General features: G+C 37.2%; 8 protein-coding genes across 10 annotated transcripts; 2 read left to right on the top strand and 6 right to left on the bottom strand.

Moving 5' to 3' along the window:
- Positions 1-1,245: 1,245 nt before the first annotated feature.
- On the bottom strand, positions 1,246-3,293 carry LOC120426409 (uncharacterized). Of its 3 annotated transcripts, XR_008212698.1 has the most exons (4): positions 2,751-3,293; positions 2,322-2,696; positions 1,638-2,266; positions 1,246-1,566 (listed from the first exon to the last, which is right to left on the bottom strand). XR_008212698.1 is itself a non-coding variant. In XM_039591166.2 (3 exons), the coding sequence occupies exons 2-3, from the start codon at positions 2,591-2,593 to the stop codon at positions 2,116-2,118; spliced, it is 423 nt and encodes a 140-aa protein (XP_039447100.1). In that variant the 5' UTR covers positions 2,594-2,696; positions 2,751-3,293; the 3' UTR covers positions 1,246-2,115. The 3 variants fall into 3 exon arrangements, 2 of the variants coding, with proteins under 2 accessions (XP_039447100.1, XP_039447101.1); XM_039591166.2 differs by having other exon boundaries at positions 1,246-2,266; XM_039591167.2 differs by having other exon boundaries at positions 1,246-2,266; positions 2,322-3,293.
- A 35,180-nt stretch (positions 3,294-38,473) lies between these two features.
- LOC128093718 (uncharacterized) lies at positions 38,474-41,366 on the top strand. Its single transcript, XM_052711411.1, has 2 exons — positions 38,474-41,072; positions 41,215-41,366. Exon 1 carries the CDS (start codon positions 38,862-38,864, stop codon positions 40,617-40,619), a length of 1,758 nt encoding a protein of 585 aa, XP_052567371.1. The 5' UTR covers positions 38,474-38,861; the 3' UTR covers positions 40,620-41,072; positions 41,215-41,366.
- Positions 41,105-42,408, top strand: LOC120426401 (uncharacterized). Its single transcript, XM_052711412.1, has 3 exons — positions 41,105-41,298; positions 41,359-41,648; positions 41,707-42,408. Exons 2-3 carry the CDS (start codon positions 41,478-41,480, stop codon positions 42,079-42,081), a joined length of 546 nt encoding a protein of 181 aa, XP_052567372.1. The 5' UTR covers positions 41,105-41,298; positions 41,359-41,477; the 3' UTR covers positions 42,082-42,408.
- Positions 42,305-43,660, bottom strand: LOC120426400 (uncharacterized). The gene is made up of 4 exons (XM_039591157.2): positions 43,399-43,660; positions 43,097-43,325; positions 42,664-43,040; positions 42,305-42,606 (listed from the first exon to the last, which is right to left on the bottom strand). The coding sequence occupies exons 1-4, from the start codon at positions 43,436-43,438 to the stop codon at positions 42,434-42,436; spliced, it is 819 nt and encodes a 272-aa protein (XP_039447091.1). The 5' UTR covers positions 43,439-43,660; the 3' UTR covers positions 42,305-42,433.
- A 1,459-nt stretch (positions 43,661-45,119) lies between these two features.
- On the bottom strand, positions 45,120-46,399 carry LOC120426408 (uncharacterized). Its single transcript, XM_039591165.1, has 4 exons — positions 46,248-46,399; positions 45,967-46,192; positions 45,510-45,892; positions 45,120-45,415 (listed from the first exon to the last, which is right to left on the bottom strand). Exons 1-4 carry the CDS (start codon positions 46,282-46,284, stop codon positions 45,222-45,224), a joined length of 840 nt encoding a protein of 279 aa, XP_039447099.1. The 5' UTR covers positions 46,285-46,399; the 3' UTR covers positions 45,120-45,221.
- A 3,105-nt stretch (positions 46,400-49,504) lies between these two features.
- LOC120426405 (uncharacterized) lies at positions 49,505-51,102 on the bottom strand. The gene is made up of 5 exons (XM_052711416.1): positions 50,953-51,102; positions 50,445-50,538; positions 50,250-50,384; positions 49,809-50,191; positions 49,505-49,750 (listed from the first exon to the last, which is right to left on the bottom strand). Exons 1-5 carry the CDS (start codon positions 51,008-51,010, stop codon positions 49,557-49,559), a joined length of 864 nt encoding a protein of 287 aa, XP_052567376.1. The 5' UTR covers positions 51,011-51,102; the 3' UTR covers positions 49,505-49,556.
- Positions 51,103-52,934: 1,832 nt separating this feature from the next.
- Positions 52,935-55,390, bottom strand: LOC120426418 (kielin/chordin-like protein). The gene is made up of 5 exons (XM_039591176.2): positions 55,211-55,390; positions 54,681-54,762; positions 54,491-54,625; positions 54,051-54,433; positions 52,935-53,990 (listed from the first exon to the last, which is right to left on the bottom strand). Exons 1-5 carry the CDS (start codon positions 55,266-55,268, stop codon positions 53,809-53,811), a joined length of 840 nt encoding a protein of 279 aa, XP_039447110.1. The 5' UTR covers positions 55,269-55,390; the 3' UTR covers positions 52,935-53,808.
- A 4,364-nt stretch (positions 55,391-59,754) lies between these two features.
- LOC120426416 (kielin/chordin-like protein) lies at positions 59,755-64,534 on the bottom strand. Its single transcript, XM_039591174.2, has 5 exons — positions 64,337-64,534; positions 61,008-61,101; positions 60,692-60,826; positions 60,165-60,550; positions 59,755-60,101 (listed from the first exon to the last, which is right to left on the bottom strand). The coding sequence occupies exons 1-5, from the start codon at positions 64,398-64,400 to the stop codon at positions 59,911-59,913; spliced, it is 870 nt and encodes a 289-aa protein (XP_039447108.1). The 5' UTR covers positions 64,401-64,534; the 3' UTR covers positions 59,755-59,910.
- Positions 64,535-70,002: the final 5,468 nt, after the last annotated feature.

Raw genomic sequence — 70,002 nt, 5'->3', positions numbered from 1 at the left:
AGGAACTACACGGGAAACGAAACTACAGACAGACTTCAAGCTCGGCAAGAAGCAAGAATCAGTCTTCCAGAAGAAAGAAATGCGCGTGTCCTCCATGTGAAAAGTGTCCAGTTTGTCCGATCTGCAAGGAATTCCAACCGGTAGACACCGACAGCAAACAGAGAAGTAGGATAACGACCGAGAAATCGCCAATCGCTGCAATTACGTTGGATCAAACTACTGAGGCAACTAGTACTACTCAATCTACGACAACCACAACAACGACTCCCGCAACAACAACGTCAAGGACCACACGACGAACCACGACGAAATCTCCACTCGGGATGCTCCTCCAGACTTTTGGTAGCCTAGGTAATGGATTCGGCTCCTCCTCAAGGAACCAAGAAAGGCCAACCGGAGGTGGTTTCCTAGGCGGAGTCTCTTTTCCTAATCCGTTCAAAAATATTATCAAAATCTTCAGTAGAATAAGCGATCTCAAGCGGAAGATGCAAAAGGGAGTTCCGAACCCGTTCGGAATTAAAACTACCAAGGCAGCAACCAAGTGTTCAAAGAAAAGCAGCAACGGAAACTCGGACTCGAAGCCGAAAACTGACGCGATAGTTGTAGCTATTTCCGAAGGAGATGCAGCAGCCCCCAAATCGGATGGAAAGCAAGTTGCTTGCAGTAAAGTGATCGAACTGAAGCATCCCGGAAAGATTTACATCTGCATGGAGTGAGGAAGTTTTTTTTTTCAAAGATAAATTTTAAACAGGAAAATCCGATTCAAAATCAGATTTTTCCCATTTGCAATCCCATTGATTCTAGCGCGAAATTTATAGGTTTATTTAAATAAGAAAGGAAAAAAGCACTGTAAAACGATAAGACTGTCTATGCCAAAACCATAATATTCTAATAAAATAAATGGGCGATCCTTTCAATCAATCAATGTTGTATCATGAGATGGAATGTTTTGATTGATTTGATATCTTCTGAAAAGTTGTAGGTTGTTATGGGACCATCCATGAACCATATGAACACTTTTTTGATTTTTTTAAACTACCTAGTTATCAAAAAAAAAACCATGGCTCAAAACGATTTTTTTTTCAGTTTTTAATGAGTATTTTTATTAAAATAGGCCAATACAAATTGCATTAACAATTTTTGGCTGTCCAACCTCTTCCCATTCTTTTGGAATCAGTAATTTTATGTAATAGTATTAGCCTCACTCCCTTATGAATTTGGGCATAAAAAATACACAGCAAAAAATCCGATGGTAAAATCGCATGCAAAAGCATGCACATCACCTTGGTCAAAATAAACACTTAAAATCACATTCCTGCGTGTACCCCAAAAAACGTGTAATATTACACAGATTGCTATTTTTCCTCCTGGATAGGTATCGAGTGGGTTACTTCAGAAATAAATTTCAAATAATGAACCGGTTGTTTGAAAAAGTAATTTATTGCGCTAAATTAAAAAAAATCAAGTCGATGGCCATAAATGTCTTGTTGGTGGATTTCCGATGCGCGTTTAGGTCATCATGCTGTCATTGTCGTCAACTTCGGCGAGTGTTCCTCCCGGTGTTTCCTGGTGCGAGGGGAAAATTAAGAGCGTTAGAAGCAAAATCCTCTGCGTCCAATATTTTCTAGAATGCTTACCAGACAATTTTCTATCATGGTGTTGGTGATTACGTTGATGCACTTCCGTCCTCCAGACTTAACGCTGGAGCCGCTGTTGATACTCGATCTAGGTTCCACTTTGGCATGAATAATGTTCCGGTTTTCATCGGTGTGTTCCATGATGACCGACTTCAATTGGAGCGATGCCGTAGCAAGTTACTTGATCGAGGGCAAATCCAGCCAGCTCGAACCACAAATCGCGTCCAAGCAGTTCTCGGTCCGAGCACTCTCCGGCGCAAATCTGCGACACGTTCGACGGTGAACCCATAGGAAACACGCCGGCCCGCTCCTGTCTTCCGGTGTTCAAATTAAACAAGCAATGGGGCAGCTTGCTTGAAGTCCTCGTGATTGCTTGAACGCTCTTCACTAGGCAGATGTAGATTCAGCACTGTTCGATGCGGAATCTGCTGTCGTTGTTCACTTTCAGATAGTCTTTTTGCAGTAGCCGGCAGTCGTGTCAAATTTTGATCGTCGTCAAGCATGTCCTTGCTACTAATTCCTCCAACACCGCCAATGCCACCTCCACCCGAGTTACCACCGGTTCTAACGGTGGGAGCAGGTGCTTGAACGGCACCAACCGAACGTTCCCTACGAAGATGACGTCCCTGCTATAGAAAAGAATATTAAAAATTGCAAACGAGATCAAGTTTAAATCAAACTTACTTGGGCAGGCACTGCCCCTCATCCATCCTTGAGGGCCACCCGTTTGGGCCGTCTGTTTGAGTCGCTGACACTTCCGGTCTCGCTGTAGGTGCTCGAGGTTGGCAAAGGTAGTATTGGCATATTGAGCCGTAGTTGGTCGATTCTCGCACCGGTACGGCTTGCTTGCGGCCCTTATACTGTAGCACGATTTGCCACGGAATCTTTTGGAAACAATCCAGCACGCGCGACCTCGTAGTCGAATTGATCACTTGCAGGTTTTCCTTCCAAAACATACGACCGTCTGGAGCTGGCGGTGATCTGCGGCGGGGACTTGATTGCCGCGTAATCACGCACCCGGTCGGCACCAACTGTTCGTTCTTTATGAAGATGACGCTCCTGCAAAACAAAGAATATTAGTTTCATACGAAATTAAGTCACAATCAATCTTACTCTTTTCTTCGTCCTTCTTGCCGTTCCGGAGGTCAACCATTTGTGCGGTTCGTTTGAATTGCTGGCATTTTCGGTGACGCTGCAGGTACTCGAGGTCGAAGAAGATTATGGCAGATTGGGGCCGCTTTTTCCTGCCGCCGGAGTTTTGCAACGCGCTGCTGCAGCCACTGCCCGAAACGGAACTGCAAACTTCTTCACTTTTTGTCTTTCGCCGTCAACAAAATGCTTCCGGTCCAACTTGAGCTGGAGTTGGACGACCACCGGAGACAAAGTCCAGCTGTTGTAACAGGTCCAACACCTGCGGAGGTGTTTTCGGAACCGATGCTGCTAAAAACGGTCGTGGGTGCGCGAAAACGAAAACTAACTGATTTTGACATTTGGCAAACAAACAACACTCTAAAGGAATATGCTGTTAATATTACACAAATTGGGTGTAAATGATGTTAGGAAAAATAGCGTAGGGGAGTACTGCGAAAGCTGTGTAATATCACATATATTTTTTTACATGCCGCTTCATTACATGCAGGTGTTTTACTACTTGTTTTGCTGTGTATTTTACAAATGTTATATTAAGTTTACGTCATGCCATTTTGAGGTAAAGCATCAAATTTAATTAATGTATGATAAAAAAACCCCGATTTAATATCACCACAGGTGAAATAGAGCCTTTCTTACAAAATGATGTGTTCAGCCAGAGGCCGACTTCGAATTCCCTACGTTGTGTTGTTGTTGTTGTAGTCCAGGCGCGTAGAATTTCTTAATTGAATAAAACAATCGTTTGAGGTGACTGCTGAGCCAACCGTCTCGGACGGTGGTCAGCGCGCGAAGAGGCAGAAAGCTTTATTGTTCTGTTCTGGTCAGTACAATAGTGGTAAGGAAGTAAACATACAGGGGATGGACACAAATACCGTCTTGCACGAACATGATGAAACTTCGAAAAATATATTGGTGCAATTATTTTTTTCAAAAACATGATAATACCACCCAGTGAGAATTTGACCTAAAGTTTCGAATCTTTTTAGGCAAAATCTCGAATGCATTTTTTTTTAATTTCGGAAGTACATTATAGGTCGTAAGATGGATTGACATTATTAGAAAAAAAAATAAAGGGTACACAGTCTTTGATGTTAGTAGGTACATGATTAACTAAAGGAATATATATCGTAAAACGCGCAAGCGTAAATGTGCTGGCGTTTATGCTTCGACTCAAATGGGTGCTGAAAAGTTGAACTTTTCATAACTTGTTTCGAAAAGTAACACTTTTCAACATTTTTTTGATTTAAACGATTTATTGACAAAATACATGAAAATTTGACATAAAATTTCACTCAGTGTGTGATTTTTGGAATTGCAAAAAATGTTGGATAAATGTAAACGACTCGTGCTGAAAAAATCCTCTTTTTGCAACTTGTTGCACAAACTACTATTTTTCAATTCCGTCGTGAATCTACTTACTTTTCCTGTCATTCTCGAGAGTCGAAACGGCTTACATTTCTCTACCAAAAATAACAGATTGGAAAATTAATACCTTTCAATACACAGAAAAAAAATCATGATAATATTACATCTGGAAAGGGGTACATCTTTTATACCAGAAAAAAAGTGTAATTTTACCTCTGGAAATGGGTAATTTTACCACTTTTCTGGTGTAATGTCATTTTTTTAGTCTAAATTGAGGTAAGAGGGTAATATTCAACCTTCCAAAATTACAGCTTCCAATTTTTCATTATTTTTTACTGTGTACCAGTGCTTCTTTTCAGCACTGAAATGGGTGCTGAAAAGTTGTACTAGTATCGAAAAGTAACAATTTTCAATATTTTTTGTTTTAAATGGTGAATTTTCTTAACGCATAGATGTTTGACATAACACTTTATTGAAAACTTGGTAAACTTCGTTGGATTAATGTACGACTTGTGCTTTTTTTTATTCTTTATTATAGAGTTTTTCAGCCGGAGGCTGGTTCAACTACAACTTGTGCTGAAAAAATCGCCTATTTGCAACTTGTTGCATGTACTACTATTTGAAACCTCCTTCCTCACAAAACCAATTGCAAAAGCTTCATTTTTGTATTGTAGAATTTGAATGTAGTTTCACATATTTTCGGAAGGGATCGAAAATCAAGGAGTTGATTTCAGACCTTCGAAGAAATATTTAGATAGTTCATTGTCCGATCGATAGCCTTTCCTGAGTGAGGATTTAAATCATGATTAAACTATGTCAAAATAACATTAGACTACAATCTAGATAAATCTAAGTACCAATTTAAATAAACATCCATACTGAACAAATGCATATTGCAATCTATCTCATTTACACGCCAATCACGTTCTTCGAATACTTCCATGTAAAAATAAAAACAACCAAACTGATAAACAACCGCGACATGACAATCAAAAAGCCAGCGATGCAAACCCCAAATTGTGCTCCCGTCTGCAGCAATCTGTAACAAATCCCCTCAAACCGTAGCCTCCCCTCTCCAAGTTTGGCAAACAACATCCCCGCGAATGACTTTACGGCCCTACGGTTTATCCGCCAAAAAATACTGCCATTACGCGGCCAAACAACTTGACTGAACATCCTGTTGGCGAAAAATTGGGTGGGTTTGGCCACCTCGTCGCGTATCGAAATAAAAACGTAATATAAACATATTATATACGCAACATCATATATATTTCACTTCCTGCAAGTCGGGGCCATTTTTTCGTCTGCGAGCGCGCCGTATAAATATGCATAAGCCAAAAGTTGTCGGATTTAAAATTTTCCCCGGTTTGTCGTTCCGGAACGTCGTAGTCGTCGTCCCAAGGAGGATCTAGATCCTTGCCGATCCGATAGCGGGTGGCGTGGGTTATCCTTGCCACTATCATTTGGCGAGGGGTTTTTTTTCTCTATATTTCTTCGAAGGGGGCGCAACAGCGAAACCAAACTAAGCCCCCCTGAGTGGCGAAAGAGACTTGCGCCAGGAGTTGGCACCAAATGGCCATAACAGAAATCTGCTGGCAACTGTATAGACAGGCGGGTTTGGGAACTGCTCAAAAAGCGAACACAACTTAACCCATTCAGATCTAATACCAAACCTTAACAAAAATTATTTTTTGAAAAGTTCAAAATATTTTACCTAGACTGCATTTTTCAAATAACTGCAAGAATTTCGAACTTCCTAAAGCGTAAAACATTTTACCCTATTTTTTCATCGTTTCAACATATGCTTCAACCATACATATTTATATTATTGTAATTTCAACTTTTTGCAAAACTCAAGATTATTTTTTCCATTACGTACCTAAAAATTAAAAAATGTAAATTTAATGAAAACCGATACCACCGATACCATTCCAGACTATAAGAATTCAATTTATTTGCCAGGAAAAAATATCAAAAAACTGGTCTACGTGGTTCATGTATGGACCCTAAACTTTTATTCATTTATTATTTGTAAAATCGTGACAATTTGTGATATTTATTAGCACTTTTTATCATCGCAATTGGTATTTGAAGAACATTGTCGCAAATAAATTTCTGCATTATCAAATTTGGGAAGAAAAGGGTCAAACGACAGCTTGCAGCAAAAGTGGTTTAAAATTTAGCTCTGGTATGAGTCCGAGCTCCAGACAAGACTGCGTGCTTGCTGATGGTTGGAAAATGTGCTGGTAAGTTTCCGCCGGAGCACTTGCCGGCGGTGATGGTTCTCAAATCCATTTCACTCTCGATTTCTTGCAAAAATATACCGCAAACAACAAACGCCACTATACTCCTTCGCCAAATCGGGGTGTCGTGGGATGGCTAGTCTGTGGACAACGCAGATGGTGGATAGTTGAGTCATTTTGACTTGAATTGTGGGCAGAATTTGAATAAGATTTCGTTATTAAAAAGTTTAGAAATTTAAAATTAATGAGTACATTTATTTAACTAGTATTTTCAAATGCTCGGATTAGTTTCCAATATACCGTATCCAGTTACAAAAAAATAGATTCAATCTTTAACAAAACGAATTGCATTATTTTTTATTTGCATAGAGCATTTGAAGGACATCTGTTTTAGATCTCAATTAAATTTTTGAACTTTTACAAACAAAATATAATGATTTACCAGTTTTGTTTCTATACAGATTAGATTCGATTATACATAAATACTCAAAACACGTAAGTTTTACACACTGTCCAATGATGACGACCCTTCGGGACCACAACATAACGCTTGACATTATTTGTAACCTCTGTTGAAGTGGTGACCAGCGACAAAAAAGTATAGTGGAAAAGACAAGTTTTTTTTTTGTTCTATGTAGTCTGCAGCTTTTTTATTCAACTTTTGATCCTTAACATTCAACCCTCACCCACGAAATGGGAATGCAGTGGGGACACAAGAACAAGGGCACAAAAAATGCTAGGGAGGAAATTTTATGCACCCTCTCTTGGTCGTAGTTGTTCGGGTGACACGTTAGAACGTCGCGACGGGACCTCAGATATCTGCAGAGTCAACCAGGGTATTTCTTTGTAAACTGATGGTAGATTAGCAATACCTTGAAAGCCAATAAGTGATTTATAGTTTGAGATGTTGTAGTAATCAAAAATGGAGGAAATTTGATGAAAATTGTATAAAATTGTATAAAACTGTAAATTTTCTAGATTTTCACAGATTATTTCGCGGTTTATTATTTTATTTTTATTTTTTTTTGTTTTGAATGAAACTTTGTCAATGCATTCTCTATGTCAAAAGAAGCAATTTTGCATTACTAATTTGTTCATAAAAGTTTCAAATTAAAAAAAAATGTATATTAAGAAGGGATTTTCTGATCGAAAGGAAATGAGTTATTCAAAGTATCACTTAATTACTTAAATGAATCTTTTGTGAAATTTCCTGATCATTTTAATAAAAATAAATTCAAAATATTAAATGAGGAAAATACTCTATTTGTAGATCATATCGAAAGTGATGTAAAAGCTCAACTAATGATGAAACACCCTTGAATCAAATCAATAAAATTTACAATGGTGGAAACACTAAACCTTAACCAAATGAGCTCAAAATTTCAGGCTAGCCATATTGCTTGAAAATTCCGGTTCAGGCGCTCGAAATTAAACATTTTTGTCTTTTGTTATATATCCGTAAGCCTCGCTTTTGCACAGTGATCCAGATCGCAAAATTAAGAGGCAAATGAATTTTCCGAAAAATGGTGAAGTTTTGGAGCTGTCTTCATAAGAGTTATTACAAAAAAGAAGGGGCAACTTTTGGTTTGGTTGAAAATTAGGGTGGCTCACTATTTCGGTGATTTTAAAATCTAAATTTCCAGCAATGTTTTTGGGATTTTTTTTTCTTCTAGATTGTTAAAACTTGTGATTAGGATTGCCAATTCAAGTAACTTTATCCAAGACACCGAAACTTTATTTCGTAATCTACGCTTTCTATCACCAAATTTAGAGAAAGCATCTGAGCCTACCTTCAAAAATAAGTTTTTTGAAGGTAGCAATTCAGGGTTAAGTTTTAGAGAAAAGTTATATTTAGGGCACTTTTAGAATTCTAAAAAACAAATATTTTGGTCAAAAGTTATAGCCATTTTTTGTCAAAATATTATAAATTTAAAACTATAATATATCGTTAAGGCGCAGACCAAATTTGAAGCGCCAGATTGCATTCAAAAGAGGAGATCCAGCAATACAAACGCTGGAAAAAATCTCAGGGGCGTTTTCTTTAAACTCAAGATATCTTCATTTGAAAATTTCTAGTTTTCAAGGGAAATGTGTACGGAACCACCCTAACGAAATTCGAAAAATGTTCAACTATATGTTTTTCAATGAAATATTTCCCGCTGATTCATAATCTGCCCTCGGAATTAAGCCAAAGTGTCAAAATATCGATTTTAAGCCATGTTTTATGTTTCTATGTCAAATTATCATTTAAAAAATGACCAAAAATCGATGTTTCGATTTCGATTTTAATTTAATTACGGCATTTGCTCTGTTTTCATTTTCTATGACAAATTGTAAAACTTTGCATGTATAGCAATTTCTGTGTTTCCATGTTCATTCATGGTAAGACCAGCAAATTTTGAATGGCTCCTTTAATTGAAACCAGTTCAATCTCTATCGTCCAAGAACCAGGATAATTAATCCAAGCCATAAGATTGGTTCCCATTGACAAGAAACCCTTTCAATAAAGCACAACTTGAAAGGCCTTGGCCAATTTCCAGCCTAATGTGTGTGTGTGTATAACTATTCCAGCTAGCTATCCACTGATCATACAATATCGTATATCAAAAGGCATCAGACTGCCTAGTCGGGCAGCCATGGGAAGGATTTCATTTGAAACCATAATTAACAAATTACATGCCTTGCCAAAGCTAAAGACATAATTCTTGGGCACACGTCGCTTCGCCCAGTATGGGCCCCGAAAAGTCCTTCGCCCCACCCGATTCAAGACGAAACTACTGGACTTTGTGCGATGGAACCACACGAGATGGATGGCCACTGGTTTGCCGACAGAAGCTGCGTCCGTAATACTGACAGCTCGGTGAAGACTGCTGGACCAAGTGAGGGTGCCGGCTTGGTTGTCATGGTTTCATCCCTCCGGAACGGGGACAGATTTATGGAAGGATTTCGTTTATTCAAGCGATGATTAGAGCAGGGCAACTCACATTGAACGAAGCCGGGCTTTGAATTCCACGTACGAATTCCGAGTGAAAAGGGATACACAGTATAAAATGTCACATCATTATTATATTGAGCAATGTGGCTTAAGCTCATCCGTATAAGTCAAAATTGTGTCCAGAATATTTTTTTTTGCTTTTGGAATGATAACATATTTTTACAGTGCCAATACAAAGTATAGCTGAAATGTTAACTATAATATGTGGATTTGACCGAGTTACACGGAACAGCAGCTTTTGCCGTGGGGGAAAACTCCGTCCGAATGCTGAGAATAAGGTAGCAAACTCAATCCAAATCCTGTACCGTTTCTACAACGGCAACAGTTACATTATTTGGCTTACAGAAAGAGACACATAAGTAAGGATTAGAGACTGTTTTTATTCCATCTGAGCTCCAATCTGGGCCAAACATTGCAGAAAAGTGCGTTGGCGCGGGAACGGGCGATACGGTCGCTGATAAGGTTGAACCATATCCGAAAGTAAACATGGAGTTTTTATTGGCCCATATAATCATTAGCTTAGTATCGCAGCACACCGGTGAGGGGTGACATTGTTGCCAGTAGCCTTATGTGGGAAAGTTTGGTGACCTTTAAACGAATTTAGCAATTTCTTTGCGCAATCTATGCTGTTCAAATTGTTTTCAAAATCGAACAAAAGTATTTGATTTTTTTTAATCAAGGCTATCATTTCGAAATTGCGTAATAATGAATATTTGATTCATTTGAAAAGTTAGTATCGAATTAACAATTTTAAATATTTAAATACAGATGTTTAACTTTTCAACATTGAAAATTGGAACTTTAGTTACTGAAATATTGGCATTAGAAAATGGGGGATTGTTAGGGTGAGACTTAGAAAACATTTTTTTTTCAACAGATTGCTTGTTTTCTTTTCTATTAACTGCATCTTAACAGCCAGTGTTTCTTAAAATACATTTTCTGAACAAGTTTCAAGAAATGGAAATTTATGGATTTTTAATTACACAAAAAAACTGATATTTTTGTCAAAATGAAACTTTAAGCGGTAATATCTTGATAACGGCGCATTCCATCAATTTTTTTGTAAATAATTACAGTCATCCCACATATTCGGAACACCCACAAATTCGGAACACTTTTATGATAATTTGTCTATAGCATGCCAAAAGTAGCTTTTCTGTCGACCTTACTATTTTTTGAACCTTCATTTGGACATTATCTTGCTATTTCACTAGTAAAAGTAGTACTTTTTGAACAAAAAACTTCATTCCAAGACTATTTTGTCCAGAGCAGCAAAACACTGCCTCCAAATGGTCTGTTTCATTATTGTGGGATGTTATTGTGTCCCCACTATTGTGGAACGCCTGAATTTAACTGATATTTTCACAAAAAAAGTTATCAAACCATGTATAAACATCACTAAGCTTGAGTTTCATTGGTTTCAGTGTGAGAAGTCATTATTTGGTAACAAATATGTACTCCTTGAGAGATCCAAAGTTTGCTTGCATTCGTATGAAAAAAAGTGTTCCGAATTTGTGGATTTCAAGGCTCAAAGTAATTCTTCAAAAACTTCATATAAAAGTTAAAATTAGCAGATGTTCGATACAGCTATCGAAAGATCGCAAGAAAAGCTTTCAAATGAAGGTAAAAGCGAATCATTGGGATGACTGTATATGATTGAATTTAATTAATTTCTAATATTTTGTATGGCCAATAATATTGTTTATGCTTTGAAATTGTAATGTGAAATAGTGATTTTGATGTCAGAATATATAACCATGTGGCAATCCATTTCATCAGTAAAACCATTCATACGGTTCAAGACCATTCAGGGCAATCCTGCAAAAACGGCCAATACAACAGTCATCACGCCCGTCGTACTCAGGTAAGTGATGCCAGCTCCCATCGGGACCGGCAAACATTTGCAATCCCCCCTTGTTGAAATGACTTCATGTATTCTTTTCGCCCCAGGTCAAAGGCCAAAATAATCTTCAGGGAGTCGTAGGTAATCAAACTTCATATGCCAGCCATCTACCGTATCAAGAGACAACGCGTAACAAGCTTCTTGTATTAAATTATTTATCAAGATGCTCTCGAACTGCTCTTAGCAAACTGTGCAGGAGGGGGCGAGGAAGTCAGGTAAATTTCACCTTTTGCAACCTTTCCGACCTGGCCCTGAACCTGACAAAACACAAAGCCGGTCGCATGCAGTCACTCGGTCAAATTTCCCCCCTAAGTTCAAACCGAAAACCCCCCCATCGAAAAAAAAAGTTTGCTCGTTTCACCCGAGGGGAGGCTTCATTTCGTTCTAACTCCCCCATTATGTTGCCGAATCCCCTCCCGGGAACGCATTTTGCCGCCACCGTCTTTGGGGTTATTGGCAAATCCGCACAGGACTCGTGTGCACTCTGCGCGCCACGTGTCGAGCCTAAACATTCCGGCGATGAACTCCTCGAGGAGGTCACCAGGAGTGGGAGGCAAAGTGAAATTTTTCTCAAAGAGGTTGCTTCTTTACACCTCGTAAAATGCAGGAAATTCCTCTTTATTGCCAAACCGCGCAGTACATTCTCGGCGTGACAACTGGGACGTTGGGAGAGAGCGCGTAGAAAAGGTTATGGCACGTGTGCGTGCACTTTGGGGAAAAGTGCGAAATTTTTGTGGAGTTTTTTCTATCTTTTTTTCTTTTTAGCTTAATGAGCCCTCTTTTTGATTTAGGGTAAATTAAATTTCAAAGATTACATGGACAATGCGAAAAATGTGTTTGAAAATTGAGATTTTGATAACAGCAAGATATTCTTAATAATATCCATTTACAAATTTATGGTAATACTTTTATTAATAACAAATACGCCATTTTCCATCATTAGTTCGTCCATATGCGTGAAACTTTGTCCTAAGATGTAACTTTTGTCCCTGATCACGAATCCGAGGTCCATTTTTTTATATGTCGTGGTGACGGAGGGACGGTACGACCCCTTCAATTTTTGAACATGCTAAAAAAGGAGTGTTTTTCAATAATTTGCAGCCTGAAACGGTGCTGAGATAGAAATTTGGTGTCAAAGAAACTTTTATGTAAAATTGTAAGCCCGATTTGATGGCGTACTCAGAATTCCAAAATTAAACGTATTTTTAATCGATAAAAAACACTAAAAACGTTTTAAATACTCAGTCATTTTCCGTTACTCAACTATAAACATTTTTCGAACATGTAAGGGAAATTTAATGTTTGATATGTAAACATAAGGGGTTTACTTATAAACATTACGAGTTATCACGATTTTACAAAAAAAAAGTTTTGATAAAGTTACTTTATGCGTTTCTCTTTGTTTCGTCGTCCGTGTCTGTCGCGGGTGACCATGAACGGCCATGAGCAACGACGACCAACTTTTTCGAAACCTTTTTTTTTGTAAAATCGCGACAGCTCGTGATATTTATAAGCAAACCCCTTATGTTTATATACCAAAATTTTGGTCATTGTCTGCTCTACAACTTTGTAGAACATTGTTCAAATTGAGCGTCCAATTTTACATAAAAGTCCATTTGGCACCAAATTTCTATCTCACCGTTTCAGGCTGCAAATTATTGAAAAACACCTCTTTTTTAGCATGTTCAAAAATGGAAGGGGTCGTACCGCCCCTCCCTCACGAGATACTTCTTTGGACACTGCTGTGTGAGTTGGCAGAGAATTACCCATATATAACTATCGATAACTTTGGTAGCTGTCCTTAAAAAAATGCATTCATAATAGAGCACGCAATGTAATCATGTAAACAATAACAAACACGTTTTGTTTGGCTGAGCATTCTGTGCATTGTCCCAAATTTTAGTTCAATTTGGTTGCCGGAGTCCCAAGTTATAATCAAATAAGTTTACGATAGTCGGGCATGTACGTGTGTCAAACGCGTTCCGACCTGAAATCCCTTTGGGAAATTGTCGCTCATATAGCAATTTTCAGGGTGTGTCAAGATAGCACGACAAGATTGAAACTCTTTACGCATGAAAGTTTTTGCGTCAAAATTTTCGAGCAAACAGAGTCATAAAATGCTTTATTCATTGTTTCAGTTATGAACTGTCACAAAGTTGCAAAATATAAACAAATATTTTTCCGTAACGTCATATTCCAATCTCAACATTATTTAAAAAAAGCAAAAGAGATTCAACCCATTTTATTGTTTAAAATGTTTAAATTGATTTTACATATGTACATATAAAAACATGTTTTTTTCTATGAAAACTTATTTTATTATTTCAGTTGTCCCCTGATTATTGTGAAGATGTTGCAAGGGGGAGGGTGCACTATGGTACATTGGGTGGCCAAGTTTCAAAAAAGTAACCCTCTCCAAATATTTTTTGGTATTTTTTTCTCGAAAGTAAACATTCTAACTAAGAAAAATCCAAATTTTCAAAGCTCTAAGTTTGTTCATTACGGAGATATGCAAGCTGAAAGTCAAAAAATTGAGTAAAAAACTAGCGTTTTTCGTAAAAAAGGCTGATTGTTTAATTTTAACATAGCTCAGCCATTTTAAATGAGATAAGCTTTGAAACTATTAATAGATAAAATGTTGTTTCCAAACCAAAAACTGAAGTTTTCATCGAATAAATGGAGCATTTTTTTGACAAATCATATTTTTTTGTGTTTGTTAATCGAGTACTTTTTTTGCTAACCGATGCTAAACATGAAACTAAGATCACTTGAAAGATTGGATTATAATCTAACATTGCTGAAATTTCCAGCCTGCGATTTTTTGCGTTTTCGGAGATATGCCATTTTGAACATTTACGTTTTATAAAAATTTGCTGCAATCTACATATGCGCCCGTTTATTTCACTTGCTTTGCTACCTACTTCGTGGGCACCGTCGCTTCAAAAATCAATACCTGGTTTCAAGAAGTTCGAAATGACTTTATTGGCCAGTGTCTTGCGAACCTTCGTGGTGAACGGACACTAGAGCTGCGGTATTTTTTACTACCTAAGCTCAGAGTTATTTAAAAACAAAATTCACAGTCTTTTTAAAGACTACCTGAGTTATTTTCCAAAATTCTAAACAGTCTTTTCAAGACTAACCCCACCTGAAATTTTGTTGTATTTTACAAACAAAGCCATCTTTTTAAGAGAACTTTGCTTGCAAAATGCGTCAAAACAAAGGTAAACGCAAATCTTCTGAAGATTTGGTCGTTACGTCGGTGAAGCGTTTGAACGCTAAACCGGCTAACGGAAACAGAAAAAGAAAACAGCCTCTTCTGAGGTCTGATTCTGATTCTGAATGTGAGGTCAATCCTCCAATTCCATTGACAAACAGTTTCGGTGTTTTATCCGAAACTGATGACAAGGAACCTTCTTCTCGTACTGAGCCTTCTGCCGTCGAGAAACGAGTAAAGGCTCCGCCAATTGTAGTGACTTCCGTCTCCGATTTGGCCAGCTTTCGAACGCAACTGAAGAATTGCAAGGAAACTTGCAATTTGAAAGTTTCGTTCCAGCTTGGTCGAAGAGGAGAATGTCGCTTGTTGACGGAATCTTTACAAGATCACCAAACTTTTGTTGGTTATTTGAAAAACCACAAACACAATTTCTACACGTATGAGACCAAGAATGCTCGGCCATTCAAGGCGGTCTTGAAAGGTCTCTCCAACGACTTGTCGGTGGATGAGATCAAAAACGAACTTAAGGTGTTGCTTGGCTTTGCCCCATCCCAAGTAATACCGATGAAGAAAAAATCAAACGGGAATATTTCTCGCTTTGGTTTGACTTCACAATTTTATCTGATTCATTTCAACAGAAATGAAATCAACAATTTGAAACTTTTGGACAAAGTACAGTTTTTGTTCCATGTACGGGTAAAGTGGGAGCATTTTAAGAAACATGGCGGTAATGGCCAGAATCTGACCCAGTGCCGGCGTTGCCAGGCATTCGGTCACGGTACTGATCATTGCGCCATGGTTCCAAAATGCATGGTTTGCGGGGATTCTTCTCACGACAAGGACAATTGTCCCGTGAAAGAAGTCACCCAATTTAAATGTGCAAATTGTGGTGGAAATCACAAATCAAATTTCTGGGATTGCCCCATCAGAAAAAAGGTTTTGGATTCTCGTGCTAAGCATCAGCCGAAATCCAAACCGAAATTTTCTCAAAGTCAGGTTGTACCTGCATCTTTAAATCAAACGTTCGTGCTGTCTCACTCGAACAATTCTAGAAATACCCCTACCGTGGAAAAGTTAGGTAACAACAATGGCATTTCTTATGCTAGCGTCGTTTCGGGTTCATCCACGAATTTTAAATCCTCTACCATTCTTTCTGAAATTGGGCAGGTACCTCAAATCTCATTTGAAAATTTTTCTGCTGGCAACGCTTTGGGATCTTCTGATCTCGGCGATGTTACGTTTGAAAAAATGACTTTTTTGCAAAACTCACTGTTTGGTTTGATTCAAACAATGAGTAATGCTACATCCATGATGGAAGCAATCCAGATTGGATTAAAATTTGCGAATGATGTTGTTCTTACCCTGAAGTTTAATCATGGATCTAAGTAATTCCATCAATATTATGAATTTTAATGCTCGCTCTTTAAAAGCGAAAGAAAATGAATTTTTCAACTTTTTACGAGTTCATAACGTGCATGTTGCTGTTATAACCGAAACATTTTTAAAAACTGGCACTTATTTGAAAAGTGATCCAGATTATAAAGTTATAACTAATAACCGAATGAATCGAAATGGCGGTGGAGTTGCAATAGTTATCCACCGTAGTATGACTTATAGCACGTTACGTGACTTTAAGTTAAAAGTTATTGAAAGTTTGGGCATTGAACTTGAAACTTCTTTTGGGAAAATTATGATTGCAGCTGCATATTTGCCATTCCAATGCACTGGGGAAAATAAATAAAATTTCAAAGGGGATTTGAATAAACTTACTCGGCATAGATCTCGATTTTTGATCATCGGTGATTTTAATGCCAAACACCAATCTTGGAATAATTCAAAAGTAAATTCCAATGGTAAAATTCTGTTCAGAGATTGCACTTCTGGTCTTTATTCGGTTTTATACCCGAATGGGCCAACTTGCTTTTCTTCTGTTAGAAATCCATCAACAATTGATTTGGTTTTGACAAATCAAAGTCAGTATTGTGGTCCTTTAGTGACTCATGCTGATTTTGATTCTGATCACCTTCCAGTAACTTTTTCACTTTCTCATGAAGCAGTTACCAGACCCAATAGTTCTGTGTTTAATTACCACAAAGCTAATTGGGACAGGTATCAGCATCATATTGAGAATAATTTAAATCATGATTTTGTTTTAGAAACCAAAGCTGATATTGATTCAGCCTTGGAATCTTTAACTAATGCAATTTTGGATGCTAGGAATATTGCTATTCCTAAAGTCCAAGTCAAATTTGATTCTCCCATTATTGATGACGATCTTCAGCTTCTGATTCGTCTGAAAAATGTTCGCCGAAGACAGTATCAACGTTCTCGTGATCCTGCACTGAAGCGAATTCAAAAAGATTTGCAAAAGGTTATTGACCACAGATTCACTCTCCTGCGAAATGAAAAGTTCGCAAGAGATGTCGAACAAATTAAACCTTATTCCAAACCTTTTTGGAAACTTTCAAAGGTTCTTAAGAAACCTCAAAAACCCATCCCTTCCTTAAAAGATGGTGATAATATTCTATTAACTAAAGGGGAAAAAGCTCAAAAACTTGCTCAGCAGTTTGAGAGTGCTCATAATTTCAACTTGAATGTTTTGAGTCCTATTGAAAATCAAATTTCAATAGAATTTCAGAATATTGTTGAACAAGAATTTTCATCAGATGAAGTTTTTAATACGGATCTGAATGAAATAAAATCTATTATCAAAAAATTTAAAAATATGAAAGCCCCTGGTGAGGATGGCATTTTTTTATATTTTAATTAAAAAATTACCAGAAGTAACTTTAAGTTGCTTGGTCAAAATTTTCAACAAATGTTTTGATTTGGCATATTTTCCCAGCAGTTGGAAAAATGCCAAAGTAATTCCGATTTTGAAACCGGATAAAAATCCTGCTGAAGCCTCAAGCTATCGGCCCATTAGTTTGCTTTCATCTATTAGTAAATTATTCGAAAGAATAATTCTTAATAGAATGATGACGCACATTAATGAAAATTCAATTTTCGCTGATGAGCAGTTTGGATTTCACCTTGGGCATTCAACTACTCATCAGTTGTTGAGAGTTTCAAATTTAATTCGAAGCAACAAATCTGAGGGCTATTCTACTGGCGCTGCTCTTCTTGATATAGAAAAAGTATTTGACAGTGTTTGGCATAAAGGTTTGATTGCGAAATTGAAAAGGTTTAATTTTCCGATTTATATCGTGAAAATTATTCAAAATTATTTGACGGATCGTACTCTGCAGGTATGTTATCAAAATAGCAAATCTGATCAACTACCTGTACGTGCTGGCGTCCCTCAAGGAAGCATTTTGGGTCAAATTTTATACAATATTTTTACTTCTGACTTGCCTGATTTGCCCCAAGGATGTCAGAAATCACTTTTTGCTGATGACACAAGCATCTCCGCCAAAGGCAGAAGCCTTCGTGTCATCACAAGAAGGTTACAAAAAAGCTTGGATATTTTCAATTCTTATTTGAAAGAATGGAAAATTACTCCAAATGCTGCAAAAACTCAACTTATTATTTTCCCTCACAAACCAAGGGCTGATTTCCTTAAACCAAAAAGTCATCACATTATAAAGATGAATGAGGTAAATTTAAAGTGGGAGGATCAAGTGAAATATCTTGGACTTGGTTTTGACAAAAACCTTACTTACAAGGATCACATTGAAAGTATCCAGGTTAAATGTAACAAATATATTAAATGTTTGTATCCACTTATAAACAGGAATTCTAGACTTTGTCTCAAGAATAAACTGTTAATTTATAAACAAATTTTCAGACCTGCCATGCTTTATGCTGTGCCGATCTGGACAAGCTGTTGCTTAACAAGGAAGAAAAAACTTCAGAGGATTCAGAACAAAATTCTGAAAATGATTCTGAAACTTCCTCCCTGGTTCAGCACCAGTGAACTTCATCAATTAGCCGAAGTTGACACTTTGGATGTTATGTCCAATAAGATAATTGCTGCATTTCGACAAAAATCATTGCAGTCTTCAGCTGCATTGATCCGCTCTTTATATAGTTTATAAGTTAGTTTTAAGGTATCCCTTTTCTCTTTTGTACATGTAGGACCTCCTACATTTGAAATCACTGAATAGCGAAAGCTACAATATTTCATGAATAAATGAAAGTTGCTAGTATTTAAAATTGAGGTGAAAAGTCATCGTTTGTGATTGGACACTCAATAATATTTTAACTGAATGAATGTACATGGAAAAGAAATTTGAATAAATATAAATTAAAAACAAAATGACTTTATTGGAATTTTCTGTTGCCTACATTTAAAATTGAGTACCTTAGTTTATTTTGACTTTTGTATTCGTACCGTAGTTTCTCAAGCGAAACTGGAGAATCTCAGTTTGATACCGGAAAAAGTATTCATCAAAATGTTGACTTAGCATGATGAATTTCTGCGATCAATCCATGAAGCTGATCCACATTTAAGTTCTATGTTGGTTAGTACAAAACATCATAAAAAGTACCTTTAACATATCCTGAAGCTGTCACAAACTCTATAACACTACTCGACAAAACAAAACTTGTGTCAAGGGATTGACGATATCTCATCGGTTCCTCAGAGAAAAGGCATCCCCGAATCCGATGCAATCGACAGAATTTGATTTTATGTCCACGCGGACTGACGAGAAGCTGGTAAATTTTTTAACATAAAAAAATCGAACAATTTAAAAAAAACTTGCGTCTCCTCCCAACTATATGAGCCATCTACAAAAATATGGAGGCGCCTGGTGCATAGCCATTTCCTTTAAGCACAACGGAAACAACCAATACAAATGTATAAAAAAGTTGTCAAGTTCGGGGGGTCCACAGCTAGCATTTTTTGTACGATTATAAAAATAAATATTAAAAGTTTAAAATTAAAATATTTGAAAAACATTTTTTTTAAATATATTTGTTTACTAAAATTTTATGTTACTCAAAGGTCTATAGGTACTTCGGGATGTCCATGGTAATCCAAGGACTCCCTAGAGTTAAGATCTATGAGTCTACCGCCGTAACAAGCAAGAGGTCGTCGGATTTTGACCCCGGATTATGTGCGTATAGCATCAGTGGATATGGTAGACTACTATATGAATGTAATGGGATGTCCATGGTCATCCAAGGACTCCCTGGAGTTAAGATCTATGAGTCTACCGCCGTAACAAGCAAGAGGTCGTCGGATTTTGACCCCGGATCATGTGCGTATAGCATCAGTGGATATGGTAGACTACTATATGAATGTAATGGGATGTACATGGTCATCCAAGGACTCCCTGGAGTTAAGATCTACGAGTCTACCGCCGTAACAAGCAAGAGGTCGTCGGATTTTGACCCCGGATCATGTGCGTATAGCACCAGTGGATATGGTAGACTACTATATGAATGTAATGGGATGTACATGGTCATCCAAGGACTCCCTGGAGTTAAGATCTATGAGTCTACCGCCGTAACAAGCAAGAGGTCGTCGGATTTTGACCCCGGATCATGTGCGTATAGCACCAGTGGATATGGTAGACTACTATATGAATGTAATGGGATGTACATGGTCATCCAAGGACTCCCTGGAGTTAAGATCTACGAGTGTACCGCCGTAACAAGCAAGAGGTCGTCGGATTTTGACCCCGGATCATGTGCGTATAGCATCAGTGGATATGGTAGACTACTATATGAATGTAATGGGATGTACAAGGTCATCCAAGGACTCCCTGGAGTTAAGATCTATGAGTCTACCGCCGTAACAAGCAAGAGGTCGTCGGATTTTGACCCCGGGTCATGTGCGTATAGCATCAGTGGATATGGTAGACTACTATATGAATGTAATGGGATGTACATGGTCATCCAAGGACTCCCTGGAGTTAAGATCTACGAGTCTACTGCCGTAACAAGCAAGAGGTCGTCGGATTTTGACCCCGGATCATGTGCGTATAGCACCAGTGGATATGGTAGACTACTATATGAATGTAATGGGATGTACATGGTCATCCAAGGACTCCCTGGAGTTAAGATCTACGAGTGTACCGCCGTAACAAGCAAGAGGTCGTCGGATTTTGACCCCGGATCATGTGCGTATAGCATCAGTGGATATGGTAGACTACTATATGAATGTAATGGGATGTACAAGGTCATCCAAGGACTCCCTGGAGTTAAGATCTATGAGTCTACCGCCGTAACAAGCAAGAGGTCGTCGGATTTTGACCCCGGATCATGTGCGTATAGCATCAGTGGATATGGTAGACTACTATATGAATGTAATGGGATGTACAAGGTCATCCAAGGACTCCCTGGAGTTAAGATCTACGAGTCTACTGCCGTAACAAGCAAGAGGTCGTCGGATTTTGACCCCGGATCATGTGCGTATAGCACCAGTGGATATGGTAGACTACTATATGAATGTAATGGGATGTACATGGTCATCCAAGGACTCCCTGGAGTTAAGATCTACGAGTGTACCGCCGTAACAAGCAAGAGGTCGTCGGATTTTGACCCCGGATCATGTGCGTATAGCATCAGTGGATATGGTAGACTACTATATGAATGTAATGGGATGTACAAGGTCATCCAAGGACTCCCTGGAGTTAAGATCTATGAGTCTACCGCCGTAACAAGCAAGAGGTCGTCGGATTTTGACCCCGGGTCATGTGCGTATAGCATCAGTGGATATGGTAGACTACTATATGAATGTAATGGGATGTACATGGTCATCCAAGGACTCCCTGGAGTTAAGATCTATGAGTCTACTGCCGTAACAAGCAAGAGGTCGTCGGATTTTGACCCCGGGTCATGTGCGTATAGCATCAGTGGATATGGTAGACTACTATATGAATGTAATGGGATGTACATGGTCATCCAAGGACTCCCTGGAGTTAAGATCTACGAGTCTACTGCCGTAACAAGCAAGAGGTCGTCGGATTTTGACCCCGGATCATGTGAGTATAGCATCAGTGGATATGGTAGACTACTATATGAATGTAATGGGATGTACATGGTCATCCAAGGACTCCCTGGAGTTAAGATCTACGAGTCTACCGCCGTAACAAGCAAGAGGTCGTCGGATTTTGACCCCGGATCATGTGAGTATAGCATCAGTGGATATGGTAGACTACTATATGAATGTAATGGGATGTCCATGGTCATCCAAGGACTCCCTGGAGTTAAGATCTATGAGTCTACCGCCGTAACAAGCAAGAGGTCGTCGGATTTTGACCCCGGATCATGTGCGTATAGCATCAGTGGATATGGTAGACTACTATATGAATGTAATGGGATGTACAAGGTCATCCAAGGACTCCCTGGAGTTAAGATCTACGAGTCTACTGCCGTAACAAGCAAGAGGTCGTCGGATTTTGACCCCGGATCATGTGCGTATAGCACCAGTGGATATGGTAGACTACTATATGAATGTAATGGGATGTACATGGTCATCCAAGGACTCCCTGGAGTTAAGATCTACGAGTGTACCGCCGTAACAAGCAAGAGGTCGTCGGATTTTGACCCCGGATCATGTGCGTATAGCATCAGTGGATATGGTAGACTACTATATGAATGTAATGGGATGTACAAGGTCATCCAAGGACTCCCTGGAGTTAAGATCTATGAGTCTACCGCCGTAACAAGCAAGAGGTCGTCGGATTTTGACCCCGGTCATGTGCGTATAGCATCAGTGGATATGGTAGACTACTATATGAATGTAATGGGATGTACATGGTCATCCAAGGACTCCCTGGAGTTAAGATCTATGAGTCTACTGCCGTAACAAGCAAGAGGTCGTCGGATTTTGACCCCGGATCATGTGCGTATAGCATCAGTGGATATGGTAGACTACTATATGAATGTAATGGGATGTACATGGTCATCCAAGGACTCCCTGGAGTTAAGATCTACGAGTCTACCGCCGTAACAAGCAAGAGGTCGTCGGATTTTGACCCCGGAACATGTGAGTATAGCATCAGTGGATATGGTAGACTACTATATGAATGTAATGGGATGTCCATGGTCATCCAAGGACTCCCTGGAGTTAAGATCTATGAGTCTACCGCCGTAACAAGCAAGAGGTCGTCGGATTTTGACCCCGGTCATGTGCGTATAGCATCAGTGGATATGGTAGACTACTATATGAATGTAATGGGATGTACAAGGTCATCCAAGGACTCCCTGGAGTTAAGATCTACAAGTCTACTGCCGTAACAAGCAAGAGGTCGTCGGATTTTGACCCCGGATCATGTGAGTATAGCATCAGTGGATATGGTAGACTACTATATGAATGTAATGGGATGTACATGGTCATCCAAGGACTCCCTGGAGTTAAGATCTATGAGTCTACCGCCGTAACAAGCAAGAGGTCGTCGGATTTTGACCCCGGATTATGTGCGTATAGCATCAGTGGATATGGTAGACTACTATATGAATGTAATGGGATGTACATGGTCATCCAAGGACTCCCTGGAGTTAAGATCTACAATCGATGTAAAGTTATCGAAATATTTAAGTTTGAACGATGAACAAAAGTCCTTGCTTACCACTTTAGCCAAACGGCGACCTCTTTTTTGTTACGGCGGTAAACTCGTAGATCTTAACTCCAGGGAGCCCAACACATTTATATAGTAGTCTACCATATCCACTGATGCTATACGCACATGATCCGGGGTCAAAAGCCGATGACCTCTTGTTTGTTACGGCGGTAGACTCGTAGATCTTAACTCCAGGGAGTCCTTGGATGACCATGGACATCCCATTACATTCATATAGTAGTCTACCATATCCACTGGTGCTATACGCACATGATCCGGGGTCAAAATCCGACGACCTCTTGCTTGTTACGGCGGTAGACTCATAGATCTTAACTCCAGGGAGTCCTTGGATGACCATGTACATCCCATTACATTCATATAGTAGTCTACCATATCCACTGGTGCTATACGCACATGATCCGGGGTCAAAATCCGACGACCTCTTGCTTGTTACGGCGGTAGACTCGTAGATCTTAACTCCAGGGAGTCCTTGGATGACCATGTACATCCCATTACATTCATATAGTAGTCTACCATATCCACTGATGCTATACGCACATGATCCGGGGTCAAAATCCGACGACCTCTTGCTTGTTACGGCGGTAGACTCATAGATCTTAACTCCAGGGAGTCCTTGGATGACCATGGACATCCCATTACATTCATATAGTAGTCTACCATATCCACTGATGCTATACTCACATAATCCGGGGTCAAAATCCGACGACCTCTTGCTTGTTACGGCGGTAGACTCGTAGATCTTAACTCCAGGGAGTCCTTGGATGACCATGTACATCCCATTACATTCATATAGTAGTCTACCATATCCACTGATGCTATACTCACATGATCCGGGGTCAAAATCCGACGACCTCTTGCTTGTTACGGCAGTAGACTCGTAGATCTTAACTCCAGGGAGTCCTTGGATGACCATGTACATCCCATTACATTCATATAGTAGTCTACCATATCCACTGGTGCTATACGCACATGACCCGGGGTCAAAATCCGACGACCTCTTGCTTGTTACGGCGGTAGACTCATAGATCTTAACTCCAGGGAGTCCTTGGATGACCTTGTACATCCCATTACATTCATATAGTAGTCTACCATATCCACTGATGCTATACGCACATGATCCGGGGTCAAAATCCGACGACCTCTTGCTTGTTACGGCGGTAGACTCATAGATCTTAACTCCAGGGAGTCCTTGGATGACCATGGACATCCCATTACATTCATATAGTAGTCTACCATATCCACTGATGCTATACTCACATGATCCGGGGTCAAAATCCGACGACCTCTTGCTTGTTACGGCGGTAGACTCGTAGATCTTAACTCCAGGGAGTCCTTGGATGACCATGTACATCCCATTACATTCATATAGTAGTCTACCATATCCACTGATGCTATACTCACATGATCCGGGGTCAAAATCCGACGACCTCTTGCTTGTTACGGCAGTAGACTCGTAGATCTTAACTCCAGGGAGTCCTTGGATGACCATGTACATCCCATTACATTCATATAGTAGTCTACCATATCCACTGGTGCTATACGCACATGACCCGGGGTCAAAATCCGACGACCTCTTGCTTGTTACGGCGGTAGACTCATAGATCTTAACTCCAGGGAGTCCTTGGATGACCTTGTACATCCCATTACATTCATATAGTAGTCTACCATATCCACTGATGCTATACGCACATGATCCGGGGTCAAAATCCGACGACCTCTTGCTTGTTACGGCGGTAGACTCGTAGATCTTAACTCCAGGGAGTCCTTGGATGACCATGTACATCCCATTACATTCATATAGTAGTCTACCATATCCACTGATGCTATACTCACATGATCCGGGGTCAAAATCCGACGACCTCTTGCTTGTTACGGCGGTAGACTCGTAGATCTTAACTCCAGGGAGTCCTTGGATGACCATGTACATCCCATTACATTCATATAGTAGTCTACCATATCCACTGATGCTATACTCACATGATCCGGGGTCAAAATCCGACGACCTCTTGCTTGTTACGGCAGTAGACTCGTAGATCTTAACTCCAGGGAGTCCTTGGATGACCATGTACATCCCATTACATTCATATAGTAGTCTACCATATCCACTGGTGCTATACGCACATGACCCGGGGTCAAAATCCGACGACCTCTTGCTTGTTACGGCGGTAGACTCATAGATCTTAACTCCAGGGAGTCCTTGGATGACCTTGTACATCCCATTACATTCATATAGTAGTCTACCATATCCACTGATGCTATACGCACATGATCCGGGGTCAAAATCCGACGACCTCTTGCTTGTTACGGCGGTAGACTCGTAGATCTTAACTCCAGGGAGTCCTTGGATGACCATGTACATCCCATTACATTCATATAGTAGTCTACCATATCCACTGATGCTATACGCACATGATCCGGGGTCAAAATCCGACGACCTCTTGCTTGTTACGGCGGTAGACTCATAGATCTTAACTCCAGGGAGTCCTTGGATGACCATGGACATCCCATTACATTCATATAGTAGTCTACCATATCCACTGGTGCTATACGCACATGATCCGGGGTCAAAATCCGACGACCTCTTGCTTGTTACGGCGGTAGACTCGTAGATCTTAACTCCAGGGAGTCCTTGGATGACCATGTACATCCCATTACATTCATATAGTAGTCTACCATATCCACTGATGCTATACGCACATAATCCGGGGTCAAAATCCGACGACCTCTTGCTTGTTACGGCGGTAGACTCATAGATCTTAACTCTAGGGAGTCCTTGGATTACCATGGACATCCCGAAGTACCCATAGACCTTTGAGAAACATAAAATTTTAGTAAACAAATATATTTAAAAAAAATGTTTTTCAAATATTTTAATTTTAAACTTTTAATATTTATTTTTATAATCGTACAAAAAATGCTAGCTGTGGACCCCCCGAACTTGACAACTTTTTTATACATTTGTATTGGTTGTTTCCGTTGTGCTTAAAGGAAATGGCTATGCACCAGGCGCCTCCATATTTTTGTAGATGGCTCATATAGTTGGGAGGAGACGCAAGTTTTTTTTAAATTGTTCGATTTTTTTATGTTAAAAAATTTACCAGCTTCTCGTCAGTCCGCGTGGACATAAAATCAAATTCTGTCGATTGCATCGGATTCGGGGATGCCTTTTCTCTGAGGAACCGATGAGATATCGTCAATCCCTTGACACAAGTTTTGTTTTGTCGAGTAGTGTAATCAAATGAATTTTAAGAATATGGTTTGTATTTTATCGTTTTACTTCATAATTAATATTTTGAACAAAATTATTTTTTCTGTTATTTGATTTAACAATTAAAATTTTCGCAATTTATGCCCGTACGGGTGGGGGGGGGGGGGGGGGGGTTGGGTCTCAATTTATATGGCATGGACTCACAAAAAGAAACAGACAGCAGTAAATAATAAATATTTGACTTAAAATGAATTTATTACGCTTAACAAAATTTTGTTGGAGGGAATGAGGAGAGGGGGGGGGGGGGGTGAAAGAAAGAGGAGGGAGGGGTTGTGTCCTTAAAGTGGGGATGTATTAGCTTATCCATAATTTAATAATATAAACTTGCAATACAATATATATGCAATTCTGTTGAGCAAATCTCTACGAAATCGGTCTTTTTTCTTCAATTTTAATTTTTGTATTTTTTTATCTGTCTGAAACTTTTTTGGTGCCTTCGGTATGCCCAAAGAAGCCATTTTGCATCATTAGTTTGTCCATATAATTTTCCATACAAATTTGGCAGCTGTCCATACAAAAATGATATGTGAAAATTCTAAAATCTGTATCTTTTGAAGGAATTTTTTGATCGATTTGGTGTCTTCGGCAAAGTTGTAGGTATGGATATGGACTACACTGGAAAAAAAATGATACACGGTAAAAAAAATTTGGTGATTTTTTATTTAACTTTTTATCACTAAAACTTGATTTGCAAAAAAAACACTATTTTTAATTTTTTTAATTTTTTGATATGTTTTAGAGGACATAAAATGCCAACTTTTCAGAAATTTCCAGGTTGTGCAAAAAATCATTGAGCGAGTTATGAATTTTTGAATCAATACTGATTTTTTCAAAAAATCGAAATATTGGTCGCAAAAATTTTTCAACTTCATTTTTCGATGTAATATCAAATTTGCAATCAAAAAGTACTTTGGTGAAATTTTGATAAAGTGCACCGTTTTCAAGTTAAATCCATTTTTAGGTGACTTTTTTGAAAATAGTCGAAGTTTTTCAATTTTTTAAATTAGTGCACATGTTTGCCCACTTTTGAAAAAAATATTTTTGAAAAGCTGAGAAAATTCTCTATATTTTGCTCCTTCGGACTTTGTTGATACGACCTTTAGTTGCTGAGATATTGCAATGCAAAGGTTTAAAAACAGGAAAATTGATGTTTTCTAAGTCTAACCCAAACAGCCCACCATTTTCTAATGTCGATATCTCAGCAACCAATTATCCGATTTTCATTGTTAATATATGAAACATTTGTAAAATTTTCCGATCTTTCCGAAAACAATATTTTCAAAATTTTCAAATCAAGACTAACATTTTTAAAGGGCGTAATATTGAATGTTTGGCCCTTTTGAAATGTTAGTCTTGATTTGAAAATTTTCAAAATATTGTTTTCAAAAAGATCGGAAAATTTTGCAAATGTTTCATGTATTAACATTGAAAATCGGACCATTAGTTGCTGAGATATCGACAGTAAAAAATTGTGGGCTGTTTGGGTGAGACTTAGAAAACATCAATTTTCCTGTTTTTAAACCTTTGCATTGCAATATCTCAGCAACTAAAGGTCGTATCAACAAAGTCTGAAGAAGCAAAATATAGAGAATTTTCTCTCAGTGTCTTGCGAACCTTCGTGGTGAACGGACACTAGAGCTGCGGTATTTTTTACTACCTAAGCTCAGAGTTATTTCAAAACAAAATTCACAGTCTTTTTAAAGACTACCTGAGTTATTTTCCAAAATTCTAAACAGTCTTTTCAAGACTAACCCCGCCTGAAATTTTGTTGTATTTTACAAACGAAGCCATCTTTTTAAGAGAACTTTGCTTGCAAAATGCGTCAAAACAAAGGTAAACGCAAATCTTCTGAAGATTTGGTCGTTACGTCGGTGAAGCGTTTGAACGCTAAACCGGCTAACGGAAACAGAAAAAGAAAACAGCCTCTTCTGAGGTCTGATTCTGATTCTGAATGTGAGGTCAATCCTCCAATTCCATTGACAAACAGTTTCGGTGTTTTATCCGAAACTGATGACAAGGAACCTTCTCCTCGTACTGAGCTTTCTGCCGTCGAGAAACGAGTAAAGGCTCCGCCAATTGTAGTGACTTCCGTCTACGATTTGGCCAGCTTTCGAACGCAACTGAAGAATTGCAAGGAAACTTGCAATTTGAAAGTTTCGTTCCAGCTTGGTCGAAGAGGAGAATGTCGCTTGTTGACGGAATCTTTACAAGATCACCAAACTTTTGTTGGTTATTTGAAAAACCACAAACACAATTTCTACACGTATGAGACCAAGAATGCTCGGCCATTCAAGGCGGTCTTGAAAGGTCTCTCCAACGACTTGTCGGTGGATGAGATCAAAAACGAACTTAAGGTGTTGCTTGGCTTTGCCCCATCCCAAGTAATACCAATGAAGAAAAAATCGAACGGGAATATTTCTCGCTTTGGTTTGACTTCACAATTTTATCTGATTCATTTCAACAGAAATGAAATCAACAATTTGAAACTTTTGGACAAAGTACAGTTTTTGTTCCATGTACGGGTAAAGTGGGAGCATTTTAAGAAACATGGCGGTAATGGCCAGAATCTGACCCAGTGCCGGCGTTGCCAGGCATTCGGTCACGGTACTGATCATTGCGCCATGGTTCCAAAATGCATGGTTTGCGGGGATTCTTCTCACGACAAGGACAATTGTCCCGTGAAAGAAGTCACCCAATTTAAATGTGCAAATTGTGGTGGAAATCACAAATCAAATTTCTGGGATTGCCCCATCAGAAAAAAGGTTTTGGATTCTCGTGCTAAGCATCAGCCGAAATCCAAACCGAAATTTTCTCAAAGTCAGGTTGTACCTGCATCTTTAAATCAAACGTTCGTGCTGTCTCACTCGAACAATTCTAGAAATACCCCTACCGTGGAAAAGTTAGGTAACAACAATGGCATTTCTTATGCTAACGTCGTTTCGGGTTCATCCACGAATTTTAAATCCTCTACCAATCTTTCTGAAATTGGGCAGGTACCTCAAATCTCATTTGAAAATTTTTCTGCTGGCAACGCTTTGGGATCTTCTGATCTCGGCGATGTTACGTTTGAAAAAATGACTTTTTTGCAAAACTCACTGTTTGGTTTGATTCAAACAATGAGTAATGCTACATCCATGATGGAAGCAATCCAGATTGGATTAAAATTTGCGAATGATGTTGTTCTTACCCTGAAGTTTAATCATGGATCTAAGTAATTCCATCAATATTATGAATTTTAATGCTCGCTCTTTAAAAGCGAAAGAAAATGAATTTTTCAACTTTTTACGAGTTCATAACGTGCATGTTGCTGTTATAACCGAAACATTTTTAAAAACTGGCACTTATTTGAAAAGTGATCCAGATTATAAAGTTATAACTAATAACCGAATGAATCGAAATGGCGGTGGAGTTGCAATAGTTATCCACCGTAGTATGACTTATAGCACGTTACGTGACTTTAAGTTAAAAGTTATTGAAAGTTTGGGCATTGAACTTGAAACTTCTTTTGGGAAAATTATGATTGCAGCTGCATATTTGCCATTCCAATGCACTGGGGAAAAAAAAAAATTATTTCAAAGGGGATTTGAATAAACTTACTCGGCATAGATCTCGATTTTTGATCATCGGTGATTTTAATGCCAAACACCAATCTTGGAATAATTCAAAAGTAAATTCCAATGGTAAAATTCTGTTCAGAGATTGCACTTCTGGTCTTTATTCGGTTTTATACCCGAATGGGCCAACTTGCTTTTCTTCTGTTAGAAATCCATCAACAATTGATTTGGTGTTGACAAATCAAAGTCAGTATTGTGGTCCTTTAGTGACTCATGCTGATTTTGATTCTGATCATCTTCCAGTAACTTTTTCACTTTCTCATGAAGCAGTTACCAGACCCAATAGTTCTGTGTTTAATTACCACAAAGCTAATTGGGACAGGTATCAGCATCATATTGAGAATAATTTAAATCATGATTTTGTTTTAGAAACCAAAGCTGATATTGATTCAGCCTTGGAATCTTTAACTAATGCAATTTTGGATGCTAGGAATATTGCTATTCCTAAAGTCCAAGTCAAATTTGATTCTCCCATTATTGATGACGATCTTCAGCTTCTGATTCGTCTGAAAAATGTTCGCCGAAGACAGTATCAACGTTCTCGTGATCCTGCACTGAAGCGAATTCAAAAAGATTTGCAAAAGGTTATTGACCACAGATTCACTCTCCTGCGAAATGAAAAGTTCGCAAGAGATGTCGAACAAATTAAACCTTATTCCAAACCTTTTTGGAAACTTTCAAAGGTTCTTAAGAAACCTCAAAAACCCATCCCTTCTTTAAAAGATGGTGATAATATTCTATTAACTAATGGGGAAAAAGCTCAAAAACTTGCTCAGCAGTTTGAGAGTGCTCATAATTTCAACTTGAATGTTTTGAGTCCTATTGAAAATCAAATTTCAATAGAATTTCAAAATATTGTTGAACAAGAATTTTCATCAGATGAAGTTTTTAATACGGATCTGAATGAAATAAAATCTATTATCAAAAAATTTAAAAATATGAAAGCCCCTGGTGAGGATGGCATTTTTTACATTTTAATTAAAAAATTACCAGAAGCAACTTTAAGTTGCTTGGTCAAAATTTTCAACAAATGTTTTGATTTGGCATATTTTCCCAGTAGTTGGAAAAATGCCAAAGTAATTCCGATTTTGAAACCGGATAAAAATCCTGCTGAAGCCTCAAGCTATCGGCCCATTAGTTTGCTTTCATCTATTAGTAAATTATTCGAAAGAATAATTCTTAATAGAATGATGACGCACATTAATGAAAATTCAATTTTCGCTGATGAGCAGTTTGGATTTCGCCTTGGGCATTCAACTACTCATCAGTTGTTGAGAGTTTCTAATTTAATTCGAAGCAACAAATCTGAGGGCTATTCTACTGGCGCTGCTCTTCTAGACATAGAAAAAGCATTTGACAGTGTTTGGCATAAAGGTTTGATTGCGAAATTGAAAAGGTTTAATTTTCCGATTTATATCGTGAAAATTATTCAAAATTATTTGACGGATCGTACTCTGCAGGTATGTTATCAGAATAGCAAATCTGATCAACTACCTGTACGTGCTGGCGTCCCTCAAGGAAGCATTTTGGGTCCAATTTTATACAATATTTTTACTTCTGACTTGCCTGATTTGCCCCCAGGATGTCAGAAATCACTTTTTGCTGATGACACAAGCATCTCCGCCAAAGGTAGAAGCCTTCGTGTCATCACAAGAAGATTACAAAAAAGCTTGGATATTTTCAATTCTTATTTGAAAGAATGGAAAATTACTCCAAATGCTGCAAAAACTCAACTTATTATTTTCCCTCACAAACCAAGGGCTGATTTTCTTAAACCAAAAAGTCATCACATTATAAAGATGAATGAGGTAAATTTAAAGTGGGAGGATCAAGTGAAATATCTTGGACTTGGTTTTGACAAAAACCTTACTTACAAGGATCACATTGAAAGTATCCAGGTTAAATGTAACAAATATATTAAATGTTTGTATCCACTTATAAACAGGAATTCTAGACTTTGTCTCAAGAATAAACTGTTAATTTATAAACAAATTTTCAGACCTGCCATGCTTTATGCTGTGCCGATCTGGACAAGCTGTTGCTTAACCAGGAAGAAAAAACTTCAGAGGATTCAGAACAAAATTCTGAAAATGATTCTGAAACTTCCTCCCTGGTTCAGCACCAGTGAACTTCATCAATTAGCCGAAGTTGACACTTTGGATGTTATGTCCAATAAGATAATTGATGCATTTCGACAAAAATCATTGCAGTCTTCAGCTGCATTGATCCGCTCTTTATATAGTTTATAAGTTAGTTTTAAGGTATCCCTTTTCCCTTTTGTACATGTAGGACCTCCTACATTTGAAATCACTGAATAGCGAAAGCTACAATATTTCATGAATAAATGAAAGTTGCTAGTATTTAAAATTGAGGTGAAAAGTCATCGTTTGTGATTGGACACTCAATAATATTTTAACTGAATGAATGTACATGGAAAAGAAATTTGAATAAATATAAATTAAAAAAAAAAAAAAATAGAGAATTTTCTCAGCTTTTCAAAAATATTTTTTTTCAAAGTGTGCAAACATGTGCACTTATTTAAAAAAATTAAAAACTGCGACTATTTTCAAAAAAGTCACTTAAAAATGGATTTAACTTGAAAACGGTGCACTTTATCAAAATTTCACTAAAGTACTTTTTGATTGCAAATTTGATTTTACATCGAAAAATGAAGTTGAAAAATTTTTGCGACCAATATTTCGATTTTTTGAAAAAATTAGTATTGAATCAAAAATTCATAACTCGCTCAATGATTTTTTGCACAACCTGGAAATTTCTGAAAAGTTGGCATTTTATGTCCTCTAAAACATATCAAAAAATTAAAAAAAATAAAAATAGTGTTTTTTTGCAAATCAAGTTTTAGTGAAAAAAAGTTAAATAAAAAAATCACCAAATTTTTTTTACCGTGTATCATTTTTTTTTCAGTGTAGTCCATATCAATACCTACAACTTTGCCAAAGACACCAAATCGATCAAAAAATTCCTTCAAAAGATACAGATTTTAGAATTTTCACATATCATTTTTGTATGGACAGCTGCCAAATTTGTATGGAAAATTATATGGACAAACTAATGATGCAAAATGGCTTCTTTGGGCATACCGAAGGCCCCAAAAAAGTTTCAGCCGGATTAAAAAATACAAAAAAAATCGAATGACCGAAATCCTAGAGAACTGCTCACTTGCAAATGTATGAAAAGACTATTTATTGGAAACAATCAACTATTGAAAAACATGAAAAGTCATAAAAATCGACGTATATCATTTCAATACCATACAATCACCCAAATTTGTATGAAAAAACATTTAAAAAGCAAAAAAATAATTTGGCCGCCTGTTTGTATGGAGATGGCCCATAGTGGGGTGGACCAAAACTTCAAATAAATTTTGTATTGGCTTAAAGAAGCATAGCAATTCAACTTTTTTTTTTAAATATAAGTAAAAATAGATTTAATTGAGGATTAGTCTTACGAAAACAACTGATAACGTGAATATTGCATGCAATTGCAGCAAATGGTCTTTTAAAAAAGAAGGTATAAATACAATATGTACATTTTATCACAATTCTGTTTACTTTTTAGCAAGGTCACATAAATTGTTCATTTCATATCCTTAATCTTCTGCTCCAAGCTATTCTTCAAAATATGAATTCAGTTGTGTGACAAATAACTAACAACTGTTTTTGCGATAAAAACTGTAAAAAAACGTTTTAAATCCAACGGGCAACTAAAATATAGGATTAATTACTAGCAACTATTTTTTATCAAATTGGATGAAATTTGAAAAAGTGTCAGCAAACAACCAAGTTTGAAATTGAAATTAAATTCAGAAATGAATTTAGTTCAATCCAGAACTGTAGAGTAAAAGCCAGAGCTGGCTTATTTTAAATAGCTGTTATTTTTAGAACCGTCTGATCGAATCGGTTAACTTCCTGATTCATTGTCTGCAAAAGAAAAGAGAGACCTGAGATTAAAACCTGGGTGCGGAATAGTGGTTGCAAAACGGCCTCAATTTGGAACTGTCAAAGTGGAACCAATTTACTGTTCGCCAAAAGTAGAGAGTATTGTTATCGTTCATTAAAAATTGTTTGTTTTTTTTTGGAAGAATGAAAAAAATGTGTGGCTTTTGAGGACCTGGAGTTTAAGTCAAGAAATCTTAAGAAAGTTACAGGCGAGATCGTCATTTTTTATAATTATGAATGGAAGTTGTTAATGGAGTCGATGCGGTTTTATCCATCCAAAAGTTGTCTTTATTGCTTGATTCCGTTTAAAAACCTGGTTTACTGAAAATCTTCTCTGTTTGTTGGATCAGTTTCGCTAGAATTAGCGATGTTTTTTCGCTGGACCAGAAAGAGCTGCAGGATTCAAAAATCAACCAGGGAATTTATCTGCAACATCGCAGAATGACACTCTCGCCGCAGTTCTTCGTCACCCGTAAAAAAGAGAAACCTCTTCTAACCGATCGATATTTGAAAAAACACACAATTTTCCAGCAAAATATGTAAAATACTAGAAAAAATTAAACACAAGCTACTGATTATAAAACAGCTCATTTTCCAGTAAGAAAAAAGTCATGCTTGTGCTTGAACAGCCTCCTACTTTGTGGATGTAAACAAAGTGGGACCATTCGAAAATCACGTTACGCATTCTCTCTATTCATCACCCAGATTAAAACTAATCAAAATGATTTTGATTTATTTGATTAATTTTGGAATTTTTTTCAACAGGAAAATTTAAAGTAATTTATTCTGAAACATGTTAAATTTAAAATAAAATATTTATTTCTAATCGCGAAAAACTTTGATTATTTTTAAAAGAACAACGGATTGTTTAAAACATAAACTGTTAATACCGTAATTGCATATAAGAACATGATACATTAACACAGTATAAGTCAAACCTACTCTACAAGTAGGGAAGCGACTGAAAATGTCATTTACCTAAAAAAACTGAAATATATCTTACCCTGAAGTCTGTGAAGAACCGTAAAATCCCAAAATATGCTTGATCCATACATACCCTAATGATTATTTATGAAAATGTGATTCTCCAGTTTATGATGCCTTTTGTCTGATGCCACTGTGCCTATAGCGTACATGTATGTTTATTCCCTGGCGTGAGGCTGCACGAGATTTTTCACAACCCCAATCTCTTTCTCAAAGAAAAGAAAAACAAAAAAATCATAACGAGAGAAAACTCGTAACGCACCTTCGCTATGCACCAGCAACGGAATTCTCCTTCTATAGGTCGAAAAAGGGGAGATCTATCGACACGCGTTGGCAGGCCGGGGTTGAGGAATTTTATTTGAAAAGTTTTCTTCCACCAGCTTCGATTGGAGTTGCTGGCTCCTGGGTTATACCGCAGAACGTCGACGAAGTAGCACAGTTCGTTAGCTGAGTGGTTTCGGCTCCATTTTTCGGCGGTTTGGCTCCAACCTATATGACCAAATTTGTGACATACTCGAGAGGAGCCCGCAAACTTTTGCGGGCATAAATTACGACACTTTTATTTTATTCATATGAAGGGGGTGGAAATGGGTTCGCACCACCTCCGTTGAGGGTAGGTTGGAAATTTCCCAGAAGTTTTATTTATGGTGATGATAGGATAATGCAGGATATTTTTGGCAAATGCACGTTTTAAGTTACAGATTTATGGTGCAGCATTGTTTCAAAATCGAAAAGTTTGGTATTGTTTTTTGGTAGGAAAACCATGGCCACAAAAACGCCCTCTGCAATCAAACTTTTTACAATAACTTGTCATCGTAAATTTATATGGCACCATCAACGTCGCCATCGGACGATGCAAACCGACCATTTCGACTCATATTTCGCGATATATCGCGGAACGATGCTTGGAGCAAAGTTGTCATCTTAGAATGTGTCGTTTTTATGATTCAACCGAGCCATTAAGTGGAATAAATGACCAATAGAAGCGCACACAAGTAGAGCAAGCAAACGATGACAAATCGATCCTCTTAGCGACTTCCTGGGAGAGGAGTCTCATCTTCCCTGGCCCTTGTTGGTGATGTTTCATTGAAGAAGTGATTTTATTTTTTACCGCAGCACAAAGCTATAGGAAAAAGCTTTGCGTCAAACGGAAGTTGAAATAGAATCCCTTTCTCGACAGTATTTATGTCAAGAAGGATCACGTTTTTATTGTTTGAAAAATGATTCTATTGCTTGCGGGAGTGAAAGAAGCTATCTGCTTCCGATTGAGAGCGTTTAACGACAAAGACAACTATAATTATAGGAAAAAAATATTTTGATTCAAAATAAGATTAAAAACCAATCATCATGTAAATTCACTAATCAGGATAACATCCAACTTTCATTTTTTTTTCAAGCATGACTGCCGTCCACTGTGAAAATACTTATATATTAAAAATCAAGCTAACAATGTCACCCCGGCTGGTTTTCTATGTTTATCTCAAAACACATTTTTTGCGGAAATTGTATGATTCTAGACTCGATAATACGAACCTCGATTATACAAAAGTTAGATTATCCGAATGTTAGATTATCCAAAGTTCGATTATCTGATATTCGAACCATAAACAAATAAAGAATGTATTTCTTTGTCATTAAATTCGAGTTTTGCGACCCTAATTGAGTCAAATTTTAATAGGCAATCATTAAATTCCAATTGCAATATATAAATTCCAATTCTCAATATAGCATCACCGCCATCTTAGATTTTGGCCACCATCTTTGCGTTAACAGTCTAAATCACTTTAGAACAGTTAGGTTTAGCTTTATTGACAAATTGATGATCTGATTAACAAATAGTTGAATCAAATAAGTTTATATTCAATTTAAAAAATAAATAAATTTTTAAAGAAAGTTGTAAGTAAATTTTATTTTCAAACCAAATTCTTTTTGAAATCGTTAAGGGATGACTATTTTGGGATTTGATCCCCAAATTATGATGATTTATCATCAAATTACTTCATTTTCATTGTAATTTTAATAGTGGTGTATAAACATTTTTCCACGATTATTTTTTGTTTGCACATTTCAAGTACAGTCATCCCACATATTTGGAACATTAAATATTACTAAGCATGAGTTTTAATGGTTTCAGTGTTTGAAGTCATTATTTTGTAAAAAATAAGTACTCCTGGAGAGAAAAAAAGTTTGTTTACATCTTAAGAAAAAAGTGTTCTGAATTAATTTGTGGTTTTCAAGCGTCAATGTTTTTTAAAAAAAAAAAAACCTGATATAAAATGTGAAAATATACAGCCGGTCTATACATCAATCGAAAAATCGCAAGAAAAGCTTTCACATGATGGTAAAAGCAAATCATTATTTCCAATTATCGATTTTTCATGATTTATTAAACATTGGCCGATCTGTAAACTGTTCCGAATATGAGGGGTGAATGTATTTGTTATGAACCTTACTTAGAAAACTTCTAAAAGCTGGTTTAATCATCTTTTAGGCTGCATTCATAAAGTACGTCACGCTAAAATTTACCAAAATTTACCCCGACCCTCCTCCCCCACACTTTTGTCACACTTTTCCTATACTTATAACATGCAATGTCACACTTGCTCAAACCGAGGTCTGTTTTTTGATATCTCGTGACGGAGGGGCGGTACGACCCCTTCCATTTTTGAACATGCGAAAAAAGAGGTGTTTTTCAATAATTTGCAGACTAAAACGGTGATGAGATAGGAATTTGGTGTCAATGGGACTTTTATGTAAAATAAAACGCCCGATTTGATGGCGTACTCAGAATTCCGAATTCCGTTACTCGACTTTAAAATTTTTTGGAACATGTCATTTTATGCGAAATTTAACCTTTTTTTCGAATCTACATTGACACAGAAGGGTCATTTTTTCATTTAGAACAAAATTTTTCATTTTAAAATTTCGTGTTTTTTCTAACTTTGCAGGGTTATTTTTTAGAGTGTAATAATGTTCTACAAAGTTGTAGAGCAGACAATTACAAAAAAATTGATAGATAGACATAAGGGGTTTGCTTATAAACATCACGAGTTATTGCGATTTTACGAAAAAAACGTTTTGAAAAAGTAACTATTTGCGTTTCTCTATGTTTCGTCGTCCGTGGCTGTCGCGGGTGACCATGAACGGCCATGATCAACGACGACCAACTTTTTCAAAACGTTTTTTCGTAAAATCGCAATAACTCGTGATGTTTATATGCAAACCCCTTATGTTCAGATCTCAAAATTTTTGTAATTGTCTGCTCTACAACTTTGTAGAACATTGTTACACTCTAAAAAATAATCCTACAAAGTTAGAAAAAACACGAAATTTTAAAATGAAAAATTTTGCTCTAAATGAAAAAAATGACCCTTCTGGGTCAATGTAGATTCGAAAAGTACATTAAATTTCGCATAAAATTACATGTTCCAAAAATTTTTACAGTTGAGTAACGGAAAATGGGAGATTTTTTAAAACTTTTTAGTGTTTTTTATATGAAAAATACGTTTTTTCGGAATTCTGAGTACGCTATCAAATCGGGCGATTAATTTTACATAAAAGTCCCATTGACACCAAATTTCTATCTCATCACCGTTTTAGTCTTATTGAAAAACACCTCTTTTTTCGCATGTTCAAAAATGGGATGTGTCGTACCGCCCCTTCGGCACGAGATATCAAAAAAACGGATCTCGGATTCGTGATCAGGGACAAAAATTACCCCTTAGGACCAAGTTTCACGCAAACGGTCGGGGCAACTGCTGTGTGAGTTGTCGGAGAATTACCCAATTGCGCTAGTTAAAAAAATGGTTGGCTCAACAAAATTGCCAACTCATATCAGCAAATTTACTGATTGGCAATGGATACTCTTTCTATGTTACTATCGAATTTTAATAATCTAAAGTGTTTGAAGATACATTTAAGCTAGGTTTGTTGTGGTAACGGAATTACAATGTTCATTGTGAGGATAACTACAATCCTAAGCGTTGTTCTTCTAAAATGGCTTCTGCTGAATGGTTGTTGGCAACAATTCTAGTCGTACTTTTATTTGTCAGATCTGAAGGCACCTCGTCAGAACCAATCAAATACATCGTATCAGTAATTAATTACCTAGCAGCCTCGGAATCTGGTGTACCCAGTTGTGTATTTTACCGATTTGTTAAAAACACTAGCCTCGAGCCTGTTCTTCGGGCACCAGAGCTTGAATTTGTATCAAAAGTGATATTTTTGACGTACGCCCCTATCGTCCGTATTGACCAGTGGAGTACTGAGAAGATGCTGATTGTGCTTGAGGCCAACCAACTATCGAAAAGATTCAATCATTACTATTTCAACAACGTAATGGAATCCATGAGTCCTAAAACTAAGATACTTGTGCTTGCCGATACAGAGTCCAAAGATTTTCACAAGTGCGATGAGATTTTGAGAAATTTGAATTACTGTGATGTGGTGTATTTGGACGAGAAGAATCACCGAATGTGGGCCGTTGATATAGTTAAACGTGTTCAGCTGAAATATTTGGGAGCTCCGAGTGAGGTGTTCAACGGTTCTATGATTCGAAATATGCGCGGAAGACGGCTGAAGATTGCGGGACGAATCAAAGTCTTAAACGATACACCTTTCTATGTATGGTCAAAAGAAACCGCCTTGCTTATGAACACCACTGTCTGGAAGACTTATCATACCTGTGGCATTATGGCAACGGATATAAGTAACCCATGCTACGACAGGCATTTAGACACAAAACGGATCGATATTGATTTAACATGTTACACCATAGACAACTATAACAAATTTGCGTTCAACCGCCTCTTAACATCGCTCATGTATTACGAAACAGTTTTAGTTCCCAGATCGCAACTAACAATCGTGCAGCTGTTCTTTTTTCCTTTTCAATTGGGTGTTTGGGTACTACTAGGATCACTTCTTGGTTTAGCGGAAATATTGAAATTGCTGTTTCCGTGGCTTCTTCGAAATGATCCCATCCTATTGGTTGTTTGTGGATTCGAAAGATACGATCTACATAAAGCTCGACGATGGGAAAAAATAGTTTTACTATCATTGATTGTCTTGATCTTCTTCACAACTTGTGCCTATGAAACCAAACTGCAATCAATGATGATCAGAAAGCCGGCAACCAGACAAATCAATACGTTGCAAGAGTTGATAGATTCCGGAATCAAAATCAAAGTGAATTTGTTAAGCTATCCTAGTTTGATAAACCACAGTTTGATCGATGGCATAGTTGTCGATAGCTTGGAAACTGTTATTGATATGGACATGGAACATGCTTACATTGCAACACAAAATGTGGCTGAATTCGTGGCCTCTTTTTATTACGATAGCAGTCAACGCATGTTCCGTTACAGAGTTCTACGTGAACCTCTGTCTATGAATCACTTAACTATTAATCTATCTTCTCGAAGCCCTTTTCTAAACATTTTAAGCAAAACATTATCGTCCATTATCGAAAGCGGACTCTATGAACACTGGCAAATGATTAGAGCAAGTTCCCACAGGTTACGTATCGCAAAAACCGTAGATGCATTGTTTTTCTCTGACATTACTCCAGCTTGGATGGCTTGGGGTGGTGGCCTAATTGTGAGCATTGTTGCATTCGTAGGTGAAATTTGTATAAAAGTTCTAGTTCCAAAATTGTGGTCGATAATTTTTTTCTACAAAATAAAACGATCTCAGATGGTACGGAACCATGTCGCTAATTTGGTTGATTCAAACAAGAAAAAAATAAAAAGGTAATGCTTTTTCAGGATTTTATAACTATATTAAATAATCCCACTTTTCTAGGCAATCAAAAGTAACTGAAGAGTCGAATAACTCACGTACCATGAATTTTCCAGCTTCTTTAAAGCCAATATCCTAGCCACATATTAGCCAAGCTCAAAACATCATTGAAATTGTATCGTTTCATACTACCCTTCATATTCAATTCATAGACTCTCTGAACATACTATGAACCAGATCGTGAACGCACCCCGATTAAAACAAAAACGTCACTCCCAAACGCAAGCACACCACTACACTCTCACCAAGCTGTCATCGGCTGCGGCAACCCAAAACAGCAACAAAAACACTGAGCCGAGTCTCTGCCCAATTAACTCTCCTGTGTGTTGCTGCTGTTGATGCACACGAAATTTTTATTTATAAAGTAACTACTGGTGGTGGTGCAGGAACGCCGAGAAGGTAGCTGCTGTAAGTATCGATAGATTAGCAAAAAAAGCTCACTTTCATTTTAATTCACACACAACGACGTCGTTGCAAACCACGTCGCACATCTGATTTTTGTTTATTTTTAAATAGAACGCAATTTTACCGTAACATTGTGTTGTTGCAGGTTACGGGGAGCTTTTGGGCGTACGAATGCAGCGGAACTAGCTGGCTGGAGGATTATCGATATCCGATTGCAGTGACGTTGCTAGCAAGTCTGGCCAAAACAAGTGTGTTGTGTTATTTTTTTATCGATCTGTACTCTCAATAGCTAATGGGTGCGATGGAGTCTGAATAGCTATCATTACGATAGAAGTACGTCATTGAAGGGTCGAGTGAAAAATCATTTAGCATTGGGTGAATCCATCGGTGGATGTAGTGGAAGTCATAATGTTGGAGGAGGCTAATGAAAAAGATGACGAGCAAGTTCAAAAGCAAAAGGAGATCCAGAATCTGATAAGGAACACCCAGTTCAACGGAACCATCCGGTACTCGGACACTTTTCTCGCTAACAACTACAACAAGTTGCAGATGCAGCTGAACTCGCGATATATCTCACAGGTAAGGATTCCGGATAACTTTTCCTTCCAAAATAATAAGTTAACCGTATTAATTGAAGATCTGCTGCCCACGTCGAGTCCGCGGCTCACTGCCACATGTCCGGATGCGGCCGTACTATATTCCTCAGCGGTCACGAACCAAGAGTGAAAGCTCAGACCCATCAAGTATGGTGTTCCTGGAGACTATACGAACGGTGGACGCCATACAGAGTGCAACCGTTCCCACAGCCGCCGCCACCACTCTAATGGAAACCAGTGACCCGTCTACCTCGCAGATGGATACTTCGGCGGTGATACCTCGATGCAATACGTTGGTCAAGTCCAAGTCGCTGGAAGATTTGGTCCGAGCAATCAAGTCCATTGATGGATCGCTACCGTCCCACGAGATGGAGTTTATGTCTAGTCGCATACAGAAGCTGAAGGTTCAGGAGTAGTGCCACTACTGGAAAAGGGGGCCACAACGAATTAATTATTCATGTCTATTTTACTCACCGACGCGCACTGGGCTCACCTCATGGCAGTTCTACGGAATTTTAACCTTAAATTATAATTAGCCAATATTATTAGGCATACTCGCCGTTCAAGAACATTTTTGTAGGACTGATTGGGCACGCAAGAAAAAGGTTTAGGGGAAGAAACACTTCAATGGTAGCAAAATTCAGCAATAAGAGCAGCTTCGGCCGTTACTTAGAGATTGACATGCGAAGCATTATTTATTTCAACTAAATGTTTTCAGTATCAATAAATATTTCAATGAGCAAGAGGTTGTTTTTATTTTTCCAATCGTCAAACCAGCTTACAGTGTACCAGCGGTGGGATAGCACATTCACATTGATGCGTTCCTTGAGGATCCGGCAACGGCTCCAGCGAATCTCCAACGTTCAACGTTAACTCTCCAAACTTGCATTGACCTTGTGAGCCACTCGAACTTCCTCGAACAATTTTGGTAGATTCAGAAGCTTGAGTAAAAGAATAATTATTACACCATGTAAAAAGTATAACCACCCGTTACTTACGCATTCTCCAATCCCATGGACAGCAGATTCCATCCTTGTAGACAGGAGCCGCTCCAGCTTGCAGCTTCTCAACGGCGTAGATCTCAAAGCTGCACTTTTGCTCAACGCAGCTCCCTTCCAAGTTCTTCTCATTGAAACCTGCATCACAGTAACAAGACCTGCATGGATCTCCAGGTACTTGCATCTTTTCCCCTTCGTAGTAAGTATGACCTCCCAAGCTGCACTTGGTCAGTTTATCCTTGTCCGCGTCACAAACTTCCCCGGTGGAACAGCATCGACCTGCAGCGTACTGACGGATGCAACCCTCTTTCCACGGGCGGAAAAATTCGGCACAATCCACGTGGGCATATATGAACTTGGCTGATTTGTCCATGTCTCTGAAACACACAACCAAATCCGTAACATTGACCAAGCACTTTCGCTCGAAACCTACTCAATGCAGTTCACCAAGGCAGTGCAAATCGGTGAAGTCTCATCATCCGGAACCTTCTCTCCAATCGCGTAGCTCTTCCCAAACAGGTAACACTTGTCGGATCTTCGACCCACCACGTTTGGACAATCGTAGCTCACCGGACATCCTTCGGCATTGCGCTGACCGCTGGGCGTACATCCCATAGAGATGTAATGTCTAATGGGTTGTTTGCATGCCAGCGCAGCACCGGCTGTTTATTTTTTTTAGAAGTTTCGATAAGAACAAATTCAATAGCAACAAAACCCCCAAGATAATCTACTTACCGCAGCACGTAATGACTAGCAACGCGAACGATCTTCGCATTTTCTCAGGTGCAACTGAGCGAAGCCCGGCGACGACTGTATGCTTTTATTCATTCAAATTGGAGACGATGGGCAAAGCGAAGATAGTCAGTCAGTCAGCACTGCCAGCTGACAAACAGGTCTCTCTAGTTCAATTAACTGCTTTGTGCTAGCCAGGGTGTGAAGAACAAGAATTGGATGGGTGGGTGGGTTGTAAGCTTGCCTAGTTGTGGACAGAAAAGTGCTTCGGAGTAGAAGATAATAATTAGGGGAGAGTGGGGAGACTTGATCCCCGGGGAGACTTGATCCCAAGCCTGTATCTCGTCAGCATGTGGGTAAAACAATTAGCTTTGTTCTAGAAAGTTGTGCGAAATCGACTAAAACTCATTGTAGAAAACAAAGAAAAAAAATAAAAAATGTTTGGATTGAGTTACACACATTTTTCTAAGAAGTGCTGCAAAAAACTTCCAAGAGATCTTTTTTCTTTGTTTTGATAAGTATAGAAAACACTCAAAAATTATTCAAAAAAATATTTTTTATACATGAATTGTTTGATAAACATATCAACTCCAAAACCCTTACGCATTTGATGTTAAATTTATCGTCATACTATTTTTACAATCAATTGTTTAAAAAAGTGCGTTTAGGGAGACTTGATCCCTGCATTTTTACAGTCACTGGAATCAGCCTCAAGATTAATTAATTGGGCTGGGTTTTCATACATTGTTTCCTTTAGTATAGTAGTACATAACTAACTGCAGTTTGAACCTTTTTTCAAAAGTTTTGTAAACAAAAATTAACAGCTTTTGTAAACATGCTCAATTTCGGTCTAAAAAAGAAAATTTTAAGTTTTTAAATATTTTACATGCTAAACTTGTTATATTTTGAACACAAACGTACAGGTTTAATGTGAAATTGCTGTATCTTATAGAAAATTAAAAGTTTGGATGAATAAGAAACATTTTTCTTAAGATTTCTTCAAAATGTTGAAAGGGGGATCAAATTACCCCCAACATTTTGAAAATGCCGGTTTAAAATATTTTTTTAAAAAGCTTGGCATTATTCGAAGAGTTTATCTGATGAAATACCCTTATCAGCCAAACATAGTTGAATGTTTAAGCTTTCAATTCATGCAAAAAGATCATAGTTTTGTGAGAAATTGACAGAGTTATGTGCGATTCAAAAAAAGGGGATCAAGTCTCCCCACTCTCCCCTAAATGGAATCACAAGTTGACTGAACCAGATAATGCTAATTAGTTAAAAAAATAAAAGTCTAAATAATCCACATTCACGACCCCCAGGTCTTTTGTGGTCTCTATTGCAAGTTTCTGCTCGAACCTAGGAGTCCGAAGGCTTGAATAGGGAGGGTAACCAAACCTCTTCAAGGAACCCCAGGGTTCGAACTGACGACCTTTGAAGAGCGAGTCCGGTGGCCGCCAGCGATGCCACCGGAGCAGGTTTTGGTTTGTTGTGTTGTTTGTACTTATAGCAGGGAGACGACTCCCGAACCAGTGATGACTTAACGGCCTAACAACAACCAAGGCCGGGACCGACGTTTTACTTTCCCATTCAATGGAAGGTTGGAGCAGATGGGAATCGAACCCATGACCATCTTAACTATATTAAACGGCTTTAAAAAAAAAAAAAAAAAAAAAAAAAAAAAAAAAAAAAAAAAAAAAAAAAAAAAAAAAAAAAAAAAAACATTTAAAAAAAAAGGAACATATAATTCCAAAAATATGAACATGAACTAAAACTTTTGAATCTCAAATATAAAATTACTCTCAACATCATAACGGAACCCCTAATCACTCCTTCTGGAGCTTGGTCATCACGCACTGCGCCAGCGGTGGAATCTGGCAGGAGCACTCGTACGTGTACTGATCGGTGACCTCCGTCTCCAGCCGATCGCCCACGTTCATGGCCAGCCGTCCGTACTGACACTGCAGTTGCTTATCCGTGTTCTTGCTGCTACCCTTGATGAGCTTGTCCGAATCCTTGGCTGTGTGTGACCAACGAAAACCAGTTTTATGTTTGTTTATTTGTTTTTTTTTTTACGACTCAGGGATGAGTTTCGAATTATAGCCATAACTTACGCATTCTCCACTCCCACGGACAGCACCGATCTTCGTAGTACACCGGAGCGGCTCCCCCGTAAGCCTGTTTGGCGTAGAACAGCTCAAAGCCACAGGTCGCCTCGTAACAGTACGGATCACTGCCAATGTTGGCCTCGTTGAAGCCCTCGTGGCAGATGCAGGTCAGACACTTGTTCGAGTTCGGATGCATCCGCTGGCCGGCCAGATAGTCATCGCCGTTGACGGTACACTTGGCCAGCTTCTTCTTGTCTTCTCCGCAGACCTGCCCCGCTGAGCAGCATCCGTTAGGTTTGTACGTCCGAATGCAGTTGTCGTAGTCGAACCGGTGGAAGAACTCGGCACAATCGACGTGAGTACAGCGGAACTGTGCAAACGGTGAACCACTAAACGAGAGGTAATCACCAAATTGATAATGGAGTTCAGCAGAAAATCCCCCCGGTAATCTCTTCCCTCTTACCTTCGACAGTAGCACAGTGCTGAACAGAATGGAGCCACCTTTTCGTTCGGAACCTGCTCACTTAGCGCGTAAGTATCACCGTTGAAGTAACACTTTGAGTTGACATGGTTCGTGATGCTGGGACAGTCGAATCTTTCCGGACACTCCGATCCTTTCTTGTTGATCGGCGTGCATTTCATCGTTGAGTAGTGCTTTGTTGGGACATTGCAACCCAACGTGATGGCCGCTGAAGTGGTTTCATATTAGTAAAATTATTATTTTTTACAATGTAACACTCTCACCTAGACCGAATAACAGCGTTAATTTCACACTCAACATGATCGCTGAACTCTGACTTGATCAAACAGCACAGAAAGCCACTAACCAGATGCAATCTCATCCAAAGACGACCAACGACTGAACGAGAGTTGTTTTTATAAACAAATTTTATTGAGATGCTCTTGTTGGACTGAGTTTGGGTTGTCCATAAATTATCCGCTAGAAGAGGGTCACTTCTTAGCAATCTTAAATATAAATTTCATATTTTCTAACGACACTAGCTTAAGACAACTCCCAAACAAACCTCTCCAGTAAAATTTGTGTGATGAGAATAGTATTGATTCTGCTCAGTGAATTTCCTAGAAGACTATCAACGTTTGTTAGTCATACCAGAGATAGACTTTCAATTCAGAGAAGAGATCACCCTGTCTAATTAAATGGAGTAAAAATCTGAATAATCTGAAAGTTTTGAGGAAAGCTATAAAATCTATTGAAAATTAAACATCCGTATTTAACCTCGTAGATCCACCTTCACGTACACATATCGACTCAGAATCAAATTCTGAGCATGTCTTTGTGTGTGGTGGGATGTTAATCAAAAAAATGTCACTCGATTATCTCGGAACTGACTGAACCGATTTTATCCGTTTTGGGCTCTTTTGATCCACTTGGGGTCTCATAAGTCACTATAGAAAATCATGAAGTTTAGTTAAGTACTTCAAAAGTTATAATAAAAATCGATTTCGACTAAAGTCCGGAAGATTATGATATACATTATACATTTTTAGAATTTAGATTGTTTAGAGGTATTTAAATACATTTTCAACGAGCCCAGAAAATTGAAGATCTGGCAACCATATCAAGAGTTATTATCACTTAAGTGTTATTTATACACTTTTTAGAGTTGGTTGATTGTCTTTATTAACGAGCCTTTCAGCCATAAACGCTGGTTCGGGTCGGTACACTCAGATCTCATATATTTTGATAAAAGTAGTGTCCGGTTCTATCATGCAACCAATCGTTGGATGGATAATCAAAAGACCTTTCCAACGAGTCCAAAATATCGAACATCTGATATGTAGACTTCATGTGGATTTTATTAGAGGAACTATGGGACATTCGCTCTCGTATTAAGGTTTCTAATTTATTTGAATTTATCTATAAATCATTCTTATGAAAAAAAAACCTCCAAAATGACTATGCTCTCCACAGAATTATCACAAACAACGGTCTGTGGAATCATAATCGAAGGGCAATAACTTCTGAATATTCTTGAACATTTTTATTTGTTATGTTCACAGATCCTTTTTAAATGTTCAGTTTGGTTTGTGCACTAGTGGCAAACGTGCGGGGAACCTGCTGGCTTTAAAAAAATTAAATAGACATGCAAACAGGAAATAATTTCATTTGTGTTTTTTTCTTCTCTTTATTTAACCAGCATTTTTGTTGAATTTTATCCATGTTAATAAATAATCAATCTAATTGAGCATCTAAAAATTTTATTTAATTTTTTTTTATTATTTCGGATTAAACTATACTCGGATGAAACTTTATAAAAATAACAAATACAAAAATATTCCAATTATAGCGTCCAATTTCCCGGGGTTACAAATTTCCCGGGAAACGGGAAATTTTCTTGGTTAAGTTGTTTAGAACAGCGACTGAAAGGCTAAAACAAGTGTGAAGATCAATTAACAGCTTAACTGCATGTGAAAAATCATAAAAGAAAATGTTATTTTTTTCTTATTTTATAAGCTCCAACAGTACAAAAAATCAAAAAAATAATGTCATTTTTTATTAACAAGGTAATTAGACAGTGAGTAATGGAACAGCATCTAATTCCGTCGTACCTCTTATGTTGGCAGGTCAGCACTTTGACGTTCAATTACAACTCATTGAAGGCGATTTCAACTGATCAAAAAATCAAACCATCCACATTAACGACCCCCGGGTCTTTTGTGGTCTCTATTGCAAGTTTCTGCTCGAACCTAGGAGTCCGAAGGCTTGAATGGAGAGAGCACCCAAACCTCTTTTTACTCCAAGGAACCTTCCACCCCAGTGTTTGAACTGACGACCTTTGGATTGCGAGTCCAACCGCCGCCAGCGATTCCACCGGAGTAGGCTTGGTTTGGTGTGTTGTTTGTACTTATGGCATGGAGACAACTCCTACACCTGGAATGACTTAACGGCCTAACAACAACCAAGGCCGGGACCGACATTTTACTTTCTCATCCGATGGAAGGTTGGAGCAGATAGGAATCGAACCCAGAATCATCCGCTTACAAAGCGGACAGCGTAACCATTCGGCCACGCACTGCCAACTGATGATTTCAACTGATATAAAGTGATTAATAGCTCAATAAGAAGTGAGCAAGCAAGTTACTTTTAAAAAATTTGCAAAATTTGTTGTTTCAATAGAAAAACATAGCAAATTGGATGGAGTTAGGAGCGAAACCTACGAGAATTTCCCCTAAAATGAATACATACTCCACAATCATACAAATTATTTTCTTGCCTCTGTGACCAGTAAAAGGGAGCGTGGTTTGATACAAAAAGTTGAAAAAAAACATGCAGAAATTATGTTTATCATGACAAATAACTTTTCTGAAAAAAAGTCATAATGGTTTCAATTCATGGACAAAATGGCAAAGCAAAAATAAGACTTCTCTTGTTTGTTTTACTTCAAACAACTCAATGTTTTCAAATATTTGGAATCAACATCATGTCACAATCTTACATGTGTTGATGTTTAACTTTCTAACACCCATTGTTACACCAGTGCTCCATTTTTCTTTTACTACATATTGTAATTTCTTGTATACCAGGTATTTAACGAATTGAAATAATTCTTCCTGCACAAAACTTTTTTATAAATGTTAAGATTCCAATTTGATATTCAACTCATTAGATCATGGCAAACAAAAACGTAAAAATTCTCAATTTAATATATTGTTTATGAAATAACTCCAAATATTTTTGAAAAAGCTTACTTAAATTTCCCGTATCCGTAGCTTCAAAAACTACTATTATCCGATATCAAAATGTCTGATAATCTGATTAATTGTATATGAGCTATAATTTAAATTTAGTTGAACAAAATCATCCTCATTTATTTTTCTCTGAGCATCTAAAAAAAATGGTTCCAAAAAGTATGGAAAATATGTAATTTTGCTTAAATTTCGGGAATTCCCGGGAAATTTACAAATTTCCCGCGAAACGGGAAATATATTTTATTGGGAAATCCCGGCAATTCCCGGGAAATTGGACGCTCTAATTCCAATTGATACACCTAAATCAAATTTTATTTAGATTTGTAACATAGTTAAGTTCAATCAGCATTCATACTTATTCTGCACACAGTGAACCATTGGAGGTATAGAGCACTTACAGGAAACACACGTTTGATCGGATGATACATAGTCCCCAACGTTAAGAGTAAGATTTCCAAATTTACATTGCAGCTTCGGATTAATTCCGTTTGCATCCACTGGTTGGTCTTCTCGGATAACCGTATCCTTATCATTAGCTGTTAATAAAATTAATCAATTTATTAACTAAGTAAAACAAAACTATTTTTAACTCACGACATCTCCACGAAATCGGACAACATCCCCGTGTTCCAAAGAACACCGGACTGCAGCCGTCTATTAGTAGCGGCTCCAAATTGAACAACTCGATGCCACAGTTCAGCTCGTAGCAATTTGGATTCCCTCTTATGGTACTGTTGTCGAATCCTCTCTGGCAACTGCACTTGTAGCACGATTCTTCCCGTGGATACATCATCTCACCCTCCAGGTAACGTGTTCCTTCCAAGTAACACTCGCTGAGCTTTTTTGTCTGATCTCCGCAAACCTTCTCCGTGGGGCAGCATTCGAACGGTGAGTACTGAAAGATGCAGTCTGCCCCTCGTGTCATAACTTCCGGGCATGAAATCGCGGCACAGATGAAGAAGGAGAGGTTGTTGTGACTGAAATATTTCATCGTAATAAAATTACGTTTAATTTCTGAATATTTTGAAATTTTACTTAATGCAAATGCATCCGGCGTAGCAAGGGGAAAGACGTTCGTCAAATTTAGATAAGCTGCTTTCAGGCTCGTAAATATTTCCGTTGAAGTAGCATTTCCGGTGATCGCGATCCGCGAACGATGGACATTCATATCTGAGAGAAAAATGGTTGAATGTAGTGAAATCTTCCAAAGTGAATGAATCCTGTTTGAACCTTGTTGGGCAGCTACCACCTTCCTCGTGGATCGGTTTACAACCAATTTCGGTGTAATGCTTTGTAGGAGTCTGGCATGGACCGTCATCACAGGCTAAAATGAAAACATTGTTATGAGAATGAACACAACACATTTTCAACACAATTGAACTCTCCTCCTGCATTTTGTTCTAAGATAACATCCGATGACATCATCTAATCATTTGCATTTGAGCTATATTACCAGAAGCCCACTGAATGATGAATTATTTGTGTAATGATAATTCGTACCCCCATTGCGTATCTCCCAACTGTCACTCACGATACACAAGGCTGATTCCAGCAACATTACATTCACACATGAGATAGAGCAGCCTTGTCGTTCAAAAATGAAGTCTCAAACTATTCAGCATGGCTGTAAAACGCCACATGCTTTATCATTGAAAAATCTTTAAACACAAAAAGTAAACTTAAACTGTAGATTGAATGAAGATGAAAGTAAAATTCTATTGATAAACATTTACATTACCTTGACACAATAAAATTAGTGTAAGCAGAAATATAACTTCAACTATAACCATTTCCATCACTGATTTTTTTTTACTGAACAACAGTAAATAGTATGAACTAATTTATTTTTTTTTTGTTATTCAATCGGAGCACATCAGTTGATGTTGCCGTCAACGAACCTGTACCGCAAATGACCGAGTGTCCGAAGAACTGATACCTGTAATTTACAGGTGTCACATTCATTAGGAGCGATTTAGGTTTTTAATAATTAACCCTTGATTGACCTTGTTTGAGTACTCAAAAATTGAAAAAAAAAATCATTTAATTTTGAAATCATCGTCAAAAAATGTTTATACTTGTGGTTGGTTAAAATAAAATTTGACATAAAATTAACAACATTTCAAAAATTTGTTAAAAATATTTAAAAGTCTTTGGGCCGTTGCATATATTTTTCAAAGTTCGTTCGTTCATCAAATATTTTTAACCAAATAATTTTCAGTTCTGATACGATTTTCGATACGATTTTGATTTGGTTTGATTGAAAAGATGATATCTGATCTTATATACAGCAATTCCATTTGAAAAGAGCCTAAACCGGAAAAAAAAAGTTCTCCGATCGGGCTCAAAATTTTTCTGGGGGTTCCTTGGCCAAAATAATTAGACTCGTATTTTTTATTTGGCCCCCTTATGGGGGCTGAAAATATTTTCAGACATAGACTCTTTGGGCCAGACACGGTCAAAACTCCATTTTGAGTTTTCATGCGACTTTTTCAAATGGTAAGCTAGATTTTTGAACTTTCTCACTATTTTTCCCAAATAGCCAAACTCATCACCTTTCTTTTGCATCTAAGACAGCTAAAATCTGATGAAATGGCGCGGAGATATGATTTTTCGAAAAAAGTGTTTTTTGCGAAAAATGACGAAAATTGCCATTTTTTGAACCACCCTAGCACGATGTAGGTCCCCCTTATGGCCAAACAAAAAAATACGGGTCTTATTATTTTGGCCAAGGAACCCCCAGAAAAATTTTGAGCCCGATCGGAGAACTTTTTTTCCGGTTTAGGCTCTTTTCAAATGGAATTGCTGTATCACCCAACTGGCAGTCGCATGATTGTGATGCATGGCGGCATGAAATTATATCAGAATTTGCATGAAATCTGTCCTCATGCATTTTTTGCGATATAGGGGTATGACATTTTTGCCCGTTACCGACAATTATCGACATTACCGACGGCTGATTGATTGTATTGGAGAAAAAAAAACCTAAACAGAACAAGGTTTGAACTATCAACTTCTTGGTTATTGGTCCGACACGCTACCACCGCGCCATGGACACTTGATGAATGGAGAGGGACAGATCACTAACATAATCTTTTCTCTGGAGTGTTGCTCGGGAGCGCGCCTGCATTATATGTGTTGGTGAGAACTGCAGATCGCTGACATGTTTACACGCGGGTAAAAATGAGCTTGCTGCAAAACTGTTAGAAAATGTAACATTTTCTGCAGCAAATCCACTGTTGCAGATTTTGATATGTATTTTTCCTTTGGGTGTAGGAAAAATGTAAATTGTCCGGATATCCGGAAGTCCCAGCTCTATCTTCATCCCTAACCCTTTATGGTTATGTTATTGTTGAAAAAAAATGCAAGATTATCAAAGAATTCACGTAATTAGTTTTTCCTATAGTTTCTGTTTCTGCTCTAAATTCTTCAAATTTTAAAAGCTTAAAAGTGTCTAAACTAATTAAAAATGAAAATTTTGACGTATAGAACACATTTCGAAAAAACAGTTTCAGCAAATGATTTTTGTATTTGTTTAGGTGAGTTTCTCCATCTTGCATTTTTCGTGAGACTTTTTGTAACATCTAGGGCTTTTTTCACAAAAAAATTGAACGAAAAAAATCGTGGGCTCACCTCCAAGTTTAACTTTTAAACTTAAAAATAAAACAAATCTCATAGAAGTGGAGTGTTTTTCTCTTTCAGTGTATTTTTTTTCGGTAAACCCGGCAAATTTCTTACAAGTTTGTCTTTGACCACTTTTTGCTACGATGCAACGGCTTCGAGGTACAGAAATATTTAAATTCCGAATTACAAAAATATTTAAAACACTTACGCCCTTCTCCAATGTCATTATCGAGTGAAACTGGCTCCATATACACAAAAATGGCTTACATAAGCGTAGGATAAAATGTCAACAAAGTTTCATTGAAATCGGAGAGGGTCCGGTACAATCGATTCCCTATTTGGCATGGAATTGCTCTGAATAGAATTTTAAGCCAAATGCCCATGTATTTAGTCAAACCACTGTTCAAATCAAAACAATATTGAAAATTATTACTTTTCTTTTCGACCTTTTTTTGTAGCGAAAATTAAAAAGACAGGAATTATAGTTTTACAACAGATGTGCAAAAAAACATTTTAATTATTTTAATCTTGGCATGAAAGCAGTTTAGTTTTGTCAACCCCCCCTTCCCACTCGTTTCTTTCTTGAACTGACTACTATTGTTCCAAAAAAAATTATTATTAAACTTGTTATCCATTGATCGATAACTAAACTACCAAGGGGAAGCATACAATTTGGGATCCTCAGAGTCACGTACAATTGTATTTTTGTTTGATTAGGCACAGTGGATTTTTTTTCCAGAGAAACAGTGTGGTTCTCTTCTCTTACATATTGCATTTAATTTCTAGGATATATGCAATAGCGACGAACCACACTAATTCTCCATACAATTTTGAGTAAAAGACCTTAATTTATGCCCTGAACCATTTTTCCTTTTTTTTATTTTTTTTATTCAAGGTGCAAGTGTCTCTAAGGATTTCAAAGTTTATGCTAGTGTTATCACCATTGACTTCACACAAAAATGCAGTTCACACTTTAGCAATCCCTACTTTGAACACATTGAGCCATCGGTGGAATAGTACACTTGCACGAGACACACTTGTCCTCAGAGGAAATCGAATCTCCAACGCCCATCGTCAGTTTGCCAAACTTGCACTGCATCTTTGAATCTTGGGCTGAGCGAGGGCCCTCTTCAATGATTTTATCCTTGTCTTCAGCTGTAAAATAAAATTATGATTAAGTGAAAATGAATTTGGAAAAAAAATACTTGTACTCACGACATCTCCACGAAATTGGACAGCACCGATCGTTTCCAAAGTAAACCGGAATACAGCCAAGGGCCAACCGTTCCGCGTTCCTCAACTCAATGCCACAGTTGATTTCGTAGCAGTCTGGATTACCCACCACGGTACTGTTATCAAATCCCTGCTTGCAATGGCACTTGTAGCAGGAATTATCCTCCGGAAACATCGGCTCACCCTCTCGGTAGAGCTTTCCCCCAAGGTAGCACTTGCCGAGTTCTTCAATTTTCTTGCCACAAATGGCGGGACCTGTGGTGCAACATTGACCCTTGGTGTACTGGTAGATGCAGTTTTCCTTTCGTCTGAAAAACTCCGGACATTCGTTGCTGGCACAGTTGAAGGAAGCTGGCGAGGAGTAGCTGAAAAAAAACTGAAGATTGGGCACATGTTCTTGATTCTGATGCAATTAAACCTACTTCATGCAACGACAGGCTGGCGAGCAAGGTACCAATGCTTGGTCACTTTCGGATAGTGAAGTTCCAGGCTCATAAGAGTGGCCATTGAAGTGACACTTTTGATTGTCACGTTTCCATAATGTTGTACAGTCGTATCTGCAATGGTTGAACCATTAAGACGTATTGGTTTATTTTTCAAATTTGCACGCACCTATTTGGGCAATCGTAACCTTGATCTTTAATTGGTTTACATCCTAACTCTGAGTAGTGCTTTGGAGGAGCAGGGCAATCAGCTGAAAGATTACATTTGAATAGATGATTACTTAACCTTAATCGATGATCTACGGTAAGTGCCTTATCAATTTCAAACTGTTGAACTCTTTGTTTACAAATAATGTCAGATTATGGTATGAAAATGTAGTTATGCGATTATTCGATAGTTTAAAACTTCATGACCTAAAATACGAAACAGTATCTTATGTTAAACAACATTTTACGTCGATATTTTTCTCAAATAAAAACACCTTAAATATACAACTGATCAAACAAAAAAATCTCTGAACAATCTGATTCAAACTTCAGTCACAGGTATTGACTACGCAAAATGTGTTGTCTCTAATTGTCAATCGCATTAACAAAATTATAATTTCAGTAATTTTGCAATATCTCGCCATTTTAAACTTTTGCTTCAAATTAGAACAACTGCACCTCGCACGCTATGTCTAATTAATATAATATTACCATTGCAAAGTGCAGCTAATGAGCACAGTAAAATTGCACCGGTAACGTTCTTTATCATGATGTCCGGAAATATCTCAACCGTTTGCGGAAAAAAATAATATTGAACGTTCAAGAATACTTTGAAAAATAGAAAGTTTTAAATTAAACAGAGAAAAAAACTAACTCCTTCCTTTATTGAACTCAAATCCAACTGACTAAGATCTCTGATGATTACGAGTGTTTTATAGACACACAAGAAACAGATGGCAGCGCTTATCACTTCATATTCAGGGTGAAGGTTTTGCTAGTGGAAACAGCATCAGCTAATAATCAAATGTGAAGTATTTAGTCCTAATACACTCAAATCCCGATGGTTTGACACCAACTGTTGTCAAACGAATGGGGTCACGTTTTAGTTTGACACCCTATTTACACGAAGATCACACACACTATCAAACGTTTGTTTTGATAGTGTGCATGAGCGCCGTGTAAAAAGTGACAGTTCGTCACTTTTTAGTTTGACTTTGACCAACCAACGGGGTACAAACTAAAAAAGTGTCAAACGAAAAAGTGACCAACCACCGGGGGTTGAGTGTATTTAGTGTACTTCAAGTGCACTAAAGTAATATAATGGTGATGCTACTGGCCTTTTATGAACATTCAAAATTTGTATCAAAGATTGTGGAAATTGTGAAGATTTATTACAAAAATAAAAAAATAACTATAAACTGTTTAATATAAATTTTAGCCATCTTACCCATCTTTTATTGGAGATTGTTTCAAAAAATTTACATCATTTGATTGAAAAAGGTACTCGAAAAAATATTCCTTTTTATAAAATAATGTTAAAGAGCAATTCCTTGCCAAATAGGGAATCGGTTGTACCCGACCCTCTCCGATTTCAATGAAACTTTATAGACATGTTATCCTACGCTTATATAAGCCATTTTTGTGTATATGGAGCCAGTTCCACTCGATAATGACATTTGGGAAGGGCGTAAGTGTTTTAAATATTTTTGTAATTCGGAATTTAAATACTTCTGTATTTCGCAGCCGTTGCATCGTATCAAAAAGTGGTCAAAGACAAACTTGTAGGAAATTTGACGGGCTCTTCGATAAAAATACACTGAAAGAAAAAAAACACTCAACTTTTATGAGATTTTTTGATTTTTAAGTTTAAAAGTCAAATTTGAGGGGGAGCCCACGATTTTTTTTCGTTCAAAATTTTTGTGAAGATAGCCTAAGATGTTACAAAAAGACTCACGAAAAATGCAGGATGGAGCAACTCACCTAAAAAAATACAAAAATCATTTACTGAAACTGTTTTTTTGAAAAGTGCTCTAAACGTCAAAATATCAAAAACCGAACACGGGAATCGATTCTCCAGACAATTTTACATAAAAGTATCCATATTGACTACTGTCCTCAGTCCAATCCTTGTAAAGTTACAGTGGTTTTAAAAATAAAAATGTTGAAAAAATAGGTTTTTTGATGGTTTTTGGCAATTTTTATATGACAGACTTGATTTTTCAGTCTCGTAAATATTTTTACCGAAAAGCTCGTCCAATTTCCCATAAGTTTGTCATTGTTTGTCTATCTGTTTCCCATTGTTTGTCTATCTGTAAGCCCATACATCCAATTGAAATGTGGTCGAAGACAAACTTATGGGAAATTGGACGAGCTTTCCGGTAAAAATATTTTCGAGACTGAAAAATCAAGTCTGTCATATAGAAATTGCCAAAAACCTTTTATTTCAACATTTTTATTTTTAAAACCGCTGTAACTTCACAAGGATTGGACTTAGGACAGTAGTCAATATGGAGACTTTTATGTAAAGTTGTCTGGAGAATCGATTCCCTTATTCGGGTTTTGAAAATTTTGACGTTTAGAGCACTTTTCAAAAAAACAGTTTCAGTAAATGATATTTGTATTTTTTTAGGTGAGTTGCTCCATCCTGCATTTTTCGTGAGTCTTTTTGTAACAGCTTAGGCTATCTTCACAAAAAATTTAAACGAAAAAAAATCGTGGGCTCCCCCTCAAATTTGACTTTTAAACTTTAAAATTAAAAAATCTCATAAAAGTTGAGTGTTTTTTTTCTTTCAGTGTATTTTTATCGAAGAGCTCGTCAAATTTCCTACAAGTTTGTCTTTGACAACTTTTTGATACGATGCAACGGCTGCGAAATACAGAAGTATTTAAATTCCAAATTACAAAAATATTTAAAACACTTACGCCCTTCCCAAATGTCATTATCGAGTGGAACTGGCTCCATATACACAAAAATGGCTTATATAAGCGTAGGATAACATGTCTACAAAGTTTCATTGAAATCGGAGAGGGTCGAGAAAAAAGTACCTGAAAAATTCCTGTTTTAGGCTGGAATTGCTCTAAAACAAAAACATAGAAAAAAATTATTCTTGGAAAAAGAAAAAGCACCCTCGCAAATAATATTTTTGAAAGACTGAAAAAATACTACATTGTATATTTTTAACATCGTTTATCTTGTCTGGTGGTGGATGAGATCTCTTAAAGCTTAAATTTTGTGATTTTTTTTCCCGGTGTCATCTTATTAACCCTATTTATTTAAAAAAAAACTGCTCATGTTTGAAAGAATGGAATAACTCGCAAAAATATAATGACAATCAAGAATAGGTGAGGCTGGTACAAATTTCATTTGAAATTTTGCCCCCTCCCCTTTCCTTTCAAAGTTGGCCCGAAAAATCAGGGGGCAAAAAAATATTTTCTCAATAACCTTCAAAATTTCAATTGAAATTTAAATGCAATCACCTGGAATCAATATAAAATAGGGGAACCATACCCTTTTTCAGCCTATTTCTATTATCGGCATATCAGCACTTTGATCATGAATTACAGCTTTCATAATGTGTTTTTAACTGTTCCAAAGTATTAAATAGCTCATATAAAAGTGAACAAGCAACTTTCCATTGTTGATACATTTGAAAATGTTGATTTATTTGCGTAAAACGGCAAAAGTGATGAGAATTGGTCGAACGGCTTAATGTGATTAACATGGGTATATTTCCCCAACATTCTCCTGTGTAAAGAATCATTTTTTGCATATTTAGGTTGATTTAAAAATTATTTTAATTTTTGAAAAATTTCGGTGATTAGTAACGCAAAAAGTTTTCTTTTTCGCTCATATTTTTGTTTTCGTCAAATCTTACATTTTTGAAAATCAATGATTGCAAGACAACTGAACTAGTGTAAAATGCATTTTAAAACACTTTTGGCATTCAAATGTTGAGACTACGGCTTGTTATTTAAATTTTTAAATTTTTTTATTCCCCCCCCCCCCTCCCCATATATTTGTATCGGCTTTATTTTTAAAAATAAAAATTAACTTCGAAAATATTTTAGAAGTTGAACTTCCTTTTCAAAGACCTGCTCATGTTTTAAATAAAAGGAAAACTGTCAAAAATATTGCGACAAACAATAATAAGTTGTTTTGAAAAATAGAATGAAAACTGTTTATTTGACAAATCATTACTAAAAAGATGGATAAACTCACAGATAATATTTTGAATTGTTTGTAAGAAAACACTTTTTCAGGTATAATTTAGAAGTTTATAATTATTATTGTTTGTTTCACTTTTCACATACGACCTGTTGTCATTTCGACGTTTTGTTCATCCGACCTTTTTTCCACTTTCGACCTGTTGTCCATTCGATCTTGTGTCTTTCGAACTTTTGGCATTCGACCTTTTGTCCATTTGACCTTATGTCCTTCGACATTTTGCAGCACATCCGCAAAGTTTAATTCAAATAACAAAATACAAGGAATGTCTGTTTGCGAAATCGTAGATAATTACTCCATAGTAAAATTACGTTCCAGAAAAACTAAAACAAAACAAGATTTAAAAATACTAAAAATGAATTAAGAAAAAGTTCCTCAAAATCACCTCCGGGATAAATTAAAAATACTGAAAAATAACCGGGAACCGTGGTGTAGGGGTAAGCGTGATTGCCTCTCACCCAGTCGGCCTGGGTTCGATCCCAGAAGGTCCTGGTGGCATTTTTCGAGACGATATTTGTCTGATCACGCCTTCCGTCGGACGGGAAGTAAATGTTGGCCCCGGACTAACCTAAAAATGTTAGGTCGTTAGCTCAGTCCAGGTATAGGAGTCGTCTTCCTGGGTCCTGCCTCGGTGGAGTCGCTGGTAGGCGGTTGGACTAACAATCCAAAGGTCGTCAGTTCGAATCCCGGGGTGGATGGAAGCTAAGGTGTAAAAAGAGGTTTGCAATTGCCTCAACAATCAAGCCTTCGAACACCTAGTTTCGAGTAGGAATCTCGCAATCGAGAACGCCAAGGCAATGCTGTAGAGCGATTAATTTGATTTTTTTTTGAAAAATAATTGGTAGTAGTAGAGGGCAGTAGAGGGTTACGGTTGAAGAATAATTCTAGTGTGTCTTTCAAATATAAAAAAAATTAGAAAAAAACAGAAACTATCTCTAAAAAAAAGTTGAAAACTAAATTTTAAATATTAATAAATTTTTAATTGAGTAAAATCGGGTAAACGTTAAACATTAAAAGTAAAATAAAAATATTTGAATGTTCAAAAAGTGCATGTAATTTATTGATCTTTTTAATTTCTTACTAAACTACAATGTATACAATAAATAAGTGAAATAATTTTGTACGTTTTGCTGTAGATTTAAGCACCAACGGGATAACCCATACGAATACTGAACTCCAACCAGAGCTAGCAATCCCTGCTCTGGATGCAATGCGGCATCGGCGGGACAGTGCACTTGCACGAGACACACTTGTCTTCCGAGGAAATCGAATCTCCCACAGCCATGGTCAACTTTCCAAACTTGCACTGCATTTTGGGATCGGTGACTTCTTCGGTTCCACGACGACCTTCGACGATGACGGTGTCCTTATCTTCAGCTGTAAGGTAAGATTTTCATTGAATTAAGAATAGCTTTGGTTACGCTTTTCGGTTAAACTTACGACATCTCCACGAAATCGGACAGCATCGGTCGTTCCCAAAGTACACCGGAATGCATCCACGGGCCAGTCGTTCCGAGCTGCGCAGTTCGATTCCACAGTTGACTTCCTGGCAGTGCGGATTGCCCACCACCGTGCTGTTATCGAAGCCCTTCTGGCAGTGGCAGCTGTAGCACGATTCCTCCGTCGGATACATCTTCTGACCTTCCCGGTACAGTTCACCTTCAAAGTAGCACTCGGCCAACTTCTCGATCTTGTCCTCACCGCAAACTGGCGCTCCCGAGGAACAGCACTGGCCCTTTTCGTACTGGTAGATGCAGTCCTCCTTCCGGCCAAAGAACTCCGGGCAGTCGATCGAGGCACAGGTGAAGGATGCTGGCGAAGTTTTGCTGTGGGAGAAATTGAGATTTCACGATAAATTAGATTAGATAAATTAAAGTAATTTTTAAATACAGATTTTACTGTGTATTTAACATTCCAAGAAAGTATTACGGAAGGAGTCTAATATTTTAATCATTTCAATCACTCACTTATTGCAACGGCATGCCGGGCTACAGCTGACCAGCTCCTGGTCGGTTTTCGACAGACCGGTTCCGGGCTCGTAAATGTTTCCATTGAAGTAGCACTTTTGGCCGTCACGATCCGTTAGCTTCGGACACTCGTACCTGGAAACGTGAGTGAGCAAACTCAATTAGAACCTGTTTTGTTCCGGGGCGTCATTCATTCAGCAAAAAAGGCAGCTTTGACGTATGATTTACGTTTATGGTGCGGGGGTGTGTAAACGTGATGCATTGTTTGGAGTGTCTAATCTGTAGTTATGGCGTAAATGGAGTTCAAAATACTCACCTATTTGGGCAACGGTGTCCTTCGTCTTTGATGGGTTTGCATCCAAGCTCTGTGTAGTGCTTTGGTGGGGCCGGGCATGGCTCTTCCGTTTCAGCTGAGGATAATAAAATGTCAAATTCATTGTCTTTTAGAAGCAATTCTTATAGAGCGGTAATTTAGACATAAGTTGCAATACAAAATGCAAAATTTATCACCACCTAACACCCGGGACAGAGATAAGCTGTATCAGCATTCGGCATATACACACACAAACTTATGTGAAATTGGACGAGCTTTTCGGTAAAAATATTTACGAGACTGAAAATTCAAGTCTATATAGAAATTGCCAAAAACCACAAAAAAACTCATTTTATCAACATTTTTATTTTCAAAAGCACTGTATCTTCACAAGTATTGAACATAAAACAATCACCAATATAAAGAATTTTATGTAAAATTGTCTGGGGAATCGATTCCCACTGTTGGTTTTTTAAAATGTTGACGTTTAGAGCGTTTAGAGCACTTTTCAAAAAAACAGTTTAAGTAAATGATTTTTGTATTTTTTAGGAGAGACAAACCATCCTGCATTTTTCGTGAGTCTTTTTGTGACATCTTAGGCTATTTCCTCAAAAATTTTGAACGATAAAAAAATTGTGACATCACAATAAAATTTTACCTTTAAACTTTAAAATAAAATAAAACTTATAGAAGTCGCCAGTATTTTTATTTCAGTGTATTTTTATTAGAAATTCCGTCCAATTTTCTAAAAGTTTGGCTTTGATCACTTTTTGATACGATGCAACGACTTCGAGATGCAGTAATTTTTAGATTACAAAATACAAAAATATTTAAATAAATTACGCCCTTCTCATATGTTATTTTCGAGTAAAACTGGCTCTATATACACAAAATGGCTTATATAGGCCTAGGATAACATGTCTACAAAGTTTCATTGAAATCGGAGAGGGTCGGGTACAAAAGTATAAAAAAATCCCGATTTGAGCTGGATTTGCTTAATATTAAGATTTGAATCCTTTTTTGTTCATTGGCATGTTAACTTGTTGTTTCTTGTAAATTTGTTGTTCAGTAGAAATAGAATTAGTAGAATTTTTCTGAGTCGATATTAGTTTTACACGAGTTTTAACGAGAAATCATTGATCACTTTTTGGACCATCGACAGTATGTTTTTTCCCTCGAAATCTTACGAAATTAAATCATATTTTCCTGTAAGTTTTTTGAAAAGTTTTTCTTACTCTTGTCTATTCCATAGTTATAAGTAATAATTTTTCGATTGAATTATGATGTAAAACACAGCTGAAAGGAACACCAAAACTCTGTTATGTACCTAAACGAACTCATTGTAACTTGATTATTCACAAATAAAACTGAATTGATTTGAATAAATCATATTTTCATTGTTTGTAATGCAAATTTGACCACAATTTTATTTTGAAAATAGAATTACAAGAAACAAGATTATTTATATTTTTAAACTTAAAAAAGATTCCTTTTTAGAATACTTAAGAGTTTTTGTTTCGAATTTTCACGATATTTAATAATTTGGTTTAATGATTTCCGTGAAAACCGGAAATTCAAAAAAATAATCCCTGTTTGAAGTTTCAAAGCTTTTTCTTGTGACGGTTTGTTTACTTTAAAGAATATTTATACTAGTCTTTAAGTAGCTTTCCACATGTTGGAAAAAAATGACTAAACAAGGCTATTAAAGCTTGTTTAAACTTGGAATTTAGAAAAAAAAATAGTTCAGCTTTCTAAATTTAATATGACGAGAAAAAAAAACTATACATTCCTTGCCTGTTTTTTATCATAAAACTAAATCAAACATTTTATCAACAAAACCACAATTATAAATTATTTTTATACATATGTCACTAAAAAGAACAATAAAAATCAGAAAGAGACTGGTGAATTGATGAAGAAATATTATAGCTGATTGAAAATACGTAGAAAATAAAGCATAAATATAGTAGTTTATGCAACAAGTTGAAAAAGAATATGTTTTAACCACGAGTCCTACATTTATCCAACAAGGTTCATCAAGTTGGAAAATACGAAGGTGCTGAAAAACAAAGTTTTGTAACATACAATTTTTTGCAATTCTGAAAAACACCCTTTATGTCAAATTTCCACGATTTTTGTCAATTCACCGTTCAAAGCAAAACAACTTTAAAAATTATTTCTTTTCAACACAAGTGCTTACAAGTTAAACTTTTCAGCACACATTTAAATGCTGAAAACTAGAACTTTTCACCACTTGTACTTTTCAATTTTGTTATTTTTGGTAGAGAAAAGAAGATTGAGTCTATTGAGGACAGAACCAGTGCGCGGAGTGCCCTCACCTTCCGCACGTCGCTGACTCACTAGTGGCTGCCAGTCTGAGACTGATTTTCTACGGATTTTACAATTTCTCAGGTTCTTCTCAATGAAACTAAATTCTTTAAAAAGGGTCACCGCTCTGGGATGAGATTAGGTCCCTTTTCAAACGATTGGCATTTAAGAAAGAGTTCATCAAATTCCACCATATTTTGGGAAAATGTTAGTGAACTATCAAAGAACAATTCTACATCAAAAGATTTTCAATGTTATTAAAATTGTTTTGTTAAAGAAATTACGGGAGGTGTATCATTTTTTGACCCATAGTCACCCACACTCAAGGTACTGCTATTCTTTTTCAAAATATATACGTCAAAAAATTCTAAATTAAATGCTTAAAATTGATTTGTACGATTCACAATTTATTTGCACGCAGAAAAATAAGGCATATTTGAATCAACAAAACGTTTTGTTGATTTGAAAATCATGATTTTTGTTGAATCAACGCTAAACGTCAAAGCAGCTTTTTCAAAACAACACAAGACTTTTGTGGAATTTTGAAAATCAAGGTTTTTTTCAACGAAAATTGGCGTTGATTAAATTCAACAAAAATTTTGTTGATTTAAACCTCGTACAGGCTGATTCTACAAAACATTTTTCTGCGTGTGTATTCAAAATCTAATAATTTCTATTTATTTTTTCATATAAATGCACATAGTATCGCTCTAACTACTGTTTTAATAAATGTTACATAGTTGGATTGTTCATAATTGTACACAATCAGCAATCACAAATAACTTGTAAGGTCCAAATGATATCACTTTTTCTCTCAATCTGCTTCTTTAAGTCACAGCATCATTAAATCGAACAGATCTAGAACACATATAGTTTTAAATATTACAGTCACGTTGTCACATCTTTATCCCAAATGACACTGGAATTTCCCCTCACTGAGCCAAACTGTAACAAAAGCACCCAATCGTAACACGTAACGCATCGTAATGAGCGCATAAAATTACCGTTGCAAAGTGCAACTAATGAGCAGCACAGCAGAACCGCAACGATGACGACCTTCTCCATCATAATGGCGCGAGATACTCCGGAACGGAACCGGCGAACTGATCCCAACAATGAATGAAACTCGACTGAACCGTGAAAAAGGCAATCGTTCGACTGTCGCACAACACACTGTCCAGGTGTGAACACTGGGCCAAACCGGTATTCGAACTGACTAAATTCGCTGATAAACACTGGCGTTTTATATATGTTTTGTCGTCGCCGTCGGCGAGAGCGCGGGGGAGGTGTTGGGTGATGACGACAGAACACGCCAATCACGTCACCTTCGGAACGGGGTAACCTTTTGCGAGGTAATTTGGAAATCTGGAGTTTTTTTTTTTTTTTGAAAAGGTCCAATAAACCAAATTTCCAGTTTTTGCTTTTTGGGTGTTTTTGAAACCACCTTGAGTCAGGGGTATTAAAAAACACCCAAAAAGCAAAAACTGAAAATTTGGTTTATTGGACCTTTTCAAAAAAAAACTCCAGAAATGTTGTACCAATTCCTTTGGATAACAGGTAATTTCTGAACCAACGTACCTGAAAAAAACATTCAGATTTTTTTATATTTTGTTTAAAACTGGCTGGCTAAGGGATAACATCCGAAATAAAGAGATTTTTGCATGCTTTTATGCGTTTCGTTTCGCCATTTCCGCGCTTTTTTTAAAACCACGATAAAAGGGGAAAAAGGTTTTTAGACTGAAATATGATAACAATTCTATAAATCAAATCGAAAATGGGATATGAATGCGAATAATTTGACCAATCCAAATTTTATTTCGTTTCCCTTTAAAATCAAGGGACAACAAAATTTTGGTTTTAATTTAGATTTAGACCGAACAAACATGAACAATCGATTGTAAACTATTTAGATCACATTGCATAACGTTTATTTATGCATTTTCAATCAAAAAAAAAGTTTTAAGATTTTTACAAATTTTGGAAAAGACGTGAAACTCTGAGGAAATAAATATCCCAAGTAACAATTTACGTTTTAATTCACTCTGGAAGTATGTTTCAAGAGTCTCTGGAAAGATTCGAGCAAAAAACCGCTTTATCCTGAAAGCAGCAATAAAGAAGAGTTAAAGCAGCATTAAGTGTAAAATGGACTATTTTAGAGAAGTTCTAGAGCCAAACAGTATTGCTGTTGATTTTTAACGTACTCTCCAGATACTCTCAAGAGATTTAATAGAACTTATTCTAAAGCTAATTAAATTTATAGCTTTATTGAAAATTTCTTGGTAGCCGCAATAAAACATATTTTAAACTTGTTCATTCTCGGTTAGGATAAATTAGATTTTATCAAGAAAATATGGGTGCAATATTTATTTTATCATATTCTTTGAAACTTTAAAGGGACCATCCACAAACCACGTGGACACCCCCCCCCCCCCCCTTCGTGGACAATTGTCCATACAAAAAAAACTTTTTTGTATGGATCGTGGACAATCGCAATACTCCCCCCCCCCTAAGGTGTCCACGTGGTTTATGGATGGTCCCAAACAACAAATGGTTAACTTAATTCGGTGACAAGAATATCATAATTATATAAATAAGTGTTTGATTATCGATCCAATCATATCGAGAAAATCCATGCCATTAAAATTTCACCTATTAATTTCTTGAGATACCTCAAAAAAATAGACACCGAATACATTATTATATCAAAATAACTCCAATTTTTCATAAAATTGAAGCAAACTTGTCTTGTTTAGCTGTAAACACCATCATGGCGTCCATCTAGGTTGCTATTTTTTCATTAAAACATTGCGAAATTCTTTGAATCTATTTGTTCTTACTTAAAGCTATTAGAAAAACATCTTTTCTGGAGACGCTCTTGATCAAGAATAACGTTTCATGAAAAGCTCTTGATTAAGATTAAGCAAGGGGTTCTAGACTGAAGTGAGCTTTGATATAGTTTTAACCCAGAGTAAAATGCACAATACTGCGACCGTAGCGCATGCAAGTTTTAGCCCACTGGAGGTAGATCCAAAAAAACATGTGTTGGCACATTTTCGTCATCATCGTGAATTACGAATAGCGAGTTTTCGTCATATTTGAATAAAACTAGGATTACGTTCACACCGTTTTTATTTATTAACAGCAAAGAATACTTGTCACTTTACTTCAATTGATGATTCGGAACCGTCTTCCAATTTTCAATGCCGGAAGCTCAGAAAGAAGGACAACACTAACAAGTTTGACCACCACACGAATCTAAATTTGACACAATTTAATCACTAACCCACATAACAATTACGAAAGCAGTATGATCTTTTTGCTTAATAAATTTAATAAAAGAGTTTGCCCGGCACTTTGGAAACGTCCGATCTTCTCGCTGCTAAAAGTAGACTGAGTTTGACAATTGAAAAGTCAAGTCAAAAAGATTTCGAATAAAGCTTTCCCTAAACAACTTGGGTTTAATACTGATTTGGAAAAGTCAATTTGTTCTGGGAATATCTTCTTCAAGATAACTGTAAGATTTTTTCAAGATATTTCTAAAACAGTATTCTGCTAAGCCCAAGAAGCTTTTTTCAAATGTTTTATAAAAACTGATAAAACTTAGGAGCATTTGGATTGCTACTTGGGATGTTCATAAATTCATTCCATTTTTTCAAATTTGTGACCTGTACCTGAAATTTCACGAAAATTTCATTTGTTAACATTGAAAATCGGACCATTAGTTGCTGAGATATCGACATTAGAAATTGCAAAACTGTTTGGGTGAGATTTAAAAAAGTTCAATTTTCCTACTTTTTTTTTTCTTTAAGCCGCTGTATCTCAGCAACCAGAGGGCCAATTTTAAATGGCCTCGGAAAAAAATCACTTCGGATATAATCGAATTACGAATAAAAATTGTTTTCTTATTTTTAAATGTTGAGCTCGAAGTTGAGCTTAAGTATGAGCTTAAGTATGGCATGCCAAAATGGCGGTGATGAAATATTCGAGCCCTTTTCATTTTGTAATTTAATAAAGGGTTGAGCATTTTGTAATTTAATAGGCAACCAACTATTATCGCGGGCGTCAATAATTAGAGTTCACGCGCGCTGAAATGGCCGCAGAAAAATCTCCGCATGACAGCCGCAGAACAAATTTTCGGTTGTTGTCAAAGGTTGCCTTGAGTTTTTGGCAGAGTTTCCGGGAAGTTTTCAAAACAAACCAAGTTGACAGCCAAATCAACGCTGAATTTTGGTTCAATTCTACTTTTTTTGCACTGCGGCTGTCAAGCGTCCATAAATTCTTGTCAGTCGGAAAAAAGGCCAAACTTGATTTTATCGTGAAATAAGCAATATTAAAATATGACTAAAAAGGGGTCGCAGAACTCGAATTCGGTGTTAAAAGAAAAAAAAATTAAAAAAAAAAAACACAACAAAACATTTTTGTTGTGATTCGACAGGGCGAGGGATTAGCCGAAGTCTTATACAAACCTTTTGATAATCGAACTTCGGAAAATAGAAATTTCGGATAATCGAGTCTGGACTGTATTGGATATTTTTTTTCAGCAAAATAAAACTTTTTTCAGTACTGCAAAAAAGAATTTTACCAAAAAATAAAATATTGCTGTTAGATCCCAAGCATGCTTAATATGATTTCATTTCATGTCATTTTATTTCATTTTATTAGGTTGCTTTAACAATTACATTGGTGCAGTTGTTATCCTGAGCTGAGATATGGACTACCTTTCAACAGCTGATTTGTTCAAAATGGGGAGAGAGTTTACTGGTACTAAGGAGAACAAATTGAACAAAGAAGGAAAAAAATTGCAAAAATAACCTTCGAAATAGCTAGTAGATGTGGAAATGAGGCATTACTTATTCTAATATCACAGCTCAAGGGGACAACCGCGGCAGCAGGGGATTGACTGAGGTGACGCACCCCATCCAGAACTCCGGTAGCACTCGCTGGAGCCAATCATCGATCAACTCCATCTTCGCCATCCTGTGGACGTCGTCGGTCGGGTGCAAAGGATCCAGATTTAGCATCATCTTCAACAGCCGGTTCTGCTTGACTTGAAGTTTCTTCCGGTGGGAAGCGGCACAGTCGTACCACGCCGGGTAACCGTACGTCATCGCCGGCTTAAACACTGTCTTGACGAGAGAATAGAGCATCTTGGTGATCTTACCGCATTTGTAAATATGATTTCAAAAGCAGAAAAATGCATCTTATTTTTTTCAGTTGATTTTAATTCTATTTCCTTTAAAATTGTGAAGTTTTTAGAAAAAAAAATTGTTTGCCTACTGAATTTTCGGACCGATATGAAAGAGGGAAGGGGGCGTTATAAACTTTGAAAAAAATAGAAAATTCTTAGCAGATTTTAAAAGCAAATCCTACACATTGTTTCGAATTTTTTTTTAAACTAATTATTTACCTCTGAAAAAAAATCCCTTTTCGTTAATGTTTTTTTTTATTCATTTTTCATATGGATTACATAATACCTACGATTTTGTCATTTCCAAAAATAACTCATGAGTTTAAATAAAATAATGATAAATTATTTTCCAAAGTTGAGTAAATTTTCCTTTTGATCGTCGATTGAAAATTACAGGTTAACTCACCGCCGGTCGATGGCTAAATTCTGACATTTGTTGCAATCCCTAATCATACAAGTTAGCAGTTTATCACTTTTAATCTTAAGAGCGAGTTTTTCACCGATGTGAAACAGGTCGTATCGAGGTGCTCCGATTTGGATGAAACTTTCAGGGTTTGTTTGTCTATACATGAGATGAACTCATGCCAAATATGAGCCCTATACGACAAAGGGAAGTGAGGTAAAACGGGCATTGAAGTTTGAGGTCCAAAACACATGAAAAATCTTAAAATTGCTCACATTTCCGTAAAACTTAATCAATTCCAACTCTCTTAGATACATTCGAAAGGTCTTTTGAAGCCCTTCAAAATGTGCTATAGACATCCAGGATTGGTTTGACTTTTTCTCATAGCTTTTGCAAATTACTGTTAAAAATGGATTTTTTTAAACCCTTGATAACTTTTGGCAACAGCTTTCAACACCCATACTCCCATAGGTCAAAAGTTAGGGAATTTCATGGACTATAAGCCAACGCCCAGACACGAGATTTTCTTACAGAATTGGTTCTGTTAGAATCCTGCTAGAATCATTCTAGCAGCTCTGTCAGAATTCTGTTAAAATTTTGTAAGAATTTTCTTACAGGAAATACTGCTCGCTGATTGGCTGGCCTTGTACCGGTTCAGTTCGTGTTTCAACAAGTTCAATTTTCACTCGTTTTATTCTACCTCGACCGTTTGAACACGTTTTTTCGGGAGCAACATCATCGTCAAAAACCCATCGGAACCAAGGTCGGAATCAAATGATTTGCTGGCAAATTACAACATCGCTTCACAGGTAAGCATCCACTCCGAAAATTGCGACACCTGTTACGAATGTCAAGCATTATGACAATGACCTCAACTTACTTCTCCGCTTGTTTAACCGTCCTTCTCCGGTTCTCTTTGTAGATGTGGCTCTACGGTACTGGCGACAACCCGGCCTGGAACTGGGAGTTCCGATTCCTCATCATCGGCATCAAGGAAAAGCCTTCTCAACTCGTGCAGATCGGATAATGGAACAAAAAAGTTGTCTCAGAGGAACAACAGTTGCCGCTTCTATGTTGGT

This window comes from Culex pipiens, unplaced genomic scaffold (assembly GCF_016801865.2).
Source record: "Culex pipiens pallens isolate TS unplaced genomic scaffold, TS_CPP_V2 Cpp_Un0009, whole genome shotgun sequence".
In the NCBI taxonomy this organism is placed as follows: domain Eukaryota; kingdom Metazoa; phylum Arthropoda; class Insecta; order Diptera; family Culicidae; genus Culex; species Culex pipiens.
Note: the sequence above shows the minus strand (reverse complement) of the source record. Positions and strands in the feature narration are given on the sequence as shown.

What these genes read in the sequence shown, in the direction of transcription:
- LOC120426409 (XM_039591167.2), bottom strand. Translation starts at nt 2,593, where the DNA reads ATGTTTTGGAAGGAAAACCTGCAAGTGATCAATTCGACTACGAGGTCG. An exon ending in GAGGGGCAGTGCCTGCCCAA is followed by an intron (nt 2,267 to 2,321) that starts GTAAGTTTGATT and finishes TCTTTTCTATAG; the next exon opens with CAGGGACGTCATCTTCGTAG.
- LOC128093718 (XM_052711411.1), top strand. Translation starts at nt 38,862, where the DNA reads ATGGCTTCTGCTGAATGGTTGTTGGCAACAATTCTAGTCGTACTTTTA.
- LOC120426401 (XM_052711412.1), top strand. Translation starts at nt 41,478, where the DNA reads ATGTTGGAGGAGGCTAATGAAAAAGATGACGAGCAAGTTCAAAAGCAA. An exon ending in ACTCGCGATATATCTCACAG is followed by an intron (nt 41,649 to 41,706) that starts GTAAGGATTCCG and finishes TATTAATTGAAG; the next exon opens with ATCTGCTGCCCACGTCGAGT.
- LOC120426400 (XM_039591157.2), bottom strand. Translation starts at nt 43,438, where the DNA reads ATGCGAAGATCGTTCGCGTTGCTAGTCATTACGTGCTGCG. An exon ending in GCTAGTCATTACGTGCTGCG is followed by an intron (nt 43,326 to 43,398) that starts GTAAGTAGATTA and finishes AAAAATAAACAG; the next exon opens with CCGGTGCTGCGCTGGCATGC. An exon ending in TCCATGGGATTGGAGAATGC is followed by an intron (nt 42,607 to 42,663) that starts GTAAGTAACGGG and finishes CTTTTACTCAAG; the next exon opens with CTTCTGAATCTACCAAAATT.
- LOC120426408 (XM_039591165.1), bottom strand. Translation starts at nt 46,284, where the DNA reads ATGTTGAGTGTGAAATTAACGCTGTTATTCGGTCTAG. An exon ending in AACGCTGTTATTCGGTCTAG is followed by an intron (nt 46,193 to 46,247) that starts GTGAGAGTGTTA and finishes AAACCACTTCAG; the next exon opens with CGGCCATCACGTTGGGTTGC. An exon ending in TCCGTGGGAGTGGAGAATGC is followed by an intron (nt 45,416 to 45,509) that starts GTAAGTTATGGC and finishes GGTCACACACAG; the next exon opens with CCAAGGATTCGGACAAGCTC.
- LOC120426405 (XM_052711416.1), bottom strand. Translation starts at nt 51,010, where the DNA reads ATGGAAATGGTTATAGTTGAAGTTATATTTCTGCTTACACTAATTTTA. An exon ending in GCCGGATGCATTTGCATTAA is followed by an intron (nt 50,192 to 50,249) that starts GTAAAATTTCAA and finishes GAAATATTTCAG; the next exon opens with TCACAACAACCTCTCCTTCT. An exon ending in TCCGATTTCGTGGAGATGTC is followed by an intron (nt 49,751 to 49,808) that starts GTGAGTTAAAAA and finishes TTTTATTAACAG; the next exon opens with CTAATGATAAGGATACGGTT.
- LOC120426418 (XM_039591176.2), bottom strand. Translation starts at nt 55,268, where the DNA reads ATGATAAAGAACGTTACCGGTGCAATTTTACTGTGCTCATTAGCTGCA. An exon ending in GGTTACGATTGCCCAAATAG is followed by an intron (nt 54,626 to 54,680) that starts GTGCGTGCAAAT and finishes CAACCATTGCAG; the next exon opens with ATACGACTGTACAACATTAT. An exon ending in CCAGCCTGTCGTTGCATGAA is followed by an intron (nt 54,434 to 54,490) that starts GTAGGTTTAATT and finishes GTTTTTTTTCAG; the next exon opens with CTACTCCTCGCCAGCTTCCT.
- LOC120426416 (XM_039591174.2), bottom strand. Translation starts at nt 64,400, where the DNA reads ATGATGGAGAAGGTCGTCATCGTTGCGGTTCTGCTGTGCTGCTCATTA. An exon ending in GGACACCGTTGCCCAAATAG is followed by an intron (nt 60,827 to 61,007) that starts GTGAGTATTTTG and finishes TCACGTTTCCAG; the next exon opens with GTACGAGTGTCCGAAGCTAA. An exon ending in CCGGCATGCCGTTGCAATAA is followed by an intron (nt 60,551 to 60,691) that starts GTGAGTGATTGA and finishes TTTCTCCCACAG; the next exon opens with CAAAACTTCGCCAGCATCCT.